The 72,089-nt window shown below is 40.8% G+C and overlaps 1 protein-coding gene across 1 annotated transcript; it reads left to right on the forward strand.

Annotated features, from left to right (window-relative positions):
* The first annotated feature begins 2,018 nt into the window (after nucleotides 1-2,018).
* Nucleotides 2,019-46,291, forward strand: KCNK1 (potassium two pore domain channel subfamily K member 1). The gene is made up of 3 exons (XM_038395732.2): nucleotides 2,019-2,935; nucleotides 42,375-42,770; nucleotides 44,579-46,291. Exons 1-3 carry the CDS (start codon nucleotides 2,581-2,583, stop codon nucleotides 44,836-44,838), a joined length of 1,011 nt encoding a protein of 336 aa, XP_038251660.1. The 5' UTR covers nucleotides 2,019-2,580; the 3' UTR covers nucleotides 44,839-46,291.
* Nucleotides 46,292-72,089: the final 25,798 nt, after the last annotated feature.

Genomic DNA, 72,089 nt, shown 5'->3' on the forward strand with positions numbered 1-72,089 from the left:
GTGTATACATTGTTATGGAATATTTCACTACATGATTGGTACAGATTCTGAGACAAATGTATAACTTGGGGGCTGTGTATTAAAACACTATCTTTCACAGTGTTGGTCAAAATTCAAAATTCAAGAAAGTTTGATTTGAGAGCAAGAGTTTGAATGCTTAAGTGAAAAAGCCCAGCTCTGTTATACTCTGACAGATTCTCATGTCCCATATTTCTGATGATCTTTGGAGGAAAGGTCACAGAGTTAAGAGCTGTGAAATTTTGGGGCAGCAAAGAGACTCGAGCCTCTCTGTAGGCAGGCATGGGGCTGTATGAGAGTAACTGATTCACAAAAATGGAGAGCTGAGGAAGTAGCTGGAGTCCAGTAGGATCCTATTGAAGGTTTGTGTAAATGTTTGGTCACAGCAGAGGTAACTGTACAGTTTTCTATTGCCCTCAGAAGAGGTGCATTCTTAACTAAACTGTTTCTAACTGTAAAAGGACATTTGTTTTGGGGGTTAAGAAAAGGTGGAGGTTGATTGTTATATTTAAACTAACTCATTTGTCCACCCCTATTCATAACCAGAAGAGTATCTATTTGATGCTGTTATATTTTTGGAAACAATTTACGGTATCTCGGTCACGCTGAATGCATTTGATGAAGATGAAAGCCCAATGCCTAAAAAATATTGCTTTAATTTAAATGGTGTTTTTAATTACATAAGGAATCTGGAATTTGGGGGAATTAATGATTAAGCTGTTGGAGGAAATGAGCCCAGGTGTGTGTTTGTGTTGTGTGTCATTACTCAGCGAGGTTTTATGACTCTGTATTTAACGACTAACAAATTTATTAGAGCATAAGCTTTCGTGAGCTACAGCTCACTTCATCGGATGTATTTGGATGAAGTGAGCTGTAGCTCACGAAAGCTTATGCTCTAATAAATTTGTTAGTCTCTAAGGTGCCACAAGTACTCCTTTTCTTATTGTCTGCAATGTTTTCCTTTTGCTTTATGTATATCTCTTAAATCAAACTTTCCTGAAGTCATTTGTGGTTTCTCATGGTCTCTTAATTTTGAAATCACATTCCCCCATTTTGGGGTTGGATGTTTGCTTGCTTGTTTTGCCAGTGTGAAGAGAACCCTACAACTTTTGTATCTATTTCCCCCATAGCTTTTAACTCCTTCCATTAGGTCAGTATGAAGTTTCCACCCTTGCGAGGAGAACCAGCCCAGTTTCTTCAGTCAAATCACATATGTTAAACCCTAGAGACCTTCAGAGTAGCAGCCGTGTTAGTCTGTATTCGCAAAAAGAAAAGGAGTACTTGTGGCACCTTAGAGACTAACAAATTTATTAGAGCATAAGCTTTCGTGAGCTACAGCTCACTTCAGAATGCATCCGATGAAGTGAGCTGTAGCTCACGAAAGCTTATGCTCTAATAAATTTGTTAGTCTCTAAGGTGCCACAAGTACTCCTTTTCTCCTAGAGACCTTGTCAGCTGAATGGTCTTATAACACCAAAATAGTAATAGAGCACTCTTTTAGACAACATTCATTATTTAATCAGCATTACTGATTTCTGGAGCACTGTTCGTTATGGATCAATGTTTTACAGCTAATAAATATATTTAAAGACAATTTAGTGTTGCTGAAAGATACTGGGTTGAGATTTCAGAGTAGCAGCCGTGTTAGTCTGTATTTGCAAAAAGAAAAGGAGTACTTGTGGCACCTTAGAGACCGACTCTGGTGTGTCACTGAACTGCTGCTAATTGATTTCTGGGACTACATAATACATTTCTAGGAAGGTTACTTCTTTAGAACCCCAAAGTTACACCCCAATTTGATGTTATACATGATATACCTCAGGAATTCAGCATCGTGGCAGTGGCAGAACTGGCCCCTTCATGGCTGCGTGCACGCGGAGGCCCCCATCCCTGGGACAGGCTAAGTTTCCGGAACCGGCCGGGGTCATAGGAGACTTCCCTTGCTCGTCTCACCTTGGGCTAGCGGAGGAAGCGAAGCCTTTCAGATCACACCCACCCCCGGTCTGTTTGCACCCCCCCTCCGCTTTCCAGCTGTCAGTTCGCTGTGGGGCAGGGTTTATCAACAGAGCCTTGGCAAGCTGCTCCTTACCTAGAGCCAACCCCAAGATAGCAGCAGGGCCCTCTGTGTGCCCGGGGGGGGGGCATGCGAGGCGCGGGAGGACGGGCTCAGCCCCGGGCGGGCTTGGCTCTGGGCGTGCGAGCTCGCCCGGGAGTAAATAGCATCTACCCCGAGCAGGGCGGCTGCTGCGGCTCCATTGCCGGTTACCTGAGCCGGGAAACCACGTGAGGGCCACATCAGCGGCGCTTTTTCGGCTGAAAATCACAGAAAGGAAACAGGAAGCGGAGGAGCGGCTGGGGCCGGCGTGTGGCTTTGGGGGGGCCGCTGGCCAGTCCGTTTCCTCCCCCCCGCCCCCCTCCCAGGGCGGGCCGGATCCCGATCCCGATCCCGATCCTCGCCGCTGCCCCGGAGGCTGCTGCGGAGCGAGCCCGGCCCGCAGGCGCAGCTTGAGCGAGGAGGCCCCCGCCCTGCCGCGCGGCTCCCCGGGTCTGCGGCGGCGGAAGATGCTGCCGTCCCTGGCCGGCTGCTCGTGCGTGCGGCTGGTGGAGCGGCACCGCTCCGCCTGGTGCTTCGCCTTCCTGGTGCTGGGCTACCTGCTCTACCTGCTCTTCGGCGCCGTGGTCTTCTCCTCGGTGGAGCTGCCCTACGAGGACCTGCTGCGCCAGGAGCTGCGCAAGCTGAAGCGGCGCTTCCTGGAGGAGCACGAGTGCCTGTCCGAGCAGCAGCTGGAGCAGTTCCTGCGGCGGGTGCTGGAGGCCAGCAACTACGGCGTGTCCGTGCTGGGCAACGCCTCGGGCAACTGGAACTGGGACTTCACCTCCGCGCTCTTCTTCGCCAGCACCGTGCTCTCCACCACGGGTAAGGGGCCCCTCTCCGCGCCCACCGCCTCCTCGCCCCTCTGCAGCCAGGGCTTCTCCATTCCCGCCTGCACCCATGGGCTGCTCTGTCTTCATCTCGCCCCCCGCACTTCATCTCCCCCCCCAGCCCCCCGCCTTTATCTCCTCTGCACTCATGGGCTGCTCTGTCTTCATCGCCCCCCCTCAGCCCCCCGCACTTCATCTCCCCCCCAGCCCCCCGCCTTTATCTCCTCTGCACTCATGGGCTGCTCTGTCTTCATCGCCCCCCCTCAGCCCCCCGCACTTCATCTCCCCCCCAGCCCCCCGCCTTTATCTCCTCTGCACTCATGGGCTGCTCTGTCTTCATCTCCCAACCCCTCTCTCTGCACTCAGGGACTGCCCCATCCCCCTGCACCCAGGGCGCCTCTATCCCCTCTGCATCCAAGGCCTGCTGCATCTCTCCCCACCCCTTCATTTCCTTGCGTGCAGGGACCATCCACCTGCACCTGGGGCTTCCTTCTCTATCCCTTTCCTGCACCCACAGACGCCGCCTTCCTCCCGTCCCCCACAGGACCCCGTATCCCTGCACTAGCACCTCTTCATTCCCATCCCATCTGTCCCCGTGACCCTCTCCAGTTTCTGGTACTCTTTTCCACTCTTGTGGAAGGTGCACAGAATCCCGGGGAGAAGAACCCCTCCTAGGGCCTTTCTTTCTCTCTCTCTCTCTCTCTCTCTCTCTCTCTCGGGAGCTAAGGGCCAGAGAACAAAGGAAACTCCTTTACATCCCGAGGTCCAGTCTTCTTGTCAAGAAAACTTAAGTGGCAGCCAAATGGATAGTATTTGCTTTGATTATTATTATTATTATTAGCATTGCATAAACCAGAAGAGTTTTATTCAAACTGCTGCTTTTTGTCAAGGGTGAACAGAGGGTTTCCCTGCCTTGCAAAAAGGGTTGCTGGGTTTGTTTGTGGAGAGGAGAATAATTGGCAACATTTACTAAAGTACCTGTTCAAACCACTTTGCGTTCTTGGTTTATATTTGGCATCGGTAGTTGGGGGGGAGGGGGGAGTGTCACAGCTCCTTTGGGGGGGTCTCAAATCAGTAGTGGGGATTGTAGCCATCCTGGCCTTTTCTCCTTTTTCTACAGTGCTCAGTGGGGAGGTTAGATAGATTGGGGGGGTGGGAGGAATGCTGGTGTGGAAAAGATAGTGCTTCTCAGTCTTACATAAATCAAGGTAACTTATTTTCTCATTTGTGCTGACGTAATACCATTGGCCATGATTCTGTTCCCAGTTACATAAGTATAAAACCATAGTATCTCCACTGGTGTATGATTTGGTGGTAAATGGAAGAAAACTGAAAACTTCAGGGGCCTGATTTCACCATAGCGTTATGCTGGTGTAACTCCACTGAAATCAAGGAGCTTATGCTGGTGTAATATTAGAGTAATGCTGTAGAGAATCAGAACCCAGGTTCTGTCGTCATGATCTCTCATTATGTATAAAGTCACTTAGTGAGGGCAAGTTTCTTTTCACAGTGGAAAAAACTGCTCATCCTGTATAACTGGAAAAAGAACACACCCATAACTAATTCAGCATATGCTTTCATTTTGGGTACTCTTGCTATTCATATTAAGGGAGTGCCTGCCAAAATTGTGTTGTCTACTTATTTGTTTGAACTATGCCATTGTATCTGCCCCAAGATGTTTACTATGTAGTTAAGTTTTGATCCATCTGCCTACTTGTGGGCTACTAGCTCAAACACACTAACATTTTTTTTCTTAAAGAGATACAGTCAGCTTAAAATTCATGGCCCAGGTTCTGAGCTATGTCTGAACTGTGCTTGGTTCCTCCACCATGAGCTGCACCAAGTGTGGCTTTACTCACCTTCACAGCCCCTGGAATCTGTGACTGGCCATGGGTATTTTCCCCAAATCTTTAATTTATGCCCACCTGCCCATGGCTCCAAGGGTCCATTCTGGCAGATGGGGATAGCCAGAGTGAAGAGGTACCCTGGAAATGTTCCCTTTGTGAGGATACTACAGGGGGTCTCTGAGTGATACTGCAGCTGCTGTGTGACTCTACACCACCCAACAAACCCCCTATTTAAGGGGAATTGAAGGTATATCTACACAGGGATAAAAGATAGCCATGGCTGACCTGGGTCAGCTGACAGACTTGGGCTCACAGGGTCCCAGAACTCCCCGAGCCCAAACATCTACACAGCAATTTTTAGCCCCACAGCCTGAGTCCCAGGAGCCTGAGTCAGCTGACCCATGCCTGCTGCGGATTTTTTATCCCTGTGTAGACAGACCCTTGTGACTGAGAGTAGAATTTGTGCTGCCAACACAAATTGCTTTACCCATGTTACTTAACACTTTAAATTCTTAAAAGTGAAACATCTTTAAAAATACAACCTAATTGTCACTGTGGGCCAGATTTTTAAAGGTATTTAGGCCCCTAAAAGTGCAGATGGGTGCCTATGGCCCTAACTCCATGAAATCAAAGGGAGCTAGACACCTAGGTGCTTTTGAAAATCCGAATAGATGCCTATCCACATCTTTAGGCATCTAAATATCTTTTAAAATCTGGCTCAGTGTTCTTATTTGTTTTTTTGTTTGTTTGTTTGTTTGCATTTCTTTCAGTTTGAATAATGAAAATCAATGAAGCAATTTTCATTTTTGTTTATGTAGTCAATTTCAATTTAAAATTCCTGGTGTACTCTAAGTCTACATCACTACAGGAGAATGTATACTTGCTTAAAAACAGCTATTTTCATTGGGATTTTTTAAAAGTTGTGGAAATTTTGTTGTTTTAGGTTTTATAAAATCTTGCTTTTTACAAATTTTAAATTTTGCATCAAATTTAAGTTGACAGTGTCCCTTTAACGGACAGTATAGGTATATGTGCCAGGAAGGTTGGACTGGGATGATTTGAATGGCCAAGTTTTAAGTGATCATTGAAACAAATAAGTGTCCTCTTTCATAAGTGTGAGATGCTTTTGAAAACTCCCTTAAAATTGAATACTTTTCCATTAAATGAGTGTCTTGGCAGTATTTTGATACTGTTAGAAAAGATGCAAGTTTGGTAGTAAGCAATTCCCTTTTCCATTAAAGATATCAGCTGATAACGAGAATGCTATTTAATGAATCACAGTGTATTTACCTGGTCTGACTCTGATACTTACTGTCAGATTAGAACAAATATTGCCTATTTTAAATAAATAAATTTTTGATGTTGAAAATATGCTATGTGGTTTAACTAATATGAATGTTTTTATAGTAAAACATTAAGTATTCACTACAGAGGTTTGTACTTATCTTTTCGTTTAGTTATGATAATCTTTGGGATAACAAGAAATGTAAGTGAAATGTTTGGCATATATGCAGTTAAACATTTTACAGAAATAAGGTTTTTAAATTACAAGCAGCATAAGTTTAGTAGCAACATCAGTGATTTCTAAGACAATAACTGAAGATTTGGAATGATAATTTTAGTAATTTAACACACTGAACCTCTAGTTTTTCAGTAATTTGTAAATTTGTCACATACACTGAAGAGTTATAAGCCCAAGTACTTAATTGTGTGGACTTTATACTGTAACACTACAATGCAATATCTTCATTCCTAATCAGTGAAACTGAGTGTTCTTATCTATTGGAGAATATTAAAATGTTATGTTAAGTATTTAAGAGGTATTTTTAATCTTCAAATTTATATTTTGTTATACAGTATTCCGATACATTATGGAAAATATTATACATTTTGATATCTAATCCTATATACTTTTTTCTTTCTGATAATCTCTTAATAAAATAAAAATATTAATCCAGAAAACTGAAATATGGTTCTTAATAGCTTTGATAAGTTTTACATTAGGGATGAGGAAACGTACAAAAAGTTCAGCACCACTCAAATAAACAAAGCAGTAGGATTTCGTTTTGGACTCAGCTGTATCATTTACAGTTCATTATCCTCCCCTCCCAACTGCATATCTGCATAAGGCCTCAAGAGTTTAGCTGATTAGATCACAGAGACCCTCAAAGGTGAATTCTTGAACATACGTGCAGTCATCCCATATATTAATAAACTTTTTGAAACCTCTTTTTAATGACCTTTCAAAACTTAGTCAACGGCAGTCAAAAGGCATATAAGTCCAAAACATAAGCGGCAGCAATATTTCCTCTAAAAAACAGGAGTACTTGTGGCACCTTAGAAACTAACACACTCATTTGAGCATAAGCTTTTGTGGGCTAAAGCCCCCTTCATCGGATGCATGCAATGGAAAATACAGCAGGACCATTTTATATACACTGAGAACATGAAACACATGTTCTCTATGAAGTGAGTTGTAGCCCACGAAAGTTTATGGTCAAATAAATGTGTTAGTCTCTAAGGTGCCACAAGAACTCCTGTTCTTTTTGCGGATACAGACTAACATGGCTGCTACTCTGAAATATTTCCTCTGTATGTTTGGAATTAAAATGAATCCATCACTGTCAGAAGGGGAGAGAATTGTACTTCTTTCAGTGGGCCGAATCCAATCCACAGGGTTTTGGATGGAATCTTGAAGCGAGGAAAATAAAAATGTTGTTCCATTTATGTTTAAAAAACAATCTGTTTTATTATTTTAGTTTGCAGTATATATACAGGGCCTAGCACAATGGGGCCCCATTTTTCATAGGTCTGTAGGCACTACCATAACAAACATTAATAATATTGTATGTGTACAATAGTTCAAAAGTTGATGTGTTCTGTTTCTTTGGGAATAGCAGGCCTGGTACTTCTGTGAGTGTTCAACAGATTAGGGGCTGGACTCTGCAGGAAACTCCCCGAGGACTCGGGTTGGTATGCACCTGTTGGTACCTGTACGAAGAAAGTGAGGCCTGGAAGGTAATGCTTGTGCTGCCAGAGGCTGATTGTTTCAGGGAGCTGATCCACACAGCACAGATTAGACTTCCTTAGGCTAAGGGAAGGTAGTGGTGAGGTGTCTCGCAACCCTGGGTACCGCTGGGAAGCATCACAGTTGTCCTCTTCACTATGTATTAAGAAACATAACTGTTTTCAACATTCAGAAGTTAAAAATTGTTGTACATCTAAACTATCTTCCTCCTCTCTTCCCCCCCCCTCCCCCAAAACAGTAAGGGCAAATGCAGGAAAAAGAATACTAATGCTTAGACCAACCAGTGAATAGCCCTGTGTTGTGAAGAGGATGATTTTGTATTAATGGAGCACTGAAATGCTTTCTGTGAGCAGAATGGATTGGATGATCATCACTTATTGACAGGATACCCATTTCCTGGGTTCAAAGCTGACAGGGCTTGTTACATAGCTTTAAATTAAGTAGAAAGAGTATAGAGGAGAAAGATTTTAATTAAAAAAAAAATCTGGTATGTTCTTTCACTTGAACAATGTGGAGATGAAGGTGACCTGAAGTAGAAAATAAAAAGGGTGACTAAAAATAATTGTTAAAAATAGTGTGCCTACACATAAATGCAAGGAGTATGTGAAATAGGCAGTCAGGTAAAATATTATTTAAAAATAATAATAGGCAGTCAGGTAAAATATAGGCAGTTGACATCCCCTATCTTTATGCCCTTTGCTAGGGATTTCACTATTAGGTAATTTTTCCCCCATGTTCCCTTCCTGCCTACCCATTTTCTGCTCCTTCTGCTGGCTCTAAAGAATCTACCCTTTTTCTTTTTCCTTGTTTGCATCTAGCTTTCCTCAAAGACTTTGAGATAACGGGTGTGTAAATTTGAGGCTGCAGTGCAGAGCTGGGGAAGGCAGTGTACGTGCAGAGAAACCCCATCATGGTCTAGCAAGGTCACAATCTATATCGTCCTGGACAGACATGCCTAGAATGCTGCATTGTTCTGAACATCTTATTACCAGAAAGTTATTGACAAATTGGAGGGAATTTTGAGAAAAACAACAAAAATGATTAAACATCTGGAAGGACTGAATTATAAGGAAACATTAAAAAGTAGCAGTGTTTTTATATTCCAAGGGCCCATTGTAATAATGTAGCACACTACAAATTATTTGGTCCCCATAAACCCATGTAATAGAGCCCTAAGTTGAGGTAGTAAGACCTAACTTTGTCCTGTAATACTTTTTGGTGTTTGCTTTGTAACAGAGATAAGACCTATTTAAATCAATGGGGGAAAATAGAAATTTTTGTAAAAGCAAAACTTTCAGTTGCTCTTCACTCCTGATAAAGTTCAGTTCAACGTAAACTACGTAAAAGAATAAATGGACACACATCAGACATCAAGAATTATAACACTCAAAAACCAGTCGGAGAACACTTCAGTCTCTCTGGTCACTCGATTACAGACCTGAGAGTGGCTATCTTTCAACAAAAAAACTTCAAAAACAGACTCCAAGGAGAGACTGCTGAATTGGAATTAATTTGCAAACTGGATACAATTAACTTAGGCTTGAATAGAGACTGGGAGTGGATGGGTCATTACACAAAGTAAAACTATTTCCCCATGTTATTTCTCCCCCCTGACCCCACTGTTCCTCAGACGTTCTTGTTAACTGCTGGAAATGGCCTACCTTGATTATCACCATAAAAGGTTTTCCTCCTTTCCCCCCTCCCCCTCTCCTGCTGGTAATAGCTTATCTTAAGTGATCACTCTGTTTACAATGTGTATGATAAAACCCATTGTTTCATGTTCTCTGTGTGTGTGTCTGTCTGTGTCTGTGTGTGTGTGTGTAAATCTCCCCACTGTATTTTCCACTGAATGCATCCAATGAAGTGAGCTGTAGCTCACGAAAGCTTATGCTCAAATAAATTTGTTAGTCTCTAAGGTGCCACAAGTACTCCTTTTCTTTTTGCGAATACAGACTAACACGGCTACTACTCTGAAACCTAACAACAATTAACAGTTTTCTTGTCCCCATACTATGAAGCTAGTCATAAAAGGGGGAGGTGCTTACTATAAAAAATGCAGAACCCCCTCCCCCCACCAAACTATTACGTGTCAAACTCAAAAGATAAATAATACCATCTCAGAAAAGGCCAGTCAGAAAGATGACCAAAAATACCCACTTTACCAAATTACTAATCAGCTACTGTGACAAGGTGTCATGTGGCCTCAAGACTGTAATACTGCACTACAGGTTGTTGTTGAGAGTGGGTGGATGTTGAAAATGCCCAATTTTTTTTTTTCTTACAACACTAATGCCTGGTCCTATTACATGATAGGTGAATAAACAGTGTAGAGATCCATCCTGCAGCATCAACTTAATTCTTAACCAATATAAGCCAAAATATATATATATATATATATATATATATATATATATATTTTTAAAAAGACCCTTCTTAATAATGGAACTATCCTGGAAGTTTGATCTATTTCTGTATGTACATCCTCATTGTGATAGGGGCATCTGCACACTACTCCCTGGACATCATGACATGAGAAATGAATACAATCCTTAGTATAACTTTTGAGTGCATGTTGTTTTTAACTTCAAAATGACAAACACAATTTTGTTCATAATTTCTACAAAATTCCAATTTTGAATACAGCTCCAGAGAGAACCAAAGCCAAACCTTGGTAACTGGTAATGAATCAAAAGATGTTAGGAGAAATGTCTGACATCAGCATGGTTCTTAGTCTAACATCCCAGCTTTTTAATTTATCTGTTTTCAATTTGTTTTAAAGGTGGGCAGCTATGTGGTTCTAGTTAAGCATTTAGCAGTGAGGTGATAGAAATGAAATAAAACTTTACAAATAGCTGTGCCGGGAAAAGTTACTGAAGCTTTGTTACAACATTCGCTGGATTTTCTTTATTCTGGAGATAGTGACTTAATAGGTTTTCATATACAGAGATTTAATATGAGGGATGTCTATGGTCTCCAAACCACAAATCTGAACCTGCTGAGTTTACTCACGAATGTGTACTCTGTGTTAGAGATTACTCTTCACTGTCTCTGGGCCACAAGCATTATCAACTTCAGCAAAATGTTTCTGCTTCTTTTTCTCACCTACACAGAGGATTGAACAGGATCAGAGAAGGTGCAGTGCTCAGGCAGCAGTCACTGGAACTACTGGGGGAATGGACTGTGCCAGGCAGCAAGTGTCCCCTGTTGCCTGCAGGATTGGACTGGCGGGGGTTACACCTGCTATACATGCAGAGAAGCTGGGTTGTGGCTTTCCCCAAGTCACATTCCATATGGAGGCACCGGCTGCCTCTTTCCTTTCTGTTCACCTACCCTGTGGCCAAACTTTGTGACAAATCCCTGAGTGCTAAAACAGAAAAGAGCTCCCTATGTCCTCTTTCCATCTAAACCATAAAGTGAGTGGAGTGACTATAAGTGGGCCCAGAGTGTTCCCAAATGTAATATAATTTAATATCATTTTAAAATAAACATGATCTTATAAGAGATCAGAAAGCACTAGCTTTGCTCCTGAAGTACCTCCACTGCACCACATATTGAACACGTGTTCTAGAGTTGTTAAAAACTGCAGGAACCTGAAATGAAAAGGTTAAAATGTGCCTGCAAATTCCATCCTACTTTTCAGTGTTATAAAGCTTGCTTCTGTGCCACTCCTTAATTTAGAGACATGGATTCAGGTAATTAAATAATCTTGAAAAACTCTTTCACAGCTGCTTTTTTTGCATACTGAGACCTTTGTTTTTCAAGGCCACAAGTAAAGGCTGAATTTTTCTGAGAAATTCAGAGTTAGATGTTTAAAATTTTAATTAAAAGAATACATCATACTGCTCATTTTTATTTTTGTAAACGGAAACTTAATGATATCTAGAGAGAAACTAGTTTCAGAATATCTACTTTCATTTCTAAAAGTACATTAGGTTAATTTGTAATCAAAATTTAGTTTAAAAAAATTAGAACTTGTGGGGTTGTTTGCAACTTGACTGAAAACTGTTCTTTTCATTTGTAGTTAAATACTCTCCTGCACTGTTTGCAGCTCAAACACTGAAGCATTGAGATGCCAAAAGACAAGTGTTAATTAAAATCACAAATGTGAATACGAATAAGGAATTGTGTGTGTATAAATTTTGGGTTTTATAAATCTATATCTATATAAAATATAAAAAACCTCCAAAAGTAGAGATTGTTCTTCAACAATGAATACAGTGTAAAGGAGTTGGGGGTTCCCCAACTATAAATAAATGAGAGCATGTTTTTGTACTTATGGAAAAAGAATCCACTGAAGGAGCTCAATCCTGTTCCCTTTGAAGTCCATAAGTACCTGTTTGTACTGATTTCAATGGGAGATGGATCTGGCCCAAAGTGAGAGACGGGCAAGTCTATTGTGGGGGGGAGGGGAAGGCTATTAATGGTTTTCAGGCACAAGAGAAATGTAGAAAAAGAGGTTTTTAATGAATTATTATTTCCTCTTTCATTGTTCACTGTTGTGCAGAATTGATGTAAGGTTTTGTTCATGTGAATTTTATTTCAGTATTTTGTTTTACTTTTCACTACTGGTTTCTCATACTAGCTGTTTCATTTTGGGGATTTTTATTCTCATGCAAACTTTGTGTATTCTATATTCAGGTATCTTAAAAAAAACAAAACAAAGCAAACCACCTGACAGCAGTATTTGCCAGCATCGTTCTTTTCTGTGCCATTGGGACCCCAAAAGTTCTATGTTCCCAGGGTTGGGCTTATATATTGGAAAACATTTAGTAAGCCTCTGGAATGGGGGCCATGCTGGAGTTAATATCCAGCACTGGCAAGTGTCAAATGTCAGACTTCACATTTCATAAGGCAGGCCTGGAAATACGGAAGCAATATTTGATTAGCTTTTTATTTTGGATTGTGTGTTTTCAAATTCAGCTTGCACACCATGTGTGTGTGCAAGTTATAAGGTAAAATATTTTAAATATCTTGGGAGCTTTTTCTACAGGAAGTATTTTCCCTCCTAACTATCCACAGGGTGAAATATTGTGATATAAATTCCTCTGGATGTTATGCTCACTGTATTTGAAGACTGTGTACAGCAGTGATTATTTCCTGCATATCCAAGGTGAACTGATTTTGTTTCTGTCTTTTACTGAATGGGACTGTTCATATGTAAAGTTAAGCACATGCTTAAGCACCTTCTGAATCTGGGCTTAAGTCTCAATCCTCCATTTTTGTAACATCTGAGCTTGGCTACTATATCGGACTTTGCTTTGGCTATATCTGAAAATCACCCAGGTGTTTTGTCTTGGGCCCAGTTGACTAGTCGGTCTTACTGTTTTTCCTCCTGACACAAAGTAAAATCATCTAAAATATAAAGGACGATATGATCCTGGTCCCTGTACGCTTGGTGAAAGGGCTAGAGTGGTATAAAGAGGCCCTAAAAGACCAGGTTCTGGCAGGGGGAAGATTCCACTGCACAGTAACTGAGGAAGACAGCCATAAGATTGCCTTCTGAGGAGCCCCTTGTAAGCTCTGGCATAGGCATGATGTGGGCAGGCCTAGGGGTGTGTCACGGGCAAGGCTGCAGCATGTAATGCTGTGGAGACTTCAGGAAGCACTACAGCCCATGAACCACCGGGAAGCCACTGTGACTTACACAGGGCCCCAGGATTGTCTGAACTACATAGATTCCAAGGCCAGAAGGGACCATTGTGATCCTCTAGTCTGACCTCCTGTATAGCACTGGCCATAAAACTTCCCCACAATCATTCCTCAAGCAGAGCTTTTAGAGAAACATCCTTTTTTTAATTGTCAGTGATGGAGAATCTACCACAACGCCTGGTTAGTTACCCTCACTGGTAAAAAATCATGCCTTAATTCCAGTCTGAATTTGTCTAGCTTCAACTTCCAACCCTTGGATTGTTTTTATACCTTTTTCTGCTAGACTGAAGAGCCCATTATCAAATATTTGTTCTTTATGTAGGTAGTGATTAAATCACCCCTTAACCTTCTGTTTTAGATTCAAGAAGCTCCATCTATTTAGCTTATCACTGTTAGGCATGCTTTCTAATCCCTTAATTATTCTCATGGCTCTTCTCTGAACCTTCTCATTTATCAACATCCTTCTTGATTTGTGGACACAGGATTCCAGCAGTGGTTGCCCAAGTGCCAAATACAGAGGTAAAATAACCTCTCTACTCCCATTTGAAATTATTGGTCATGCGTTAAGAATTGCATTCACCTGTTTGGCCACAGCATCACACTGGGAACTCATGTTCAGCTGAGTATCCACCACAACCTCCAAATCTTTTTTCAGAGTCAGTGTCTCATGATAGTTTGCTCTTTCTCTAAGTATGACCTACATTTTTTTGGTTCCTAAATGAGGATTCACAGTTTACGATTATATTTTGAGACATAGCAGTTAGCCAGCTTTTAATCATGTGTGCCATGTTAATTTATTATCTTATGGGTTTTTAATCAAAATTATCATGCGGTACCATGTCAAATGTTCTACAGAAGTCTAAGTATATTATGTCAATGCTATTACCTTTTCCAACCAAACTTGTAATCCTCAAAGTATCAAGTTAGTTTTGACAAGACCTATATTCCATAAAGTCATGGTGACTGGCATTAATTATATTACCCTCCTTTAATTCTTTGAGTCCCAAATCAGCTGCTCCATTACCTTGCCTGGGATTGATGTCAGACTGAAAGGCCTATAATTACCCGGGTCATCCCATTTACCTTCTTTTACATCAGGGGCTACAAAGCAACCCAGGATCGGGTGGGAACGGAGATTAATAAACCTTAGCTACAAACTCTGCGCTGCACTTCCAAGAGGTGCAGCACAGCATGGGCTAGAGCCCCAACAGGGAAAAAAAAGTGGGTGCTTAGCATCCACCGGCAGCCAGCTTCCCCCCACTCCTAATGCCCCGTCTGCTGCCTTGCTGATCAACTCCTCTCCCTCCCACCTGCCACAATCAGCTTTTCTGTGGCATGCAGGAGGCCCGGGGAGGGGGGGCAGGGAAGAGAGCCAAACTGGGCAGGGGTGAAGGCTTGGGGGAAGAGGTTGGTGGGGCGGGTCTGGGGCAGAGTGGGCAGTTGAGCGCCCCCAGGGCTTTGAGGAAGCTGGCTCCTGTGCAGCACAGAATTTCACCCAACCTAAATTATGGGATTCAAATGGTTTTTTTTTAAATATGCTGCTTGTGTTCTGAGCAGAACAGGCATATTCATGCTTTGTTCACTGCACTGGTTACCAATCAACCACCTGGTGACGTTCAACGTGCTGGTCGATATATCAACCATAATTGGTCGAGGCTCCCGGATTGTCTCACCATCTCCAGCCTGCATATGATCACTGTTGAAAAGTGCTAGAAATGTATGTCCCAAGAGTGACTATTGTGGGTACTGTTGGATGAGCTCTCTCATTAATGGCATCCTGTCTTTACACTTCACTCCATGCAAAAATACAGTAAAGCATTAACCTGATCACTTCTAGAAGGAGCTGCAAGATGCAGCTCTTTGGCTAGGCTTTCCAGACTGATGAAAACCTGGTTTTCTTAATAAGCTGCAGGCAAGGGAGGGGAGGTGGGTGTATAGTGTTTGATCTCCCTTACTAAAATCATAAATGACTCAAACCTTTTAACATGCTTACATGCCATAGTGGTGGGTGTCAAATGAATGCTTGTAATTATAATTGATATGTCTGTAAGCCATTAAGATGACAACAAATTATAAATGCAATTAAGCTAAGTTACTCTATTTGTACCAGCATCAGTGAATGCTTAAAGTTCAGGCTTTGATATACAAATGTGCAATGAAACGCATAAAATGAGTGCAAAGATTTTTCAGGAAGTTTTTTTTACACTGTTTAAAAATGTGGTAGTTTTTTGTTTTGTTTAAAAAAAAATTAACTTATAGAAAATTGTGACCACTTAGCCTTCTGGGAATTCAATCACAGGTGCATGCCTGCTTTTGCCTCTTCTCTTCCTGAGCACAGCTGATCCTGGCAGAGGCTGCCTCACTGCACTTCCTGCACCTTGGAAGGATGGAACTATTTGCTACTCGACCCATCAGCAGCCAGAGCTCACTGGCTGCTTAATGCATTTATACCGGCAGCTGCGCTTGGTCCAGCTTCCTGTGTCCGCCTGCTCCTGCCCAGCTTGCTTTTGTGCCTGCTTCAATCCCAGCCCTTCTCCATCCTTAATTCCACTTCCTAACCACATCTACAGTTTACCCATTGGCTCTGACATTTTGGCTTCTAATCCCTGGCTCCGGCCATCCGCTCTGACATCAACTACAGCCCCCAGCTATCCTGTGGTCCTGATTCTTGATTCCAGCTCTGCTCTGCTCTGCTCTAACTACCAGGCCTTTCCACCCCATGTCTCTGACCATTAGACCTGACTGCCCATGTCCTGGTCATGTCCCTGGCAAAGTTGGAAATCTGTGTCTGCAACTTATGAATTGAATTTCAAAGCGGTAGCCAGGCTGCACAGATGTTTGGGGCAAAATCTGAAACTAAGGCCTCCACCCTTCCAAAAAAATTTCCATAGAAATGAGGCCCTGGTGGGAGTAGGAGCTCACCCTGCTGTGAATTGTTTGCTGTATGTATTTATATATATATATATATATATATATATATATATATATATATATATATATATATATATATATATACACATATACATACACACACACACACACACACACACATACATGCACACCCAAAATCTGGCTGTACTATGGCCTTATAAAAAGACCATTAAAGTCAGTGGGAGTTTTTCCAATAACAACAATAACAATAAAAGGGATTTTATTGGACTTTGGTTCTGACCTAAGTGCCTCAGCTAAAAAAATATTTTGAAATATATTTTTAAGTTGGAAAAGTTGTCACTTTTCTAAACAAATTTTAAAATATGCACGTGGGACTGTTCCATGCCATACAAAGATATGGTCTCTGCCCCTAGGAGCTTACAGCCTAAAGCGAGAAAGACCTTAAGACACCATAGAAATACTTTCACTCTTTTCTAAAACATTCAGATGCTTTAGTCGATAATGCAGCCTCATGCCCAATTAAATTTAAAGTTTAAAACAGCCTCATATACTTTTCATGCCAGAACAGCACACTTGTTGCTATGAAGTTTTACTTAAGACTTCCTGAAAAATAATTTAAAATCAGAATGTTGACTCAACCAGTAATGCAAAATAATCACTGCAAGAATCAAAGGCTTTTAAACATTTGACTTCTTAATATGACTAAACTGTTGTAAATCCTAAGCGTGATGCAGTGAGAAGGAGCAAAATGATGTAACCCAACCACAATAATTAAACCATGGCATGAAAACATTCCTACCTGCTGTTGAGACAGCCATAAGAGAATTTATTTTAGTTTACTTAGCTGTATTTGCATGTCCATTTAGACATAAAGAGCTCAGTGCTCTGCTCATGCATAATAAATGTAGTTCCAGGTTAGTGAGCAATAGACTGTTAATACCACAGGATGCTGAAGAATTTGCACAACCGTTTTCGTGTTGGTAAGAAAAAAAACAAATCCTAGGTAGAGGAAATGTTTGCTGACTCCTTCATTACTGTTCGTTTGCATTTTCCTCCTATCCATCTACAATTAAAAAGTAAGACTCTGATCCTGCAGACAGAGCCATATGGATGCAGGAGTCCAACCTATCGAATCCAGTTGCAGGATCAGGGCCTAAAACAGTAAAGTCTGAAAATAATTTCCATCTTCCTGAATTTCATATATTGTTATCAAAGCACTCTCTACTTTAGCAAGTACCCTCAGAGGTGAGCCCAAACCAACAGCTCTGAACACTAACTTTTTGATCATTTGCAACAGAGATCTGAACTTTGTATCTGGGCACATGGCTAGATATGTGGGAGCTGGGAATAGCGCTTTACATTTCTGTAGCACCTTTTGTCGTTGGATCTGAAAAAGCATATGCCCTAGTGTAAGGTAAAGTAGTACTGTTATAGCCTGCAGCTTGTGTGGTAAAATGATAGTATTTTCATATGCATGAGTGAACTGAGTCAGAGATTAAATAATTTGTGAAAGCTCCACCAGTGAATCATTGCCACCATCAGGAATACAAACCCATGAAGCCTGACTTTTAGTTCCCTGCTCTGTTTGTTAGGCATCACTCCCTCATAGCCCAAGTTTTTCCTCTTTAAGATCTGCTTCAGTATGACTTGATGTTGTTGCATGCTCTCTCTTTTCTTTACACAAAATAAGTAAAAATTTCGCCACTCAGTGGTTGAAAATGCCACAGTGAACAAAGCCTTAAAACGTGTTCCATGTTCTACAGCTTTTTTTGTCAGTGGAAGAAATAGCTAGCCTTTTGCAGAGATACTGCCATTCCCATGATCCCTCCATTGCTCACTCTGTGCAGAAAAGAGGCTGAGTCAGTACAGCCCATCGAATTCATGAATGACCTCTAATAAAGCAGCCAGTGTGTGTGCCAAGTTATATTATGCTGGTTGCATTTCTTTGTACATGGCACAGTATTTGCTCTGTGAAAGCACTTGGAGTTAAAAATGTGGAAACCAAATGGACAGCAGATGTTGGAGAGGATTTAGCAGTACAATAAAGGACAGGTCTACACTTAAAAAGCTGTAGCTCTTTAGTGAAGAGCTTCTTCGGTTGGCATAGTTACTTCGCCTGCCCGAGAGGCGGTCACTGTGTCCACAAGAGACACTTTCCTGTTGACATAGAGCTGTCGAGGCCGCGGTTAGCGACATAGTTATACCGACCACAAGGGTGTAGATTTTCCACACCCCTGAGCGACGTAGTTATACTGATAGAAGTTTGTAGTGTAGACCTGGCCAAAATGAGGGGTGTTTTTCTTCCTGTCGTGGTAACATATCTGATAATTGATTACTGAATGCCCCTCTTGAAGGAATGCTGTTGCAAGCAAGATTAAAATGACGGCTAGCAAAACTGAAACCACTTAAGGAGAACCACTTCTTAAAAAAATTAGAACAGCTGTGGCCAATGAGTATTTCTATTATGTTACTGTGCAGACCTCACATCCAGTATGCCTTCAAATACAATTATGATACAAAGATTGTCAGTTGAATTTATGGTTGGGGAACCTCAATTTTTTTTATTTGATAACTTAAAAAAAAAACAGCCTCTAGCTATGCATGAATTGCAGTGTCTTTGAGACCAATAAAAAAGAAATGTTATACTAATGCATTAGTATTGTGTGACTCACCCTTGCTAATAGATTCATAGATAGATTCATAGATACTAAGGTCAGAAGGGACCATTCTGATCATCTAGTCTGACCTTCTGCACAACGCAGGCCACAGAATCTCACCCACCCACTCCTATGAAAAACCTCACCCATGTCTGAGCTATTGAAGTCCTTAAATCATGGTTCAAAGACTTCAAGGAGCAGAGAAGCCTCCCTCAAGTCAACCATGCCCCATGCTACAGAGGAACGCGAAAAACCTCCAGGGCCTCTCCAATCTGCCCTGGAGGAAAATTCCTTCCTGACCCCAAATATGGCAATCAGCTAAACCCTGAGCATATGGGCAAGATTCACCAGCCAGATACTACAGAAAATTCTTTCCTGGGTAACTCAGATCCCATCCATCTAATATCCCATCTCAGGGGATTTGGCCTATTTACCCTGAATATTTAAAGATCAATTACGTACCAAAATCCCATTATCCCATCATACCATCTCCTCCATAAACTTATCAAGTAGAATCTTAAAACCAGATAGATCTTTTGCCCCCACTGCTTCCCTTGGAAGGCTATTCCAAAACTTCACTCCTCTGATGGTTAAAAACCTTCGTCTGATTTCAAGTCTAAACTTCCTGGTGGCCAGTTTATACCCATTTGTTCTTGTGTCCACATTGGTGCTGAGCTGAACTAATTCCTCTCCCTCTCCTGTATTTATCCCTCTGATATATTTATAGAGAGCAATCATCTCCCCTCAACCTTCTTTTAGTTAGGCTAAACAAGCCAAGCTCCTTGAGTCTCCTTTCATAAGACAAGTTTTCCATTCCTCGGATCATCCTAGTAGCCCTTCTCTGTACCTGCTCCAGTTTGAATTCATCCTTTTTAAACATGGGAGACCAGAACTGCACACAGTATTCTAGGTGAGGTCTCACCAGTGCCTTGTATAACGGTACTAAAACCTCCTTATCCCTACTGGAAATGCCTCTCCTGATGCATCCCAAAACCGCATTAGCTTTTTTCACAGCCATATCACATTGGCAGCTCATAGTCATCCTATGATCAACCAATACTCCAAGGTCCTTCTCCTCTTCCGTTACTTCTAATTGATGCGTCCCCAACTTATAACTAAAATTCTTGTTATTAATCCCTAAATGCATAACCTTACACTTCTCACTATTAAATTTCATCCTATTACTATTACTCCAGTTTACAAGGTCATCCAGATCCTCCTGTATAATATCCCGATCCTTCTCCGAATTGGCAATACCTCCCAGCTTTGTATCATCTGCAAACTTTATTAGCACACTCCCACTTTTTGTGCCAAGGTCAGTAATAAAAAGATTAAATAAGATTGGTCCCAAAACCGATCCCTGAGGAACTCCACTGGTAACCTCCCTCCAACCTGACAGTTCTCCTTTCAGTAGGACCCGTTGCAGTCTCCCCTTTAACGAATTCCTTATCCACCTTTTGATGTTCATATTGGTCCCCATCTTCTCCAATTTAACTAATAATTTCCCATGTGGCACGGTATCAAATGCCTTACTGAAATCTAGGTAAATTAGATCCACTGCATTTCCTTTATCTAAAAAATCTGTTACTTTTTCAAAAAAGGAGATTAGGTTGGTTTGGCACGATCTACCTTTTGTAAAGCCATGTTGTATTTTGTCCCATTTACCATTGACTTCAATGTCCTTAACTAATTTCTCCTTCACAATTTTTTCCAGGACCTTGCATACTACAGATGTCAAACTAACTGGCCTGTGGTTACCCGGATCACTTTTTTTTTTCCCTTTCTTAAAAATAGGAACTATATTAGCAATTCTCCAATCATTCGGTACTACTCCTGAGTTTACAGATTCATTAAAAATTCTTGCTAATAGGCTTGCAATTTCAGGTGCCAATTCCTTTAATATTCTTGGATGAAGATTATCTGGGCCCCCCGATTTAGTCCCATTAAGCTGTTTCAGTTTCGCTTCTACCTCAGATATGGTAATATCTAACTCCATATCCTCATTCCCATTTGTCATGCTACCATTATCCCCAAGATCCTCTTTAGCCTTATTAAAGACTGAGGCAAAGTATTTGTTTAGATATTGGGCCATGCCTAGATTATCTTTAACCTCCACTCCATCCTCAGTGTTAAGCGGCCCCACTTCTTCCTTCTTAGTTTTCTTCTTATTTATATGGCTATAGAACCTTTTACTATTGGTTTTAATTCCCTTTGCAAGGTCCAACTCTACTCGACTTTTAGCCTGTCTCACTTTATCCCTACATGTTCTGATCTCAATTAGGTAGCTTTCCTTGCTGATCCCTCCCATCTTCCACTCCCTGTATGCTTTCTGCTTCTTCTTAATCACCTCTCTAAGATGCTTGCTCATCCAGCTTGGTCTACAACTCCTTCCTATGAATTTTTTCCCCTTTCTTGGGATGCAAGCTTCCGATAGCTTCTGCAGCTTTGACTTAAAGTAATCCCAGGCCTCCTCTACCTTTAGATCCATAAATTCTTCAGTCCAATCCACTTCCCTAACTAATTTCTTTAATTTTTGAAAGTCAGCCCTTTTGAAATCAAAAACCCTAGTTGCAGATTTATTTTTGTTAATCCTTCCATTCAGTTTGAACTGAATTAGCTCACGATCACTTGAACCAACATTATCCCCTACAACCATTTCTTCTATGAGGTCCTCGCTACTCACCAAAATTAAATCTAAAATGGCATCCCCTCTAGTCGGTTCAGCAACTACTTGACGAAGGAATCCATCAGCTATCGCATCTAGGAAAATCTGAGCCCTATTATTATTACTAGCACTGGTCCTCCAGTCTCTATCTGGGAAGTTAAAGTCTCCCATGATCACGCAGTTTCCATTAGTATTTACTTTATTAATTAAAAAAGGCTCTATCCATATCCAAATTATATCCTGGAGGTCTATAGCACACCCCAAGCACCATCGTAGGAGAGGCTTTACTAGTTTTCTTCCCCAATGTAATTTTTGCCCAGACGGACTCCGTCTTATCCATTGCATCGCTTCTTATTTCTTTACATTCTACCTCAGCATTGATATACAATGCTACTCCACCCCCTTTACCTTTGTTTCTGTCTTTCCTAAACAGCACATACCCTTCAATACCTGTAGTCCAGTCATGACTACTATTCCACCATGTTTCTGTTATTCCTATAATATCTGGTTTCACTTCCTGCACCAATAGCTCTAGTTCCTCCATTTTGTTACCTAGGCTCCTCGCATTGGTGTACAAACATCTTAATTTTTGCTGTTTGGACTTGCTCACATTTTGTACCCTATTAGGCACAGTCATTCTACAGCCACTATAACTTATTAGACTAGTATCCACACCACCCTCGCTCCTTATATACATTCTCCTACCCACGGCTGTATCCTTTCTTACTTTGTCTTCTTCCCTCTCAATGCTAAAATCTGGCGTGGAGATTTCCTGGACATTTCTAGTTTAAAGCTCTCTTTATCAGTTGTGCCAGCCTCGATCCTAGAAGTCTATTTCCTTCTCTGCTCAGATGAAGTCCATCCCGAGAGAACTGTCCTCTGTCCGTGAATGCCTCCCAGTGGCCATACATCCCAAAGCCCTCCTTATAGCACCACTGCCTAAGCCATCTGTTGACAGTCATAATCTTGTCACACCTTTGTTGCCCTTCTCTAGGAACAGGAAGGATCCCGCTAAAGATCACCTGAGCCTCAATTTCCTTAAGCGTCTTCCCCAGCCTAGCATAGTCCCCCTTAATACTTTCCAGCGAGAATCTAGCCGTATCATTTGTTCCCACATGAAGGATAATTAGGGGATTCTTTCCCGCTCCCTTTAGGATCCTTTTCAACCTCAGGTCTACATCCCCTATCTTAGCACCCGGAAGACAGCACACCCTTCTATTCTCTGGATCAGCTCTAGTTACAGGCCTGTCTATTCTTTTCAATAAAGAGTCCCCGATCACATAGACCTGCCTTTTCCTGGTGACGGTGCTATTCTCCAGTCTCTCCCCTGTTCCCTCTGGCTGCAAGTTCTTTCCATTCCTATTTTCCCTTATAATCCTCTTCAACCCATCCTGTATCCTCCTGGGGCTCATATTTGGTGCAGTCTCCCTTGACTCTTCCCCTTTTTCTATAGGACTAGCCTCTCCTCTTCTTCCTTACCCTTCCACCTTCAACAAGTACCTGCTGAGCCCCTTCTTCATTTTCCAACTCTGCAAACCTATTCCTAAGCTCTATTTCTCCTTCACTGGCCCGTCTTTTCCTCTGCCTGGTCCTTTTAGTCACATGCTTCCACTGACCACTTTCCTCACCCAGTCTCCCCTCAAAATTCCCCAGCCCTGCTTCCATCCGTGAGTCTGAGCTTTTCCGTTCAGATACCTCATGTCTTTGCTCCATCATCTGCTCAAACCCCTTCCTAAACTCAACGAGACTTTCCACCTGCATCTCCAAACCTCGGATCTTTTCCTCCATCAGCTCTATCAGACGGCATTTCATGCAGAAAAAACTCTTACTGGGTCCCCATTCCAGGATCATGTACATACCACAGCTTCCACATCCAGTCATCCTCATTGTCTCTTCCACTACAGGAGTCACTCCCACAGCTGCCTCCGTATCCGTCATAGCCTTCCCACCTAAATCCTGTTAATCTGGGAAACAGAAGTCACACCAAAAAGACCACCGCCCCCAAGCAAAAGCAAACCCCAAACAAGCACCACAATACAAACTCCCCTGTTTAGAGCTCTCTTTGCTAGCTCCTGTGCTGCTGCAGCTGTCTGTGCCACTGCCTGACTGGCTGGCTACCTTTATAGGACCCCTAGTCAGAAGCCCCACCCCCTAAGCAGGGCTCAGCTGCTCTCCCAGCACAAAGCCCCACCCCCTAATCAGGGCTCAGCTGCTCTCCCAGCACAAAGCTCCTACACACACACAAATACTAAAAATACAAAACCAAGTACAACTACCTTCTCTTCCAACAGAACTCCCACTCAAACTCCCCTGTTTAGAGCTCTGTTTGCTAATGATCAGTGACCAAACATTGTAAGAAAGTGGATATCCCAGTGGAGGCAGACTTCTGGAAAGAAATATCTCCCATGGAATAGATGTACAAGAAGCTTACTTACATAATGCTTACCTAGACTGCTCGCTACTGTACGAAGTCTACAGTGTGGAATTGTAGGTGCAGATAGTCATTGCAGGGTTATGCTGCAGTCAAGAGAAATGGCAGATCACACTAGTCTAGACTCCTTTGTTGTGGCCAAGATTTTAAAAAGTGATTTGTGGCATCCAACTTGAGACAATTTAAAGGACCACATTTTCAGAGGCTGGTTGCTAAGGCAATTCTGAAAATCTGGCTGTGTTAGGATGTCACAAGTTTGGCACCAAAACTTACTAATCACTGTTGAGAATCTTGGCCAGAATTCTCAGGTCGAGATTCTGACACCCTTCTGTACATTGAGCCGTAACTTCCTCCACAAGTAGTAGCCCCACTGATTTCAAGTTACACTTACAAACATTGAATAGCATCAGATTCTGGCTCTTTATTCACTGCACTGCCAGTGGGAAAATCCTACTGCAAGAAATTGGAGATTTAAGAGGATTTATGAAAGGATTGTAGTGGCTTTTTTTAAAAAAAAATTTGTAATAAACCATTTGAGGAAATGTTTGATCACTTGTGTGAGGTAAATAATCTTTAATCTGGGCATACAGTTAAATAACTGAAAACCATGAAGCAAAAACCTTATTCTCGCTTTATCTGGATATTGTCAGCCTAGTTTGTATTTTCTTACATCTCACTGGAGTTTTTATCTTCTGAAATATTAAGTCACAATTCATTTCTAAGTAATACCTGCTTATCCTCTCTCTATAAACATGCTAATAACAATTCTACTATTTCAGTTGCTGTGCCATTTTGTACTTCCCCTTTGGTGTACTGACAAAATATATTCCTTTTAAGTATCTTCCTTTGTATATCTTTCTTTTTGGATGCTACATATCTGCACTATCCCAATGTGCAGCAGCATATTCTGCCACGTTTCCAGTATTCCGCATCTTGAACCAGAAATTTCATTCCCATCGTCCCAAAGGGAATGGGAGCTGAGGGTTGTCAGCAGTTCACAGGATCAGTTCCCATAAGAGAGAGAGATTTTTATGTTGGTCTTTTTCTGCATCATATCTAGAAAGCCAACCTGAAAACACTACCTTCACTTAGCTCTATCTTTCTGTGACCAGGGATGCTCGAGGGGCCTCTCTGAGATTCCTCAATCAGGGTGAACTGGAAAGAATGGGGCAGATGATCCCCCAAAACTAGTGGTTTATTTTAATAATTAGATTAATCAAGCCAGCAACAAAACAGCTTCTACAATACCTTACTGGTTACTCAGAAGCCAAAAATACAGCTCCCCCCTCAGCAATCCAGACCTAGGCTCCCACCCAGACAGCCAAATCAAATATGATGAGGATTATTTAAAATCTTATTCACCATATATAAAGTTCTACCAATCCCAAGAGATCAGACGCGTTGCCCACCAGGTCAATGAATATTTCAGCCTTTACCCAAATGCAGGCTTACAGCCAGTCCTTATTAACTAATCTAAGACTTATTAAAAAGAAAAGAGTGATTATGGTTATTTTATATCTATACGTATAATGATCTTTTAAGTACTTATGTCAGTTTCATAGGAGAGATGGTGGGCTGCTGAGTTATATAAAAATCTTTCCAAATCAGCTCATTAGATTACAGTCCAAATAGGCAGTCCACGTGCAGAGTCTGTTTCAATTCTTCCACTGAAAAATAGCAGGTCAATCCAGACTGGAGCTGGAGGTCTCAATCTTGTGACTCAGACCTCCCCGACTAGGTTCAAGCAGACTTGAGATGACAGGATTAGGCTCTAGAGTTCTTTTTATAGATCTCCCGGCAGGCTAGGACAGCCTCTCGATAGCAGATCACACAGCAGGCATTCCTTGGGTGAAGAACAGGAAATACAGATTGTTGCTTTGAAGTCAATTGCTATTTCCTATGTACACTAATGTAACCATTAGTTACATTGATTGGCATAAGGCTATTAACGGTTCAAAACTTCACAGGTAGTTTACTACCAATTTCAAAGAGAAATAAAGACAATGATATTATTACACCACGTTTCATCTAGTTGCTAATATTCCTTTTTGGTCTCTGAATCAATAAAACATAGTAACAGACAGGAAAAGAAGTTTATCGTCTACCAGCCAGTGAGATCACCATTGAGAAAATTGTATAGAATGGGTAGGGCTGATATAGTCTCAATTTGAACATGGGTCAACAGATTAGTTCTCATAGCAGTAAAACTATCTGCCTGCTGGTCCTCTCAGAATTAATACAGAACTTTGAACATGTGAATGTTTTTATATTTATTTGGGCAGATTATAGATTCATAGATTCATAGATGATAGGTTGTATAATATATGATGGGGTTGTGGTTGTGGATTATCTGAAATGACCACACTTATTTTGCTTTGACCCTAAGAGAAACATTGTGTGAGCTCCAGAAAGAAGTGTCTTATATTTTTAGTTACAAAATGGATTTTCCAGTTTGAAAAGATGTTCCATAGAAATGGAGAATTGTGTATTTTTGTCTGGTTTGTAATAGTTTGTTTGTTTTGGCTGATTTTTAGGGATTAATGGGCTATGAACATGTTTGGGAAGGAGGGATGATAAGACAATGATTATATCTAGCAAACAGTTTTATATGCTGTTTAAAACCTTAATATTTCCAGAAATCACTACATTATCAAATGAACCAGAATTAGACACTCTCTCTCTCTCTATAGGAAAACATATTAAAATTTAAAATGATTGGAAATGACATATTAATGTATATGCTTTCAATGTCAAAACGTCCTACAAACATGGATAGGGATTATCATCCTCATGTTGCCAATGAAGGAACTGATGCTATGTGACTTGTCCAAGGTCCACATAACAAATCAGCTTTAGGAATAGAAATTTCTCAGTAGATGGAAAGTTGCATTTTTATTTAAAGAAACTATTTGCAGATGTGACTTTTTTTTTTAAACTATCTACGGTATAGAACTCTTTGGTTCTGCCCACTGAATAACTGGTCTCATTCACTGATCTCACTCTCAATTCCTCCTGAAGATGCAGTAAATAGTATCTCTGTTTGGGAGAGGGAGGTGGAAAGCATAATAATCTGCAGCTGGTTTGTTTCTCTTTATTCCCAGATGATGGAAGAACTACAATTGCAGCTCATTTCAGTGCAAGAAATGATAACTTTGCAAAATTACATATCTATTTTTCACTAATTCGATACTTGATTAAAGTACTGCAGTAAGTGGCTCTGCGACACCTTCAGAGCTGTTGACATATATAAGATGCATTTGAGAAGGTAACAGCTGCCCGATATCAGTTTTTAGAAGCCTCTTCTTGATGAACTGCACCTGACTTTTGTTCTTTTCAAGCTGAGTAACCATACTGCACAGGTGCTGGGCTCAGCAGTGGCAGCTGGTACATCCCTACAGTGCGCTGTGCATAGACAAAGACTTTCAAGTGGCAGAAGGCTCAAGTAATTGGGATGAACTTTAAAAATGGATGTAGCACAGAAAATGTTATTATGGGTGATTTAAAAGCACAGCTCCGAGCCTTTCTGGAGATAAAAAACGTCGTCCTCCTATGCTAACCTCCAAGACAGTGTGTATCCTCTGAGGCTCAATGCTAGCTATGGTAAATGGGCTTTCACTGCTCAGCGGCTGTTGCCATAACTGACACTGCTGTAGTGGACTGTAATATTGAACAAATCCAGGGTAGTAGTATTTGTGGTACAGGAGCACCAAGATGCCCTGACCAAGGTCAGGGCCATTTTGTGCTAGGCACTTTACAAATACATAAAAAGAAAAGGAGTACTTGTGGCACCTTAGAGACTAACAAATTTATTAGAGCATAAGCTTTCGTGAGCTACAGCTCACTTCATCGGATGCATTTGGTGGAAAAAACAGAGGAGAGATTTATATACACACACACAGAGAACATGAAACAATGGGTTTATCATACACACTGTAAGGAGAGTGATCACTTAAGATAAGCCATCACCAACAGCAGGGGGGGGAAAGGAGGAAAACCTTTCATGGTGACAAGCAGGTAGGCTAATTCCAGCAGTTAACAAGAATATCAGAGGAACAGTGGGGGGTGGGGTGGGAGGGAGAAATACCATGGGGAAATAGTTTTACTTTGTGTAATGACTCATCCATTCCCAGTCTCTATTCAAGCCTAAGTTAATTGTATCCAGTTTGCAAATTAATTCCAATTCAGCAGTCTCTCATTGGAGTCTGTTTTTGAAGCTTTTTTGTTGAAGTATAGCCACTCTTAGGTCTGTGATCGAGTGACCAGAGAGATTGAAGTGTTCTCCAACTGGTTTTTGAATGTTATAATTCTTGACGTCTGATTTGTGTCCATTCATTCTTTTACGTAGAGACTGTCCAGTTTGGCCAATGTACATGGCAGAGGGGCATTGCTGGCACATGATGGCATATATCACATTGGTAGATGCGCAGGTGAACGAGCCTCTGATAGTGTGGCTGATGTGATTAGGCCCTATGATGGTATCCCCTGAATAGATATGTGGACAGAGTTGGCAACGGGCTTTGTTGCAAGGATAGGTTCCTTGTGGTTCTGTTGTGTGGTGTGTGGTTGCTGGTGAGTATTTGCTTCAGATTGGGGGGCTGTCTGTAAGCAAGGACTGGTCTGTCTCCCAAGATCTGAGAGAGTGATGGCTCGTCCTTCAGGATAGGTTGTAGATCCTTGATGATGCGTTGGAGAGGTTTTAGTTGGGGGCTGAAGGTGATGGCTAGTGGCGTTCTGTTGTTTTCTTTGTTGGGCCTGTCCTGTAGTAGGTGACTTCTGGGTACTCTTCTGGCTCTGTCAATCTGTTTCTTCACTTCAGCAGGTGGGTATTGTAGTTGTAGGAATGCATGATAGAGATCTTGTAGGTGTTTGTCTCTGTCTGAGGGGTTGGAGCAAATGCGGTTATATCGTAGCGCTTGGCTGTAGACAATGGATCGAGTGGTATGATCTGGATGAAAGCTAGAGGCATGTAGGTAGGAATAGCGGTCAGTAGGTTTCCGATATAGGGTGGTGTTTATGTGACCATCGCTTATTAGCACCGTAGTGTCCAGGAAGTGGATCTCTTGTGTGGACTGGTCTAGGCTGAGGTTGATGGTGGGATGGAAATTGTTGAAATCATGGTGGAATTCCTCAAGAGCTTCTTTTCCATGGGTCCAGATGATGAAGATGTCATCAATGTAGCGCAAGTAGAGTAGTGGCATTATATACTTCAACAAAAAAGCTTCAAAAACAGACTCCAATGAGAGACTGCTGAATTGGAATTAATTTGCAAACTGGATACAATTAACTTAGGCTTGAATAGAGACTGGGAATGGATGAGTCATTACACAAAGTAAAACTATTTCCCCATGGTATTTCTCCCTCCCACCCCACCCCCCACTGTTCCTCTGATATTCTTGTTAACTGCTGGAATTAGCCTACCTGCTTGTCACCATGAAAGGTTTTCCTCCTTTCCCCCCCCTGCTGTTGGTGATGGCTTATCTTAAGTGATCACTCTCCTTACAGTGTGTATGATAAACCCATTGTTTCCTGTTCTCTGTGTGTGTGTATATAAATCTCTCCTCTGTTTTTTCCACCAAATGCATCCGATGAAGTGAGCTGTAGCTCACGAAAGCTTATGCTCTAATAAATTTGTTAGTCTCTAAGGTGCCACAAGTACTCCTTTTCTTTTTGTGAATACAGACTAACACGGCTGCTACTCTGAAACCTACAAATACATAGTATGAGGCAGTCCCAGCCCTGTGTGGGCCCTCTTCCGTGGGTGAATTTTGCCCTTGGTAAGTACTGGTTAAAAAGGGGCTCTGGTAGGAGAGCACAGAGAAATATGCTGCGATGCACAGAGGCACAAACAGAAACACAAAAACATCCACTCAAACAAATGTCCATTTTGTAACATTTCAGTCGGATAGAAATAATGCTCCCCCTTTTAGAAGCCATTTGTACTTCTCTGAATTACCGAGATTCTTGAGTGAGTTCTATCAGGCAACAGCCATAATGAAATAGTTTATTGGTGGGAGCCTGACTCTGGTACAAATTTGACCATCTGTTGCCTGGCAGGCACGTAAACCAATTAAAAAAAAAAAGAATAACTGGAGTTATCATTACTGAATCCTCAAAGCAACCCTCAGGAAGTCTAACCTTGCCTTTGACCTGTGGGTTGGCTGGTATTCAGTAGCCTCTTAGTACTTGCCCTTATTTTTATTTTATTAAAAGATTAATCTGAGGTTGGAGGGAAAAATAGCTATAGCTTTTATGTGAGATTCTGCTGGATCCACCAGATCTTTATTATTTGTTGTCTTTATTTCTAAATACATATTTTTATTTATCATTCTGTGGGGAAGACTCCAAATGATACCTGTTTTGATCTTGTGATCTTGGGTCCAATTCTTACACGAGGCCTTCAGCTATAAAAACAAACAAAACAAAACCCTAATAGTAATGGGGGGGAAATACTTACACAAATCTTTTTGACTATCATCAAATTGAGGTCAAAATTTTTCTGCTAAGGTATAATAGATCTATATCTGCTAAATAAGCTTATAAATTTAGTCCTTAGTCCTGCAATGAGCACTGTGTGGAACCTTGCACCTACGTGGCACACCTGGAAGTCTTTAATGATACATTGGCTCAATGTAATTGAAATAATTGGGGCTCTTTGTGCCCCCCAGATCCTATGCACACAGAGCTCATTTCAGGATCAAGGTTTAAATGTATCCTAATAAGAGGAAAAAGAAAAGGAGGTCTTGTGGCACCTTAGAGACTAACAAATTTATTTGAGCATAAGCTTTTGTGAGCTACAGCTCACTTCATCGGATCCACTGCATGCATCCGATGAAGTGAGCTGTAGCTCATGAAAGCTTATGCTCAAATAAATTTGTTAGTCTTTAAGGTGCCACAAGTCCTCCTTTTCTTTTTGCGGATACAGACTAACATGGCTGCTACTCTGAAACCTAGTAAGAAAAGTTTCACTTTAGATAATTCTTTATAAACTGAGTAACATGCCAGTACTGTACTGGGGCTTGAAAAATCCAATTGTCCACTCTTGGAGGGGGTGTGATTGCAAGATAAGTGCCATCAGTTTCTGAAACATCCAGGCTTTCACTTCCAACAGAAATGTTAGGTCTTTTTAAAGGCATGTTTATTGGTCCTGGAAATGGTCTGACTACAACAATCACAGCAGTTCTGTATCTTTCTTTTCTTCAGTGGATTCCTTTTTGGTGACAGTTGGAATGTATGCTTTCCTGCAGACTTGCTAATTAGAGACCTGCACTGGAGTAGTGTAATGGTTCACCTTGAGTTGATACTATATGCGTAGCTCATATATAATGCAAACTGAGCGGGATTAGCAGGTCCATGGCATGGGAAAATCTATCATTTTCCACTTCAAGTCATTTCTACGGTGTACAAAAGAAAATCTACATTTCTCTCTGATGCTTATGCTGAGAAGTGACATTATTGAGCCAAACATTAATCTGCTCAAATATGACACAAGAATGTACTCAGCAATATTCTTATGCCTATGAATATAGAGACAATAGCAAAGGAACAGACTATCTGCCCTGTATGCTTCTGCAATGCAGTAAACCATATCACTTTGTCATATCTAAATCTAGTTTCATCTAATTTAGTCCAATTTCTAATTACCCCTGTAATTCATTGTGGATGTCTGTCAGAATTTTTAAGTGGGGAAAAAAATAAACAAGAGTTGTACTTATTACACATTGTCCTGTATATTTAAAATGAGAGCTGTCCCTCTCTGTGGAAATAGGACAAGAAAAACAAAGTGGAAAGACACACTTCTTCAATATGTAATAAGGTAAAATTCACCCATCTACAGAGACCTCTCCAGCACTAGCCACAAGGATGCAGGGAAGGGGAGCACAATCCCCTTAGCCATGCTCTCCAATTTGAGATAGACTTTGTAAAGCTTGCTGGTGCTTTGTGATATAGTTGTATTATCTGCAAATCATATGGTACTTTATAAAGGCTACCCTACTAGTCTCATTTTGGAATTACGAAGTGCTGTCCTTTACTGTTTGAGGCGTTACAAGAACTGTTAAACTGCAGTTTGTGGTACTAGGTAGTGCCCTAGCAACTTAAAAATGTACTTTAAAATAGTCAACAGAAACAAGAGAGTCCTTTATTATGGAGACAGTACTACAGTGTCTTGACTATTAAGACTGTAACTAGATTCGTGTTCTATGCTTACTTCTGTTCTCCGTTTTAAATTCTTCAGCAATCTCTTTACCCTCAAAATTCTGCAAGCGTGGTCAGTGGTCAAAGGAGTATGTATGTATTGGATCATAGCAACAATCTTCTCTTCTCCCTAGCAGCAGGTCTGGCAGACTTCATATAATTTGAAAAGGGCCACCAGATATCTAGTCAACGGTGTGAAAGGTGTGCCATATGGCAGTGGTGGTACAGTACAAAAGCGCCCTCATGCAAACTTCTTGGGTTCAGGGGCTGCAAACTAGTATGTGAACTCCATGCATTGGACGTTTAGGTTTAAATAGATTTCTGACTTAGCTGACAGCCAGCAGAAATAATAAATTCTCATGCACCAAACTGCTTGGGTTCAAAGAAGCTACAGCCTGTAGTGATTCAGCCAGTGGCATTTCTAAATGTATAAGTTGAACCACTCTTTTTCAAGGAGGCTACAAACTTTGTTGGCAGAATATTTCTTAAAGTGCATTTTAAATTAGATCTGACATTATGGCATGTTGACATAACATAACTGTGCTGCACAAAGTGACCTTTGAATTTCATTTTATTCATGCTGCATAATATGTGACCCTTGCCTTGTAATTTATGCCTCAACGAGCTTCGGTATTTTACATAAACTCACTATTCATCTTTTTTAATCCTAACATTGCTATGGATTTGAAATCCTGAGGGCAGGATTCTGATCACTTGAGTTACTACTGTGTACCTGCTATCAAACAAAATGCTGAAGAGCTGTATCTAGGATTTATATAGTCCATGAGCATATTAGCTACTCATATAAAGGAAAGAGTCCAGCCATAAATAATCAGTTTGTTGCACTGTAGCATAGGTTCCAGAGCATGACAAAGGCTTACACAAAAACAGTGTAGAAAGAGACTTAGAACATGTAACTGGCCTACAGCATCCCTCAGTGATTCATGCATGGAAGGTGAGTGTCCATGAAGAAAGTAGACGTTACCCTTCACCGTTCCTCCTCATTCTTCTCATCAATCCATGTGTGACGCTGCACTCCATATGTTTTATGGAAATGTGCTAATGAGTGTAAATATAATGTAACTGAAATACGCTTTATGCAAAAGGTCTCTTGTAAGGTATCATTACAAAGCTTATCTACTGAGTGTGTTCATCCTATTTGCATGAATATATCATTCTTGTATCTAAGGCTAAAAATATGAAGTATTACTCTGAAGTCCTATTGTAACTATGCAAAGCATGTGCCATTAATGGTAGCCTGGAATCTTGATGGCTCCCATTAACTAAGACAATTGGTTGTGAATGTCTCTGTTTACGCCCAAACCTTCCTGGGTACGTGCAGGCCAACCCTGAAAGAATGGAGAATGGGCTCTTACAGTGACATGTGATCATGTCACCTGGTACTGGAATCCACCTTAAACCTGGTGCTTTTCTATTTAGATGGAGGATTGGGGACCCAGAGAGACAAGATTCCCATCTTGTGCCGAAGCTATAAAAGGGGGTAGAACAGAACAAAGGGGGCTGTCAGTCATGAGAAATCCCTGAGGTACCGCCTGAGCTGGAACTAACAAGAACTGTATCAGGGGAAAGGATTGGGCCCAGACTAGAAAGAAGTCTAGTCCATGAAAGAAGCTTATTGGAATATCTCTGAGGGCGAGATTTACCTGTATTCAGTTTCTTAATGTAGTAGGCTTAGACTTGCGTGTTTTGTTTTATTTTACTTGGTAATTTACTTTGTTCTGTCTGTTATTACTTGAAACCACTTAACTCCTACTTTTTATACTTAATAAAATCACTTTTGTTTGTTAGTAAATCCAGAGTAAGTGATTAATTCCTGGGGGAGCAAACAGCTGTGCATATCTCTCTGTCAATATATGAGTTTACTCTGTATAAAGCTTATACAGGGTAAAACAGATATATTTGGGGTTTGGATACCACTGGGAACTGGGTGTCTGGGTGCTGAAGATAGGAGTACTTGCTGAGCAGTCTTTGGTCAAAGTCTGGGCTTTGGGGGCATGGTTCAGACCCAGGGTCTGTGTTGCAGCAAGCTTGTATGTCTGGCTGAACAAGACAGGGTTCTGGAGTCCCAAGCTGCCAGGGAAGACTGGCTCAGAGGTAGTTTCAGCACATCAGGTGACAGTCCCAAGGGGATCTCTCTGACTGAACCTGTCACACCACGGATGCAAGCTCTTGAGCTTGGGCCAGAAAAGGATGGATCGGGAAAAGTAGCACTTTCCACAGCATCATGCGGGGATTTCTGCCTGGAAATTCAGGCTGGAGATAATCAAGCTCAGAGCTGTATCACCTCTTTCTTCTGGGAGGCCTCTGCCTCTGCTGCTGGAGGAACATACCAGGAATATGGTTCTGGTCTGGTGTACTAGAATTCTTTGATCACTTCAACAAAATAGACAAAGGAGAACCAGAGTTATAATTTTATTTGGACTTTCAGTAAGCCTTTGTCAAAGTCCCTCCAGGAGGCCATAAAGGGAACAGTATACTACTGTTCTGGATTAGAAACAATCTCAGGGATTGAAAACCAGGATTAATTGGTCAACTTCATGGTTTCCTCAAAGATCTGTGCTAGGAGAGTATTTAAAATATTTCTAAATGAACTAAAGAAGGGACTGAACAATGAGGTAGCAAAAGCTACAGATACACAAAACTATTTAGTCCAGACTAGCAATTGGGAAGCATGATAACAGATAACTCAGTGTTGACAAAGTAATGCAATTTGGAAGAAATAATGTGAGCCTCTCGTACATCTTGCTGGGTTCTAAACCGATGCTAGCCATTTGGGAAAAGGAACTGGGCAGCTTGGTGAAAACATCTGTTTAATGGAAATCCAAAAAGCAAACACAATGTATGGCTATAGAAAGATTGGGATAGAAAATAATGAAAATATTCTAATGCTATTTTATAAACCAGTGGCACACCTAAGATTCTCTTCTCAGTGCTAGAATATAGGAAAATAGAAGAGGTACAGAGACAGATGAGGAAAATAACTAGAAGGGATCAATAATAGGGAACATGAGAGGCATATAAAATGAGCTGTACAGAGAAGGTAGAATCAGTAACTCCTGTTTACTTGCATGATACAAGAACAAGGGAACAATTTAATGTAATTGAACGGCAATAAATGTAAACCAATAAAAGGAAATATTTTATCCAACACATAATTAACGTGTGTAATTGCCACAAGGTATCCAAGGTCAAGGGCTTAAAAGAATATCCATTTCTATGGACAATGAGAATATGCACAGTTCATAGAATATCAGGGTTAGACAGGACCTCAGGAGATCATCTAGTCCAACCCCCTGCTCAAAGCAGGGCCAATCCCCAATTTTTGCCCTAGATCCCAAACGGCACCCCCAAGGATTGAACTCACAACCCTGGGTTTAGCAGGCCAATGCTGAAACCACTGAGCTATCCCTCACCTCCATTGTATAAGATAAAAATGTGCATACTATGTCTTTTAGGTTATAAAAGTAGCCATTAAATGACTATTAGGAAAAACATTCCCTATGGGCTGGCTGTTGAATAACTTCCGTTATGGGCAGGGGGTGCCCCTTCCTCTGAAGCATCTAATATTGATCTCTGCCGTGACAGGGTGCTGAGCTAGATGGACCATTGGTCTCATCCAGTCTGGCAATCCCTCTGTGTTTTGCAGTGATTTCTTTTCTCCCTGTGAATCTTCTGGTAGAAGTGGGTGACATTTACACTGTTTCATATCTTTATAATCGATAATTCAGTTACCAAATATGTTACCTGGACCATTTTAACTCAAGTCCCCATCAAATCAATTCTGTCCCAGTCCTCTCCCTATACTGATTAAAGTAATTCAATAATTTTAATAATGGGGATACAATTCCCCTTAATTTGAGCCTTTTTCTCTCATAAGGAAAAGCATGTCTTAGGACTACTCTTGTGATATATGTAAACATGATTGCTTCAGCTGAATAATGGAAACTGACACATTATTATATAGTTATACAGAGCCAGATGTGTGTACCAATCTTAGAAAATCCTTGCCCTGAAGAGGTTACAGAGTGAAGAGGCAACAAATAGATGAAGGATGGGAATGAGATGCAACAGAAAGCAAGTGACTGAATAGGACATTTAGCTTATCTTTTTAGTTCCCTGATTTTCTCTGAAATGTAAGACTATCCTCTATTGTGTTAATACTTGTTACAATGAAAGACCAAGATTTATTGGCATGACAAAAATAATGTAACTGTTACTCAGTATTAAAGTGGCCTTCATGCACTTTATCTTAATTCACTTTAGAAGTGAATTAATTCTGTGTAAGGGTGCTCAAAAAGGTATTAAATGCAGTTTAACTAATATACTGACTTCAGTGATCTTTGGATCAGGCCCTAACATTTGGAAAAGGCAAGAAAACTTTGGAAACCACTAACTGGATGGTCAGTGTATACAAAGTAGTTAGTAGTAATTTTCCAGTTGTTTTTAATATGAAGTTAGATTTAGGCAGAAAATGCCGTAGAGCCAACTCAGTAAAATATGAACATTTCCGTGTACCAGTTAGAGGTATTAACAGTTTAATGTGTTTAAAAATCTCAGAGTAGCAGCCGTGTTAGTCTGTATTCGCAAAAAGAAAAGGAGGACTTTGTGGCACCTTAAGAGACTAACAAATTTATTTGAGCATAAGCTTTCGTGAGTTACAGCTCACTTCATCGGATGCATTCAGTGGAAAATACAGTGGGGAGATTTATATACATAGAGAACATGAAACAATGGGTGTTACCATACACACTGTAAGGAGAGCAATCACTTAAGGTGAGCTATTACCAGCAGGAGTGCGGGTGGCGGGGAACCTTTAGTGATAATCAAGGTGGGCCATTTCTAGCAAGAAAGTCTGAGGAAAATCGGGGGATAAGGAGGGAGATAGTTTTACTTTGTGTAATGACCTATCCACTCCCAGTCTCTATTTAAGCCTAAATTAATTGTATCCAGTTTGCAAATTAATTCTAATTCAGCAGTCTCTTGTTGGAGTCTGTTTTTGAAGTTTTTTTGTTGAAGTACTGCCACTTTTAGGTCTGTAATTGAGTAACTAGAGAGATTGAAGTGTTCTCCGACTGGCTTTTGAATGTTATAATTCTTGATGTCTGATTTTGTGTCCATTCATTCTTTTACGTAGAGACTGTCCAGTTTGACCAATGTACATGGCAGAGGGGCATTGCTGGCACATGATGGCATATATCACATTGGTAGATGTGCAGGTGAACGAACCTCTGATAGTGTGGCTGATGTGATGAGGCCTTATGATGGTGTCCCCTGAATAGATATGTGGACACAGTTGGCAACGGGCTTCGTTGCAAGGATAGGTTCCTGGATTAGTGGTTCTGTTGTGTGGTGTGTGGTTGCTGGTGAGTATTTACTTCACGTTGGGGGGCTGTCTGTAAGCAAGGACTGGCCTGTCTCCCAAGATCTGTGAGAGCAATGGGTCATCCTTCAGGATAGGTTGTAGATCCTTGATGATGCATTGGAGAAATTTTAGTTGGGGGCTGAAGGTGATGGCTAGTGGCATTCTGTTATTTTCTTTGTTGGGCCTGTCCTGGAGTAGGTGACTTCTGGGTACTCCTCTGGCTCTGTCAATCTGTTTCTTCACTTCAGCAGGTGGATATTGTAGTTGTAAGAATGCTTGATAGAGATCTTGTAGGTGTTTGTCTCTGTCTGAGAGGTTGGAGCAAATGTGGTGATATCGTAGAGCTTGGCTGTAGACAATAGATTGTGTGGTATGATCTGGATGAAAGCTGGAGGCATGTAGGTAGGAATAGCGATCAGTAGGTTTCTGGTATAGGGTGGTGTTTATGTGACCATTGCTTATTAGCACCATAGTGTCCAGGAAGTGGATCTCTTGTGTGGACTGGTCTAGGCTCAGGTTGATGGTGGGATGGAAATTGTTGAAATCATGGTGGAATTCCTCAAGGGCGTCTTTTCCATGGGTCCAGATGATGAAGATGTCATCAATGTAGCGCAAGTAGAGTAGCGGCATTAGGGGACGAGAGCTGAGGAAGCGTTGTTTTAAGTCAGCCATAAAAATGTTGGCATACTGTGGGACCATGCAGGTACCCACAGCAGTGCCGCTGATTTGAAGGTAAACATTGTCCACAAATCTGAAATAGTTATGGGTGAGGACAAAGTCACAAAGTTCAGCCACCAGGTTTGCCATAACATTATCAGGGATACTGTTCCTGACGGCTTGTAGTCCATCTTTGTGTGGAATGTTGGTGTAGAGGGCTTCTACATCCATAGTGGCCAGGATGGTGTTTTCAGGAAGATCATCGATGGATTGTAGTTTCCTCAGGAAGTCAGTGGTGTCTCAAAGATAGCTGGGAGTGCTGGGAGTGTAGGGCCTGAGGAGGGAGTCTACATAGCCAGACAATCCTGCTGTCAGGGTGCCAGTGCCTGAGATGATGGGGTGTCCAGGATTTCCAGGTTTATGGATCTTGGGTAGCAGATAGAATACCCCAGGTCGGTATTCCAGGGGTGTGTCTGTGGAGATTTGTTCTTGTGCTTTTTCAGGGAGTTTCTTGAGCAAATGCTGTAGTTTCTTTTGGTAACCCTCAGTGGGATCAGAGGGTAATGGCTTGTAGAAAGTGATGTTGGAGAGCTGCCTAGTGGCCTCTTGTTCATATTCCGACCTATTCATGATGATGACAGCACCTCCTTTGTCAGCCTTTTTGATTATGTCAGAGTTGTTTCTGAGGCTGTGGATGGCATTGTGTTCTGCACAGCTGAGGTTATGGGGCAAGTGATGCTGCTTTTCCACAATTTCAGCCCGTGCACATCGGCGGAAGCACTCTATGTAGAAGTCCAGTCTGTTGTTTTGACCTTCAGGAGGTGTCCACCCAGAGTCCTTCTTTTTGTAGTGTTGGTAGGAAGCTGTCTGTAGGTTAGTATCTTGTTCAGAGGTGTGTTGGAAATATTCCTTGAGTCGGAGGCGTCGAAAATAGGATTCTAGGTCACCACAGAACTGTATCAAGTTCGTGGGGGTGGAGGGGCAGAAGAAGAGGCCCCGATATAGGACAGATTCTTCTGCTGGGCTAAGAGTATAGTTGGATAGATTAACAATATTGCTGGGTGGGTTAAGGGAACCATGTTGTGGCATGTAGTAGTTTAGATAGTTTAGTGTCCTTTTTCTTTTGTAGAGAAGCAAAGTGTGTGTTGTAAATGGCTTGTCTAGTTTTTGTAAAGTCCAGCCACGAGGAAGTTTGTGTGGAAGGTTGTTTTTTTATGAGAGGATCCAGTTTTGAGAACTCATTCTTAATCTTTCCCTGTTTGCTGTAGAAGATGTTGATCAGGTAGTTCTGTAGTTTCTTTGAGAGCGTGTGGCACACACATTTGGGGACAATGTATACCTTCAAATCAGCGGCACTGCTATGGGTACCCGCATGGCCCCATTTGCCAACATTTTTATGGCTGACTTAGAACAACGCTTAGAACAGAGCTGTAGCTCACGAAAGCTTATGCTCAAATAAATTTGTTAGTCTCTAAGGTGCCACAAGTACTCCTTTTCTTTTTAAAAATCTTTGAGGCTTGTAATGGATTTCAGTAGTACTATAAACATAAACAAAAAAAGTGCCCTGCAGCATGATTTTTTTTCTGGAGTTCAAGTGACTGAACTTGGATCAATTATTCATCATGTCATTAAAATTCATGTAGGACTGAAGACTACTATTTGGTTCATTAAGTTATATAATGCAGAGAAATTACACCATGTAGGGTTTCTTTGTGCATGTTGTAATGGTGAGGAGATGCAAATTTTATAATTTGTTGTCCGTTATCTAAGTGTTTATATGTATCTTGGATTAAAATATTGCTTCCTCTAAGACATTTAGTACCAATTTTTAGACCACCGGAAAACTTTCAAGAGGGTTTTTTTTTTATGTCTGACTTGTAAGATGAATAAGATTGGAAGTATGGGATTCAAGTGACTCTTCATGAACTAGCAGATTTTTAGCTGTAAATGGCTAGGACTTGTCTGAACTTTTGTAGCCTTTTATTTTATTTAAAGTGAATTTTTGTAATGTGGTATTACACCACCCTGCGTTAGGCTCTGGTGGCTACAGTTTCATTCTCTACAGAGTGAAAGTCACCTCTGCTACTTGTTTCAGATTTAGAGGATCTAGGAACATACAAAGACCAAAAACAGTGACCACACATACAGTTAGAAGTACAAGGTCTAGTCTGTTTTACAAGTTTTATTAAAGTTACAGTTAAGGTTATGATTACCCATACATATAGAAATCCTACAAAAAACCATGCACGTGTTACAAATATAGTCATAATCACATCCTTAATGATATTCTTGAGGTCTGATGGATGCCTTGCCAATTGATCATCAGTAGAGGGATGGTTCCTGCTGGAGTTTTTCCATAGGGAACTCACTTTACCCAATCTGGGAGCCCCCTCTTTTATAATGTGATTCTGACTATACCCTGCACATGTGCATGAAAGTGTCAACCCTCTTTTCCCATATTTGTATTGTGTCCCCCAAGAATATTGGGATACCCCATTTTTCATAGCTTGTGTGTAGATCCTTTTGTTCTCATTAGCATTTACGCACATAGTGCACCCTGCAGTTAGAACACGTATTAGAAAAATGTGACTACCAGGTATCTTGTCATCAAAAATTAATCTTAGTTAATTTTTTGTAATACCACACACTGGTATATCTTTTCTCGTAATTTTGTGGCAAAGGGTCATTCTTTGGTCACTCACTTATGTCAAGCATTTCTTAATCTTATAGCCTAGTATGGCTAAACTCATACAGGCCTCAGCTTGTAGGCCTGGCTTTTCTGCCCTACTTAGATACCTAATGCACACTTATCATGTCTAAATACTGATTCATCTTCTACTTCTATAATACTACTATTTAGCATACAGTGATTGTATACGATGTGATATATTAGTTAATCCTAACGTCACACAATAAATGAATGATAAAATGAACCAACTGGCTACAACTTGCTTGGAGTTATATTACTACATGTCTTTCTATTGGTGTGATTAACCTCCGTGAGATTGCAGGAGACTTCCCCTACCCCACTACAATAATTATAAAAATATTAATTTTATCAGCTGACAAATAGAAGAAAACATTTATGGTTTAGTGGATTTATTGTACTTGTGGTTTACTTTTAAAACCAAACAGTCTGGCATGGTGCACTTTCTGGCCTGGGACTAGCATAATTGCATACATTGGCATCAGCAGCCCGTACAGCACTGTATAAATTCCTACATTCTAAATTAGACAGATTACTGTTGACACTTACAATACACCAATGACCTGGTGAAGGTCTAGCCTTCAAGCTATTATTTTTGCTGTGGAGGTTTATTTTGTTTTTAAATATTCTTAGGGGATTATCATTGAAACAACCTATGGAAAAATGCAATGTGAAGTACTAATTACAATAATACTTTGCATTTTTTTAACACCTTCCTTCTAAAGATCTAAAAGTATTTTACAATCAGTTAAGCCCAACAATACCCTTGTAAGGTAAGTATTATCCCCTTTTGACAGATCAGTAAATTGAAGCAAAGAAAGGTTAAAGCCCAGATCCTCAAAGGTATTTAGCCACTTTTATTAAAATCAATGGCAAAGTGCCTAAATATCTTTTCAGGATCTGTGTCCAGGTCACTTGCCGAGGGTCAAACAGTAAGTCGGTAGGAGAATCAGAAATAGAACCCAGATGTCTTGATCTCTGATCTCATGCTCTGAATACTAGACAACACACCCTTTCTCCAAAATATACATTGTTATAATGACATGCATAGTTTTGAAAAATGTTTTCCTTATGCTTTGTACTTTATATGTAGCTGTTAACCCCCAATAGTCTGGTTGTACCAAGAGTTTAAATGTACTACTATCCAGGATAATTTTAAAGTATAGCAGAGTTCAAAGTTTTGTGAAAGGTTCTTTGTGTAACATAATACTACACAGTCACAGATGCAGCAACTGAGTTTCCCACTGGTGGTATGTGCCTGTTCCAATTTATTTTCCACATTTCATATACACCCTTCCTCTGTTTTTGTTTTTTCCCTCCCCCAGGTTACGGTCACACTGTGCCTTTGTCGGATGGAGGAAAGGCCTTCTGTATTATATACTCTGTCATCGGAATCCCCTTTACGCTGCTTTTCCTGACAGCTGTGGTGCAGCGTATCATAGTCTATGTCACCAGACGGCCTGTACTATATTTCCACATTCACTGGGGCTTCTCCAAGCAGATTGTTGCCATCATCCACGCAGTGATTCTTGGGTTTGTTACCGCCTCATGCTTTTTCTTTATCCCGGCAGCAGTATTTTCTGTTGTGGAAGATGACTGGAACTTTTTGGAATCTTTTTACTTTTGTTTCATTTCCCTGAGCACCATTGGTCTTGGAGACTATGTTCCAGGAGAAGGTTACAATCAAAAATTCAGAGAGCTGTATAAGATAGGGATTACGTGTAAGTACCAAACTAACCATTAAATAATAGTCATTTAGCCAATGGGATTTCTACGTATTAGGTGCCTCTTTCTCCCCCTCCATATTCTTTGGTTACCTTACCTATTCATCTAGGCTTTGTGCCCCCTTATGAGTTGTTAACCGTGATTTATGGGTTCTTCCTCACTCTCCCAGCCCCCTTTAAAAGCACTAATCTGAATAGGGAGTTTTTTAAATGAAGATTTGTTTGACAAGGTATTAAAGTTTTTAGCTATCTGGGCTGGAGGGTTTTCTTCCTCTTCTGTGTGTGTGTTTCTTTTTTTTTAATTTTTGAGTGTGTTTTAATATAAACTGAAATAATGTCTTGCCAGACAGTGATTGATACACCAACCTGCATCCCCAATACAAAAACCCCAAGTGCAAATTGGCATTAATGCTGTGGCAGTCAAATAAGTGATAAGGAGCAAGATAATTAGTTAGAACTAGAACTGGTTGAAATTTTCCAAACTTCAATTTAAAAAAACCAGACACTTTCTTTGAAATTTCAAATGAAAACCAAAAAAGGGACAATGTTCATGAAAATTACATCTAGTTTTTTGACCAGCTCCATTTATAACATCCTGTAAAAAGCTGTGCAGACCTCCCAAAAGCTCCCATGAGTCCTAGTCAAAAATTTTCCAGCAGAAAATGCTGATTCATCAAAATTGAAACATGGAACATGTTGATTTTGAAGAAATTTCATTTTGGAGGGAAAAAATCAGCATTTAATTTTATATTTTATAATACTACATTCCTTGGAGTCCTGTTCAGGAAATTGGGTGTGTCTGTGTTTGGAGAGGAAAATAAAGAACATTACGGATTGTTAGCCCTAGGAGGCCTGATTTTTCGGAAGAGCTCCAATGCAAGTCTATGGTCCACCACAGAACATGATGGTTTTCCCTTACAAAAACAAAATCTCAAATGTGTTCAACATGTAACAAAAGTCAATGGTAGTGTTTATGTAAGTAACACCAGCAGGATTTTGCCTAATTAGTATAATTTATGTAATATGTATACTTCTTCATGGGTTTGCTATGTAGTTCTTGGGGGGGAATAGAAACGTTTGTTTTTCAAAGTGACAGCAGTGATTGTACACATTTACGTGAAATAGACTTTTTCTTTGACTATTTTGCATACATTTTTAGGCTTTTGCACTTGTTTTATGGTACAGGTTTTCTTCATACATTTTTAAATTATAAGTATATACGTAAGGAAAAGATACTTTCATGTTATATTGTTTAACAGTTCTGTATTATTGAACAGATGTAATAGCCAAATAACTGTATTGAACTTCATAAAACTTCTACTTCTATTAACAATGTGCAATAGTAATAATGAAAACAAACTTTGAAGAATGCACACTTCATGAAATTATATATGGGATACATTATTATTATTGAAGTTATAACATTGCATGTCATTGCCTACTTTCCGATATAGAACACAATGAACTAAAACAATTAGCAAATTATTTCACATTATAGCATTTTCTGTGATTGTCTTAAAAAAAATACAAAGGGCTACATGCTTATCTGGTGCAAATTAGTTTTCTTCTGTTCCCCAAAATTCTATGCCTAGGACAGAAGGGAGGGAAAAAATAATAGTTCAGGAATCATAGGTGGGAAAAACTTCACGTTAGAGCTTTATGACATCAGCTTTCCCTGATAATGCTTCAGGTATTGTGTTTTTCTCTGAGCAAGCTCAAAAGCGTGTTGCGTTTTACCAATAGAAGTGGGCTCAGTAAAAGATATTACCTCACAAACCTTGTTTCTCTCTTTGTTTCTTGGGCAGGCTACCTGCTGCTGGGCCTCATTGCAATGTTGGTGGTTCTAGAAACTTTCTGTGAACTTCGTGAGCTCAAAAAGTTTAGAAAACTGTTTTATGTGAAGAAGGACAAGGAAGAGGACCAAGTGCATATAGTGGAACATGACCAGCTTTCCTTCTCTTCGATTTCGGACCAAGCAGCTTCCATGAAGGAGGATGAAAAAGCAAATGAGCCTTTTGTGACTGTTCAACCTGCAACTTACTATGATGGCTGTATAAACAATTAATACAAGGGCATCCATACCAATATTATAGTGCACTTACATCATTACAGTAAGAAATAGAATGCCTCTTTATTTTTTGTGGGGGGGGGGGGGGAATTTTTAGAGAAGAAAGGAGACTGTGCTTCTTTAATCAGTATTCAACATTTCAGACTCAAATGAATGTTGCTAAAATGGAGTTACACGGGGAGAGTGGGAGGATATGTAGCAGCTGGGAAGTAGTGCTTTATGCACATCCCTGTCCAGTTACCAGCCCTATGGGCAGTATGCAGTAAAAGCTGAGGTGGCCAGCCTCTCCACCATGCTTCTGCAGTGGGATCCTGCCCAATTAAAGTCAGCAGTGATAGATATGCTCCAGTTCAACCACAAGCTGCCGGGCTAGATGCAGGAATCGTTGAGTGAAATTCAACAACCTGTTATGCAGGTAGTCAGACTAAATGATCATAATGGTCTCTTTGGGCCTTAAAATCTGCGCCATGAGAGTTTTACAACTGACTTTAATAGACATAGGATCTGGATCCTGTAGCACAAGTAGCCATATTAAGACTGCCTCCCACATAAGAGCAGTACTAGGGAAAGCCCTCTCCCTTGCAGTGTGTGCATGCCAGATGGGCCATAACTTGGCTGTTAGTGTTCAAAGATGAATATCTTACTGTAATAAAGCAGCAAAATTAAAGTGTCTGGACTTAGCTGACATGAGAAGAATACTTGAAATTAATTACCTAAAAGATACTATATGTGAGTTTAGTTTTAGCTAGTGTTGAGCAGATTTTATACCTTTTTGGGGAAACTTTACTTTATGGTTTAAATCCATTAATCTATATGATTAAAACTTATATTTAAGAAAACAGAGCTAAAGATTTTTTGTTAGGTTGAAGCATACTGTATTTGCATGTTCCCAACAAAGTGGCTATTTTTGTACAGCCTAAGTTAAAACAACTCTATTTATAATGAATGTTTAACTAGTATATGTGTACATATATACATAAATAAATATATTTATATACTGTACATATATTGTAGCCCAGTAGTTTATCTGATTTAGGAATGATATTTTAGGTAGATTTTTTTTTCCCCGCTAGATTTTCTCTTTATAAAAGGAATAACTCAAAATTGAAGCACTAAAAATGTTGACTTTAAGATTTAAAAGTAGTGTACAAGGAACATTTCTACTGTTTTTCAGTGACATTTTTGAAGTTGATTGATTGTCTTCAGTACTTGAAAACACACAATTTCTGTCAAGTTGAATGTATTACTAAGCTCTGAAGAACATGACATGCATAGAAACTAAGTGATATGCCGTGTGTGCACAAATTGCGAAGTACAGACACTTGGTACTAAAACACAGAATTAAATATAGAAGAAACAAGCTGAACAGTCTACTGTGGTATATGTGAATATACAATATTTTAAACGTAAAGTTAAATAAAAAAAGTTTGTGGCTTCTGGCTGCCTGTACTTAATAGTGCTTAATGTTTTCTTTAAGAACTTATGTACTGTACATAGATGACATATATGAAAAAAAATGCTTGCATAAGGCTAGATTGTGCCACCCTAATCCTGGCGAACAACTTCAATGGGGCCATTCATTTTGAATATGCTTGCCAACATGAATAATGAATGTACAGTCTAGTCCTCTACTGATTATTTCTATAGAATAACATTTAGTATTTGAAACAAAAATAAACACACTTTAGAATGATAACAAATAAAACACAGTAATGACATTTATTTTAGAATTTCAAAATAACTGATCTGTTAATTAGGGTTAATGCAAAAATGGTCACATCCAATTATTATTTGTGTCTATAGAAATGTTCTAGTTCCTACAAGTGTCAAATAGTCATGTGAAACCAAAGGTAAATTAATGAATGAGGCTAACATGGTTAAGATGGGCTCTGGATTAGAAAAGGAAAAGATTCCTTTGCATCAAGGCCTCATGTATAAATTGGAAATATGTTATTGAAGCTACTCAGAAGTCAGGCTGGCAGATACAAATTGAAATAGAGAGGAAGGGTCTGCAAACATAAAATGAATGATCTGCTAGGAGTGTAGAAGTCCTAAGAAGAGGAGTCGGAAGAATTAAACGCTTTATTTTTTATAGAGAAGAGAATAAGGTCCCATGGCTTCAGTCTTGCACCTACTGCAAACCTCCCCCTGACTTCAGCTTGTACAGGCATATGTCCCATTTACAATTAGAAAAGCATTACTACTGTGCAGACGGGCCATATTCTTTATCTTTCCCTTGTTTGTCTTGCACTTGTAAATGGGAATTGTTTGTTTGTCTCTAGGAACAACATTGTCAGGCTATTCTGTAACTATTTTTATTAGGAGAAGTCTTGAGCAAAGTGATTAGTCTTAGAGTGAGCCCTAAATGTACCAGGACTGTGGCTTTTTCTGATCTCTAGTGTAGGGGAGTTCCTCAGTCAAAATTCATTCTGCTGCAACCCTTCTGTCCCATTCCCCAAGAATTTCTCACTGGAGACTCAGTGGCAGCTTGTCTGCTGAGCACAGTTGTTGCAGAGAGAGACTCAAGTTCTGGGATAGCTAAGCTATAACCCACTGAAGGCATAAAGATTAGAACTGGGACCTTAACATCTAGCTAGCTAGACATTAATATCCAAGCCATTGCTGTAGTATCTGATAGGGCTAGAGAGCCAGTGCACCCGTGTAATGTGCTCTTATCTATGTCACACATAAGCAGCAGGCTGATGCACATAGAATCACACAGAGATTCTATATACTCACTACACTTTCAAGTTAATCCTAGGTACAGTTCTTGCCCCCATATGCCAAAGGCATGGATTACTGTGGCTAGGTGGGATACCCAAATGAGAGAGGTCCCCAGGCCACCTGGAGGTGAGGAAAATGATTTAGTCACTGCTGTTACCTGGCTATTTGGGAGCAGTCTGGACACCACTTTTCACATGTTGCCTCTATATAAATCCATGGTACGCCCACATCTTGAATACTGTGTACAGATGTGGTCGTCCCATCTCAAAAAAGATATATTGGAATTGGAAAAGGTTCAAAAAAAGGCAAGAAAAATTATTATGGGTATGGAATGGCTTCCATATGAAGAGAGATTAATAGGATTGGGGCATTTCAGCTTGGAAAAAAGACAGCTAAGGGGAGAAATGATTGAGGTCTATAAAATCATGACTGGGGTAAAGAAAGTAGATAAGGAAGCGTTGTGAACTACTACTCATGACAGAAGAACTAGGGATCACCAAATGAAATTAATAGGCAGCAGGTTTAAAACAAATAAAAGGAAGTATTTCTTCACACAACACACACTCAACCTGTGGAACTCCTTGACAGAGGATGTTGTGAAGGCCAAGACCAAAACAGGGTTTAAAAAAGAACTCGATAAATTCATGGAGGATAGGTCCATCAATGGCTATTAGCCAGGAGGGGCAGGAATGGTGTCCGTAGCTTCTGTTTGCCAGAAGCTGGGAATGAACGACAGGGGATGGATCATTTGATGATTACCTGTTCTGTTCATTCCCACTGGGGCACCTGGCACTGGCCACTGTCGGAAGATAGGATACTGGGTTAGATGGACCTTTGGTCTGACCCAGTAGGGTCATTCTTATGCACTGAAAGCTCACTACTCCATATGATTATCTTTAACAATACTCATATTTTGATAATGAAGGCTTTGTTGTACTTATAAAGCCATCCATTAGAAATGTTAGGCACCCAGTCCCTAAATGAGCAACACACAAATGCTTGCCACACTGAAGTCAACAGTAAAATTCCCACTGATTTCACTAGGGCAAAGATTTGACCCTTAGTTCTAGATTCTGTTCTGTGTTAAATTGGAAGTAACTCAAATGATGTTAATGGTATTACTTGAAAGCTACATTGTTGTAAAAAGAGTTTGGTTCTCACTCCATACAAAAAGAAAAGGAGTACTTGTGGCACTTTAGAGACTAACAAATTTATTAGAGCATAAGCTTTCGTGAGCTACAGCTCACTTCATCGGATGCATTTGGTGGAAAAAAAAGAGGGGAGATTGATATACACACACAGAGAACATGAAACAATGGGTTTATCATACACACTGTAAGGAGAGTGATCACTTAAGATAAGCCATCACCAGCAGCAGGGGGGGAAAGGAGGAAAACCTTTCATGGTGACAAGCAAGGTAGGCTATTTCCAGCAGTTAACAAGAATATCTGAGGAACAGTGGGGGGTTGGGTGGGGGGGAGAAATGACATGGGGAAATAGTTTTACTTTGTGTAATGACTCATCCATTCCCAGTCTCTATTCAAGCCTAAGTTAATTGTATCCAGTTTGCAAATTAATTCCAATTCAGCAGTCTCTCGTTGGAGTCTGTTTTTGAAGCTTTTTTGTTGAAGGATAGCCACTCTTAGGTCTGTGATCGAGTGACCAGAGAGATTGAAGTGTTCTCCAACTGGTTTTTGAATGTTATAATTCTTGACGTCTGATTTGTGTCCATTCATTCTTTTACGTAGAGACTGTCCAGTTTGGCCAATGTACATGGCAGAGGGGCATTGCTGGCACATGATGGCATATATCACATTGGTAGATGTGCAGGAGAACGAACCTCTGATAGTGTGGCTGATGTGATTAGACCCTATGATGGTGTCCCCTGAATAGATATGTGGACACAGTTGGCAACGGGCTTTGTTGCAAGGATAGGTTCCTGGGTTGGTGGTTCTGTTGTGTGGTGTGTGGTTGCTGGTGAGTATTTGCTTCAGATTGGGGGGCTGTCTGTAAGCAAGGACTGGCCTGTCTCCCAAGATCTGCGAGAGTGATGGGTCGTCCTTCAGGATAGGTTGTAGATCCTTGATGATGCGTTGGAGAGGTTTTAGTTGGGGGCTGAAGGTGATGGCTAGTGGCGTTCTGTTATTTTCTTTGTTGGGCCTGTCCTATAGTAGGTGACATCTGGGTACTCTTCTGGCTCTGTCAATCTGTTTCTTCACTTCAGCAGGTGGATATTGTAGTTGTAGGAATGCATGATAGAGATCTTGTAGGTGTTTGTCTCTGTCTGAGGGGTTGGAGCAAATGCGGTTATATCGTAGAGCTTGGCTATAGACAATGGATTGTGTGGTATGATCTGGATGAAAGCTAGAGGCGTGTAGGTAGGAATAGCGGTCAGTAGGTTTCCGATATAGGGTGGTGTTTATGTGACCATTGCTTATTAGCACTGTAGTGTACAGGAAATGGATCTCTTGTGTGGACTGGTCCAGGCTCAGGTTGATGGTGGGATGGAAATTGTTGAAATCATGGTGGAATTCCTCAAGGGCTTCTTTTCCATGGGTCCAGATGATGAAGATGTCATCAATGTAGTGCAAGTAGAGTAGGGGCATTAGGGGACGAGAGCTGAGGAAGCGTTGTTCTAAGTCAGCCATAAAAATGTTGGCATACTGTAGGGCCATGCGGGTACCCATCGCACTGCCGCTGATTTGAAGGTATATATTGTCCCCAAATGTGAAATAGTTATGGGTGAGGACAAAGTCACAAAGTTCAGCCACCAGGTTAGCCGTGACAGTATCGGGGATACTGTTCCTGACGGCTTGTAGTCTATCTTTGTGTGGAATGTTGGTGTAGAGGGCTTCTACATCCATAGTGGCTAGGATGGTGTTTTAGGAAGATCACCAATGGACTGTAGTTTCCTCAGGAAGTCAGTGGTGTCTCGAAGATACCTGGGAGTGCTGGTAACATAGGGCCTGAGGAGGGAGTCTACATAGCCAGACAATCCTGCTGTCAGGGTGCCAATGCCTGAGATGATGGGGCATCCAGGATTTCCAGGTTTATGGATCTTGGGTAGAAGATAGAATACCCCAGGTCGGGTTTTCTAGGGGTGTGTCTGTGTTGATTTGTTCTTGTGCTTTTTCAGGGAGTTTCTTGAGCAAATGCTGTAGTTTCTTTTGGTAACTCTTAGTGGGATCAGAGGGTAATGGCTTGTAGAAAGTGGTGTTGGAGAGCTGCCTAGTAGCTTCTTGTTCATACTCCGACCTATTCATGATGACGACAGCACCTCCTTTGTCAGCCTTTTTGATTATGATGTCAGAGTTGTTTCTGAAGCTGTGGATGGCATTATGTTCTGCATGGCTGAAGTTATGGGGCAAGCGATGCTGCTTTTCCACAATTTCAGCTCGTGCACGTCGGCGGAAGCAGTCTATGTAGAAGTCCAGGCTGCTGTTTCGACCTTCAGGAGGAGTCCACCCAGAATCCTTCTTTTTGTAGTGTTGGTAGGAAGGTCTCTGTGGGTTAATATGTTGGTCAGAGGTGTGTTGGAAATATTCCTTGAGTCGGAGACGTCGAAAATAGGATTCTAGGTCACCACAGAACTGTATCAAGTTCGTGGGGGTGGAGGAGCAGAAGGAGAGGCCCCGATATAGGACAGATTCTTCTGCTGGGCTAAGAGTATAGTTGGATAAATTAACAATATTGCTTAATATTGGTGGGTTATGGGAACCACTCTTGTGGCCCCTTGTGGCATGTAGTAGTTTAGATAGCTTAGTGTCCTTTTTCTTTTGTAGAGAAGCAAAGTGTGTGTTGTAAATGGCTTGTCTAGTTTTTGTAAAGTCCAGCCACGAGGAAGTTTGTGTGGAAGGTTGGTTCTTTATGAGAGTATCCAGTTTTGAGAGCTCATTCTTAATCTTTCCCTGTTTGCTGTAGAAGATGTTGATCAGGTGGTTCCGCAGTTTCTCTGAAGTGAAGAAACAGATTGACAGAGCCAGAAGAGTACCCAGAAGTCACCTACTACAGGACAGGCCCAACAAAGAAAATAACCGAACGCCACTAGCCATCACCTTCAGCCCCCAACTAAAACCTCTCCAAGGCATCCTCAAGGATCTACAATCTATCCTGAAGGACGACCCATCACTCTCACAGATCTTGGGAGACAGGCCAGTCCTTGCTTACAGACAGCCCCCCAATCTGAAGCAAATACTCACCAGCAACCACACACCACACAACAGAACCACTAACCCAGGAACCTATCCTTGCAACAAAGCCCGTTGCCAACTCTGTCCACATATCTATTCAGGGGACACCACCATAGGGCCTAATCACATCAGACACACTATCAGAGGCTCGTTCCCCTGTGCATCTACCAATGTGATATATGCCATCATGTGCCAGCAATGCCCCTCTGCCATGTACATTGGCCAAACTGGATAGTCTCTACGTAAAAGAATGAATGGACACAAATCAGACGTCAAGAATTATAACATTCAAAAACCAGTTAGAGAACACTTCAATCTCTCTGGTCACTCGATTGCAGACCTAAGAGCAGCTATCCTTCAACAAAAAAGCTTCAAAAACAGACTCCAACGAGAGACTGCTGAATTGGAATTAATTTGCAAACTGGATACAATTAACTTAGGCTTGAATAGAGACTGGGAATGGATGAGTCATTACACAAAGTAAAACTATTTCCCCATGTCATTTCTCCCCCCCATCCCACCCCCCACTGTTCCTCAGATATTCTTGTTAACTGCTGGAAATAGCCTACCTTGCTTGTCACCATGAAAGGTTTTCCTCCTTTCCCCCCCCTGCTGCTGGTGATGGCTTATCTTAAGTGATCACTCTCCTTACAGTGGGTATGATAAACCCATTGTTTCATGTTCTCTGTGTGTGTATATCAATCTCCCTCTGTTTTTTCCACCAAATGCATCCGATGAAGTGAGCTGTAGCTCACGAAAGCTTATGCTCTAATAAATTTGTTAGTCTCTAAGGTGCCACAAGTACTCCTTTTCTTTTTGCGAATACAGACTAACACGGCTGCTACTCTGAAACTCCATACAAAGTTAACTAGTCATGGTTACTATTGTAATATGCTTTTAACATAATATTCTACTAGATACACATTTTTATCTTCACAGTTTACTAGTTCCATCAAATTTGTTTCACTTGGAAATAGTGATTTCTAATTTCAGTAGGGTCACTTTGACTTGATCTGAAAAATCGCATGCTATTTAATGCAAATTCCACTTGCTGAAGTATGAGTGAGTGCTTTTTATCACTGGGGTCCTTTTTTACCAGGGAAGATTTCTTGATCCAATTATCTTGAAATAGCATTATGTTTCTGCTGATGGTTAGTTCCTTTGTACAATGTTATTTTACTAATCATGATCCAGATACACTGCACACATCATTTAATAGAGAAAGAGAGACTACCGTGCACCATGGAGGTTTTGATTAAATGACAGACTGGATAATGAAGAGGCAGAATATGGATGGGAACATGTGAAAAAGATGACAGTCATCCGACTGAGTGGCACAATGTGAAGGCTTATTATGATGGCGAGCATAAATCAGAATGATAATGAATGTCATGATGATAACATGCTGACATTTTGCAAAGTGTAGCTCGTGGTTTTAGCCTCAACTATTACATGGCTTTATTCCAGTGAGAGAGAAGAAAGTAGCTTGAGGGAGGAGAAAAGATATTGCTAACCCTTACCTGAAATGAAATTCAATGGAACCCTTAGATGGTGATTTTTTTTCCCCATAGAATAACTTCACTATAAAATGAGATTCACTATACCTGGAATTGCCATGTATATGTAGCAAGTCACTGAAAACATTTGGAACAGATTTCAGAGTAGCAGCCGTGTTAGTCTGTATTCGCAAAAAGAAAAGGAGTAAGGAGTACTTGTGGCACCTTAGAGACTAACAAATTTATTAGAGCATAAGCTTTCGTGAGCTACAGCTCACTTCATCGGATGCATTTGGTGGAAAAAACAGAGGAGAGATTTATATACACACACACACAGAGAACATGAAACAATGGGTTTATCATACACACTGTAAGGAGAGTGATCACTTAAGATAAGCCATCACCAACAGCAGGGGGGGAAAGGAGGAAAACCTTTCATGGTGACAAGCAGGTAGGCTAATTCCAGCAGTTAACAAGAATATCAGAGGAACAGTGGGGGATGGGGTGGGAGGGAGAAATACCATGGGGAAATAGTAGGTTTTGTGCTCATTGGAGGAAAATGATATTGTTAAATGCAGTAAACAAAGAATTTTATATAAATGTCCCTCTATTAAGTTTAGGGGATAAATGATCAGGTTGCAAGAAGGGTAATTAAGCATCACAACTAATGGTTCTAATTTGGGCATACCTTTTAACCTAATGGTTTACTTAATCTGGAGTTGCTTACATAGTTAGATCCTTATCCCTGCAGATAATATAGTGATGCATTGAACAGTGTATCGGACACACTCGTTCTTTCTAAAGTGAAAAAGCCACTCTGCTGGGGAGGAGGAAGGTTCACATAGCACAGTTGATCACTAAAGCCCAGTTTTATGTTCTGTTACACAGATGCAACACATTGATGGCAACAGAGCACAGACTTGGTCCTAATCTTCTCTCTCTTGGTGGTACTAAAGGTAGGGAGGCTATGGGCCAGTTAATAGCACACAGGATTGGTAGTCTAGAGACCTGGTTTCTGTTTCCAACTCTACCACTGACTTTCTCTGTGACCTTAGCCAAGCTACATAACTTTTCTGCACTTCAGTTTCCTGATTTGTAAAATGTGAATAAGGATACTTACTAGTGGATGAAAAGCACTGAACTACTTTATTTTTTTAATTTGTATTATGTACAGTAAGTGGATGGACACACCTCAGGAAGCACTGCTCTCAAATGGGCAAGGTAGGTTTAATAGGAGAACCAGAGCCCCTTATAAGGGGTGTATGATGGGCTGTATACCCCTCATTGGCACTGAAACAGTTCAGAGGATCTGTATAGCTCAGTTAGGGCACCTGGTAGCAACTAGTGGTATATCAGGTTCAAATTAAGGATGAGATGTCAATTGAGAAGAGCAGGTCGTAAACCCAGGGGGAGTTGGCTAAGGGGTATCTCTCTTGAATATGCATGGCTGGGGAAAAGCCAGGAGAGATACAGAGAAGCCATCAGGATGAATCAAGTTCTAGCAGTAAGTCTTGAAAAATGGGCAGGATCTGGACCTCCAGAGATGAAGCCTAGGGAGGTGTTCTGCTGAGGAACAGAGCAGAGAGGAAATGTAAGAGGAATGAAAGCTCAAGCCTAAGGAGGGCACAAGAGGTTAAAGTTTATATTTTTATATGGAATTTATTGGGGGGACTCCACTGGGAGCCTGGTAAGCACCTGCTATCAAAGAAGATTGAACCCTTAGAGGCCATGGAGCCTGGGAAGAATACTGGTACATGGTGGCCCCAGGAAGGGCTTGGGGGAAAAGCCCGTAAGAGGAAGTGGTGGGAAGGCGAGTGTGAATACAGAGACCTGGCCTGCTCAATACATGGATCACCTGAAAAAGAGCTCTTTATAGCTCAAAAGCTTGTTTCTTCCACTCACAGAAGTTGGTCCAGTAAAATATATTACCTCACCTACCTTGTGTGTCTCATATCCTGATGTGATGCTGATTGACCAAGTGCCAGCTCATGCCAAGGCTTCTAGGCCTCAACTGAACACTGACCAATACATAGTTGGAAACCAGTCTGGCTCACCTATGTATTAACATTATTAAAATAGATGGTAAGGTTATAAGAATGTGTTTAGTGTTTAGACTTTATGAAATGCTGGTGGGATGCTGCATGTATTAATCTCCCTTATAACATCTGTACCCCATATTATACAGTTATATTGAGTGTTTGCATTGTAAACCTCTGTAACTGTGTAACACACCAAACAAGAAAGTAGCATCAAGTAATATAAAATTCTGGCTTCCTACAGAAGGTATTGGGTCCTGCCCACCAGGAAGGCCCATTGAAACCAAATGAGCCATTCTGAAAAATCAAAGAACAAAGACTTTGTTAATTGTATTCCTTTCTCACTCCCATTCCCCCATGAAGAAGAGACCTGCTTGTGAACTAATCCCATCAGTTTGAAATCTAGGAGGAAGAGAATAAAAATACCTGACAAGAAAAAAACTGGGTCTTTATGCTGCTTGGATTTCTAGGGATAAAGATTTTTAAGCATAAGCAAGGGATCCCCAGGTGCTTAGCCTGCATTAGCCCTAAAATACATATCAAACCTGCTTATTACAGAAGCTTGTACCATCTTTTGGAAACTAAGACTGTAACTCACTCGTGTGTCCATTTACTTGTTTTACCTTTGTAAATAACTGTCATTGCTTTTTCTTAGTTAATAAATCTTTAGTTAATTTATTTTAGGATTGGCTACAAACATTGTCTTTGAAGTCAGACCTAAGGTGCAGTTGACCCAGGGTAAGAGACCAATCTTTTGGAACTGGGAGTAACCTGAATATTGTAATAATATTTTTTTTAAATAATGTAAGGGACCATCTGTCACAAAGACAGGCTTACCTGAGTGGAAAGATAGGTCAGAGTACCCAAGGGAACTGTCTATAACTCATGTTAAGGCTGCCATAGTGCCTGAGGAGTTCACACTTGATACTTGGTCGGTGAAATCTATGTATAGAACTCGCAACCAATTTGGGGGGTGTGCCCTACTTCTTAACAGTCTGCCATGAGGTTGGTGCTCATGCTCTGGAGCCACTCCAGACAGCTTGACAGTGGTGTAGTCATGGCAGGATTCACATGCCACAAATCAATTGGGTTTATAGATCACAACCCAGCGTTGCTAAAAGTTTCAACTTCATATTGAAAATTTTAAAGATTAGTCCTGATGGGTGAATCACAGTCATATGAGGGTCTTGACAGAGAAGACCTTTAACAATTATGTAAGGAAAGGGGACTATCCCATAAAAAGAAAACTCCAATTCAGTAGTAGAGAGCTTTGGATGCTTGGTCAAAACTTATGAGCAAAGACCCACCTGCACTAGGCACTGCAGGGAAAACACTGCAGTGAAACTGACCCAACTGCAGTAACTGGCTGTGCAGGAAGAACACAAGCTCCAGAGACTGATGGCGGAACTGCGAATTGGGCAGACTAAGGCAGCCCAGGCCAGAGACAAAACCAGTGAGGAGGCTGAGGAAAGAGACCATCAAAAACTCAAGGCCAGTGAAGAAGCTGAAGAAAGAGCTCACCAAAGATTCATGAAACAACTAGAAGCTGAGGACAGGGCACACGGGAGGCAGATGGAAGCTCACGCATTGCAGCTCAGAATACTGGAGTGGCAAAAGGATCTTCCTCAGTCAGTGAGTACATCCCCCTCCCCCACAACACAAAGGAAAGGGAAAAAGTCTGCCCAATTTATAAAGAAACTGACTGTATAGAAGAGTACCTGTCCACCTTTAAGAGACTATGTGGGATGCATTATATCCCAGAGGATAAGTAAATGCCCATCCTCCTAACTGGGGAAGCCAGACAAGTTTTGAATGATCTGGAGGAGGGTGATGCTAAGATAGACATATATAATATAAAGACATTTTAAAGAAAATTTATTGAAAAGATTTAAGATTACCGCAGCCTAACACCTGGGACAACATAGCTATTACAACATTGCAGACAGGTTAAAAAATGTTGCAGTTGTGGGGACTGCCAGTAAATTTAACTGGTCTGACCTGATGTGGCAACTAAGCTGCTCTCTCCTGGCAAGGTGGGATTTTGGGTCTCTGTATTTATCTGGTTTTGGCAGTTCACTTTTTTTATTGATTTGGACATAATGATTATTGAAGGAGCGCTTGCCCAAGTGGATTCTTATAAAAGGATCATCATCAATGATAAGAGCTAGATTCTTACGGCACAGCTGAGAAAGGGCATCACAACAGAGCAAGGTGTGGCTTCCTGATGATGGAGCTCATTCTATGCCATCTCCCTTGTACTTCAGAGCAGCCTCTTTGCTGGTCTAAAATACCAGCCAGTAACAAATTCTCAAGGAGCTATGTACTGGCCAGGGATTGTTGGAACTCTGCATGCTCTCATCTTGTCCCCTACCCAGCTGAAAGGGGTCAGACCACAGCTCAGGATCTGGCACTAAAGCTAATTGGTCTTTGGAACAAATGTTCTATTTTTATGATCCAGCTTTCTGATAGTGGTAATTAGGTTGAACTTTGTCTGTTTATCATTGCCTCTGTCCCTCAAAAACATTGCAACAATGGAGAAGAAAACAAGATTTTTGTGTGGGTGCATAAGAGAGGGAGTGGATGGAAAGATAGTCAGAGAGCACACTTACATGTTAGGAAATACAAGGTCTTGACATTCTTGAAGCTGTTATATTTCTACCACTTTCTTTTTTGTTATTACCTTTTTAAGTGTGGGTTACAGGTTATTTGCATTGTTGCCTATACATCCCCTTCTCTGGCAAATCCTACATTTAGCTTGCACAGTGTCTTTCATACAAATGGTCTCTGAAAATGGTTCACAAAAGCTAAATAAGGAGCATGGGGGGGAGGGGGAAGTGTGGCCTAAGGGCCAAAGCCCTGGATTGGGACTCAGAAGATGTAGGTTTTATTCCCAGCTCTGCTACTGACCTGCCAGATGACTTCTCGCACTTTGCCTCAGTTCTCCCTTCTGTAAAATGGGATAATAATACTGACCTCCTTTTGTAAAATGATTTGAGAGCTACTGACAAAAAGTGCTATCCGAGAGCTAAATATTATTGTTCAATATAGTTAAAAAGTAAAACCAGAGCAAAGTGAGCGAGACCTTCAGAGATGCAAGCAAGGGAAAAAAGATGCATTTTCTGATAAGATTTGAAAAGGAGATGGAGAGTCAATGAAGTGGAGATAAAGGCTTACAGAAGAGAAACTTTTTGCACCGTCTAATATCTTGCATTGTGAGATCACCTTTCATTCTCAGTGATCCTAAAATCCTTTGTAAATAATAGATTCCTTTGTGTTTATATCTATTCAGTCACTGCTTCAAATGAAATGCAGCAGCTATCTTAAAAATGCAAAGCAATTCTACACAGTGGTTTAGGAGAGCAGTATGACGGATGTTGCAACCCCATGCAGTACCATCGGAGACCACTGTATTAAGTCTATGAATGGTTTCCATGGGGGAGGATTACCACAGCTGCTACAGGAGCTAAAAGAGTAGGGGGGACTATTACCCTAGGGATTGTAATCCATTTCAGAGAATTTCCACCCCCTCCCCCTTTCATCTGGGGTGATTTTTCCATCTACTGGCTCAGGCTGGGTTTCTAGAGACAAGGAAACAAAGAAAGGGCTTTTGGTATAAAAGGATGAGGTTGAACTGACCTGTGGCCTCTTTCTCATCCTACACATTGACATGAATCTTTGTGCAAGGCGCCACATCCTGCCAAAGGTTTGGAAAGACTTTGGCTTGCTAGGCTCCCATCCCATCAGACTGATGGGTGACCTCTGGTAAACTTCTAGTGAACATAGGAAGGTTTGCTTTTGTTGTTTTTTCCTCTGTTATGCTTTTACCCTAAGAAGAAATGTATTTTGCTTTGTGAAAGATGGGTGGTAACTGGCATACACTATTGTAGCAAGGTTAACCACAAGGGCTACACTAGACCCTGGGTTAGACCAGCTGGGGAAATCACAGTGAGGGGCAGAGGGACTGCAAGCTTAAACCCCCAGTCTGGAGGGAGCAAGACAAGATTCTCTGTCTGACAGAGGTGATGACAGGGAACCTGAAACCTTAAGCGGATGCCCTCAAAGACCTGGAGGGGGGTTAAAGATGCAGTTAGCCCTGAAAATGTAACAAGTAAACTAGCATGTCCATTTGAAACTGAGTGGAATTTAGCTCAGCGGTATATAATAGCCTACACTGGAATCAGGCCAAGACACCAGCATTAATACACACTTACAAATAGTGCAGTGAATTTCTTAATGAGCACAAATGATCAGAAGGACATTGGTTTTGCATCCTGAAAGGTATGAAAAGACTCTCACTGACTTCAGTGGGCACTGGACTAGGCCTAAAGATGGGACTTCCAATACATAGTACTGCTAGTGCCGCCTGCAGAGCCTTGGTCTAGTATTAACTCAGAAGGTGCTCTGTTAACACCAATAACACTTCCTGAAATACGCTGGGTTTTCTATGGAGGTCACTCCTCCAAGTATGGGAGTTGATAATATCACAGCCCTAGGCTGTACAGCTAATGGCTATGTTACAATAACTACTGAGTTATCTTGGACTGGCGCTAGGCAGTAAGACAAACAGATGGTCAGGAAATCTAGCATCCCTCCACTTATGCCCATCAACATAAAATTCATTAATAAAATAGACTCTGCCAGTTTTCTCAGAAAGATCAAATGTATGCTGGCTAACATCAAACCATTTTTTCATGATCTATTTAATGTTGCCACTAGCTTGCTGTCTATTTCTGCCAAATGTTTACAGAATTTATCATCTACACAATCAGCCTGCAGTTGCATATTATTATTGTTTCTTTAAGCACTTCCTGTTTTGGGGGATTTTGGTGGTTTTGTTTTGGGTTTTTTTTTTATTTGCATCAGCTACTGTGCTAGGTTCTTTCTCAGTACCTAATACTCCCCCATTCTGTACTAGTGCCTGCTGCTATTCTTGGTATCCAAATCAATGTTAACTGGTATGTAATCAGCCTGTTTTACCAACCAGCCTTTGTTCCCTTGTCAGCCTTCATTTCAGGCTCTGCTCTGATGCCAGTTACTGTTCTGTTCTAACTGTTTCTAACTCTGAATTCTTAGCCACATGCTATACACTAGTATTTAGTCCAGTTCTAGTTATTTCTGCCTTAGGTTCTTGGGCAAGCAGCTATATTGAAACATTCTTCACTTCTTATTAAGCTCTCCCCCCATATTCTTTCCTCACCCTATTATGCATCAGTTTCCCCCAACCAATACCCATCCTGTCTCACATTTTCAGGATTCATGATCATAAATCCATAGCCTTTTTTATTTATTTAAAGCATAAAATGATGAAAGCACTATGCAAATGCATCCTGGCAGACTTTATGCAATCATAGGAGGATATTTTGAGTGATTTGGCACAGAACAAATTCACTGCATTCGGTAATCAAAACACTATAAAAATCAATTTTACTCCATTTCCAATTCTTACTAGTTATTTGTTTTAGCTGAGTGCTGACAGTCTGTGCTCAGCACTGTATACATATAAATCAGTCTATCCAAGCACTTGTGTTCTGCCAGTTCTGTAGATAGGTGTTCGGTTGTCATGGCAGTTTATCTGGCACCATTTTATCAGCACTAAATTGATTTTAGTTATTCACCACTCTCTCTAACCATAGCTCTATATGGGAAGTCACTTTTGAAAATGGGACTTAAGTGACTTCGGACCCTAAGAGTTTTTGAAAATTTTATCCTAAGTCTTGTTTCCTTGAGTATTTTCTTCCAAAACACTCTTACTCCGTCTGAAAATGATGTAAGATGATAAGCATATTCACTGCCATATACTGTAACTGAAGGTAGTCTCAAAGATGTGAAAACCATATGCAGTTTTACATATTTACATATTCAGAAAATATTCTTAAACAAAAAAATCTGAAGGTGTACACCAGGGTGGACAGGGTCAAGGTATGTGGCGTGAATGAGGAGGACAATATCTGAGTTGTGATGTTTAATCTGAATTGAGGGCAAAAGAAGGGATGGTCTGATTCAGAAGTAGCAGCCAAAGTCACAATTCACAGGCCACTGTTCAAAGTTTCTAGCCTCCAACAGACATTATAATCTCCATAAATTGTTAATTTCAGAGTCTATGAAGTTTATATGTTCTCCAGGTAAACTAATTTCAGAGTCTATGAAGGTTATATGCTCTCCAGGTAAACTAGAAGGCCTAGCATTTCTTAATACATTTAAGAACATAAATAATGATACCTAGCTTTTCCTCTCTAGATCCCAAAGGAGGGTACTATCATTTATTATCCCCATTTTACAGATGGGGAAACTGAGTCACAGAGGATCAAGTGACTTTCCCAAAGTTACACAACAGGCTAATGGCACAGGCATGAATTGAACCCAGGTTTCTCAAGTGCCAATCCAGTTCCCAACCCAGGCACGCCACCACCCTACAAAGGAGCCTCCAGAGGAGAGGTGATCTGTGGGACAGGGAAGGAAAGTTTGAGGCCTCAGGAATGGAATGTTAAGATCAAATATCGATATTTTAAAAATATATATATTTTCCTTATTTAACAGCCAAAAGGATACATGTCAAAATGAAAAAGAGGCATTTAAATGGGCATATGTTCTTTTAACACTGTGGATAAGGTGGAATTTCACAGGTTCACAAAGAAGAAAATATTCTAGTAGAGATAAGGTGCAGTAATTGACCATGAAATAATGAAGGAAGACAGGCTGAATTCCAAGATAAGGAAAATGAGGAGGCAAAAGAAAACATGAGCTCAGTAAGAATCTGGCAGGTCTTTTGTGTTACCTGATGTCTTTTCAGAATTAGTTAAATCACCTTCTAAGGAAATCCCAGAGGAAAGAATAAATGTAAAGCTGAAATCACCTCCATGTCTGTTGCCACAGCTAGAGCAGATATTACCCCTAGATCTGAAGGGGGAAGTGGGTCTCCAACTTCTTCTGATTATAGTACAGAAAACATATAGCTAATGCTCAATGCTTTCTTAAGAGTTTGTTTTGCTCTTTTCAACCTTAAAAGACCTTTCTTAAAAAAAAAATCTTTGGATTAACAATGTTTTAAACATGGAACTCTTCTGCCAAGCAGTGTTGGCATCAACAACAGACCCTCACTTACAAACATGGTAACCTGCCCAACCTCCCTCCTATGTCACTAAAACATTTCCATTCCAATCCAGTCATATTTGATGGTCAAATGAAAAAGGCAATATGACCAACTAAACAGACATAGCTACAAACAAAAAATACTTTCCAGAAAACTATTACTCCTGGTCAATCTTCTCATGAAAGCTGCCCTTTTAAGATGTAAAAATGCAGCCACTAAATATTATGTATCAACATTAAGCAATTCTACCTTGGCTGACCCATGGTCCCTTCCAGCCACCAAAAATAGGGCTTCTCTCCTGGTTGTTTTTAGAGTTGCTTTAACCACTTGAAGGAAGTAGCTGTAATATAGGACAGAATTTGGCAGCTATATAATTTTTACACAATTTTTAGGATGTTCTGCATGGCTCCATGTAGAATTGCTTTGTCTGTTTAGTTGGTCATCTTGCCTTTTCATCTGGCCATCAAATATGATGACTGGATTGGAAAGATAAGGTACTGTGTAGTTCCAATCTTCTGGTATTTTACCATTTACTATTTGGTTTTAGTGGGTTCTGAAAATTGAATGTCCCTAACTAACCCGTAGGCACATTGTCTCATCAATAATTTTCATTCTCTGCTCTTCCATTATGGATACACTAACCTGATCAGTGTATATCAAGTTGTAGGTATCCTTTACCTTAATACAGTTCCTTGGATCCAATGTTCTTAAGAGCATGTCCATTAGCAGTTAATATTGTATTGTAACCTTTGGATAACAAGGGAGAACATTTGCTATCAACAAACATGAGATCAGTCATATTAGAGGAGAGCTGATGCAGCCAGCTCTTCATATTCTGAGGAGATTCATTGTCATGGTAGTGAAGAAACAAGAGCAATAGCTAGTACCAGGCATAATGCAGACTGATACAGTGCAAGTTTTTACATGTAATTTTATTAGCACCTCTCTATCGATTTTGGGTAGCTAAACTTCAACAAGCTCCACAATCCTGGGCAATTTCTGTTTTAGGATAAGTCTTACTGGGCTTCTGATACAATACGTTTTTGCTAACATGTAGTAATTTTGTTTGGGAATTTCCTGGAAGCAGCAGTTTTAGTCTGTGCCTAAGAAATTATTTAATTCTCTGAGACTTTGATCAATGAACAAAAATTACTGGTGGTATTTTCAGCTTCTAAAAAGAACAGCACAACTAACAAGAGTCAGTCTCTTAAGATCAAGCTGCCTACACATTGAGTTAAACGGAACTTGTAAGAATGTAACAGCACCACTTCTTAATATTTATTTTGCTTTCACTATGCAGAAGCTGACAGGAACTGTGTTTTCATTTGGGTTATCTCAGGTAATTTCATGAAAATTTTGTTACCATCCAACAAAGAGCCACTGCAGGGCTAGGACTGATATTGTAATTTAGTATCCATCTCCTCATGTACTTACTGGAGTTGATGCCATGTTTCTGTCCTTCACTGCCATGATTGCATATCTAAAATAGCGGGTGTGATTCTCCTCTCACTTATACACGTTTTACATCTACGTAATTGGTAACTTCACTAAAGGCAATAATGTAAGTGAGAGGAGAATCAGGCAAAATACAATCTTCCCTTTAACACCAATTCAGTTACTTCAACCTCGTATAACATTATTTCCAGATAAGCTATACTTGTTTGGATGCTATTAGGAGCATATACAAGATTAATAGGATTTTTAATTTTCACACATCTCTAGAGTTCTTGGTGAAAACGATATTAACTATAAAAGGCAGATTTTAAGCGATAAAAGGGGAAACAAACAGAACAATGAAGATTACTAAGCAAATGAAATCAAACATGCAAACTAAACTAGTTTCACTAAATAAGTTGGTTACAAATAGCATTTCTCACCCTAGGTATTGTTGCAGGCAGGTTGAACCACAGAAACTTTGCGGAGTTCCAGTTATATTCCTTTTCAGACTGGAACCCTGTCTCAGTCTTGCCCCCAATCCCCTTCAGGTGGCTTTCGTAGACTTTCTTTTTGGGCAGACAGGCAAGGGAGGAGGAGGAGGAGTCCACTTGCCCTCCTCCCCACCCTTAAATAGGACTTACATAAGGCGGGAATCCTTTGTTTCCCAAACTTGAACCCCCCTTCCCTTACAGTGGAAAGTACCAGAAGTCTCAGGCAATGTTTAGTATCAGGTGACAAGACCATATGACTCTGCAGTATCAGAGTCCGTGAGTCAGTGACAATGTGGAACATCCGCAGGAAGGCCAAGCTTTTCACAGTCCATTGTCCTTGCTGATGGGCCATCTGCCCTGTCTGGCTTTTCCATTGTTGTACCTGAAGTGTTAGCGGTGGGAGTCACCCAAAGTAGCATAGTGGAAATATAGATACATAGTTAATATTCCTAGCTTCAGATACAGAAATGATACCGGCATACAAATTGGATAGTCGCATTCAGTAAATCATAACCTTTCCAATGATCTCTCGCATGAGTCATCTGGCATCAAGTATATCTCAGTTATGTCATTCATATCATAAGCAGATTTTAATAAAGAATATGGAATAACACAGCACACCTTATTTTCTGGATGGCCACCTAGGCTCTGACTTGCAGAAGTGCTGAGCACTCACAGCTGCAACTGGAGTCAATTGGAGCTGTGCTTGAAGATATTAAACCCTATAAATTGATAGGTCTGAAAAATCAGATCCTAATCATCTCAAATTGGACACCCAAAATTTAGAGGCTACTTTGATATTTAGACTCTGTCTCAGTTCCCCTATGTAAAATGGGGATAACAGCACCCCGAGACCATCAAAGGGTGCTGTGAACATTCATTAATATTTGTGAAGCGCTCGGATACTACAGCAATAAGTGATGTAGTAAAGTCCATCAAGAAATTAATGTCTTCAGTGCAGGGTTTGAATAGTGTGCAGTAAATAAGGTTTGAAGCTACAAATTGATCAATGAGAATAAAACAAAATATTGAATAGCTGTTCATTAAGTGAGCACTATCCAATCTGTGCACTAAATGAGACTGAGATGGAAAAATATGTGATCACGTAATCAAAGACAATATCATAATGTATGACAAGTTTCAGAGTAGCAGCCGTGTTAGTCTGTATTTGCAAAAAGAAAAGGAATACTTGTGGCACCTTAGAGACTAACAAATTTATTTGAGCATAAGCTGTACAAGGAGAGCCAAATTAAGGTTGCACAGGCCAACTTAATCCTGGCTTTTCCTAGCTCTTGAGTTGTTGACTTTGCAATGTTAATGTTCTTAGAACATAGTTTTGTGTGTGTAATTTTTATAAAGATTGGATAAAATTTAGCAGACTTAAATGGAATAAATTGATCAGAAAATAGCGCAGATGGCAAAAGAATGTATCGTAATTGCATCTCATTAGCATGTTTCTTCTTGTAGAGTGTGATTTTTAAGCAACAGTTGAGCTCCAAGTGACTGTTCCTACGCTGCTGAGTGTCTTCAAAACTTATGCCTGAGCCAAAGTCCACTGACACTGATAGGAGTTTTTCCACTGACTTCAATGAGCTTTGAATTTGGCCCATATTAAGGTAGTTAGGAAGTGAAGGCTGCTCAGTACACCACAAGAGCTGACCTTCAATGTTTTGAAAAGGCTTTAGGATCTTGGCTGAAACATGCTAGTTTATAGAAGATCAAAATACTTTACTATCATTAACCCTGCTGATTTTATAAACGTTAGAATTCACTGCAATAAAGAAATAAAATAAAAAATCTCAAGGAGGTTAAATACTTGGCTTTGATCTTGAGATCTAGAATTCTTTCATATATTCCCATTACCCTGTGACTGCAACTTTTCAACCTTCAGATTTGTAGCTCTGGATTGTTGAAAGATTTTTTTTAACATTTGTAGTTTTCCATACTCCCCCCCTACCCCCGGGAGACAAAGGGTGGAGAAAAAGCCAGGCAAAGGCAAGTCTCCTCTTCAGAATGTCACTAAAACATTTAAACAAAAATTTTTCTGTCATCAATTTTTAACCAGCTATAATTGGTAATGACTGAAACTCATTGATATCTATATTTTGGTGACTATGCCTGGGTGTATAAGCCTTATGAACTCAATGACCGAGTGCTCTGGGACTGAATAGACCTCCCTTGAGCTTCTCAATATTTGTGAGTGAGTAGAGGAGAGAGACAGTACATATGAAAGTAATGTAAGATGTTCAGGCCATCACTAGAAGACCATTTCTGCACCCAGTTCTGTATGGATTTTTGAATTTCCAGCCCTCATCGGCAGGGTGGTTTTGGGTCCCTGGAAACAGAATTCCTGGAGTGCAGTTAAGTGAGAATTCTTCCCTCCCCAGCTATGCTTCTGATTGACCATATTAGCCAGAACAGGTGGCCCTTATTCCTCTCATAATCCATCAAGGAGAAAAAAGACTATCTTCTATTACAGGTGTGCTCCATAAAAGAGAGGTTTATATGAAAATAGTTAATGTGGCAGTAGATGGCGCTCTCTGAATACACAGTTTTTGTGCCTGTTTTATAGGACCAATAAATTTTTTTATTGTGTTCTACAAATGGCTTCCTTTGTACAGCTCTTTGTATGCCTCAGCAGGGACGAGAAGATAGAGATAGGATTATGAAAATTCTCTAGCCCTACCAAGGTCTGTGGTGTCCTGAAGTTATTTTGATTAAATTATGGTTAACTGTATAAGGAAGAATGTGACTTTTTAATAATGGACATCAAATGTTTGTCTTTAAGGCCTAGGGGGAAAACAATAAATGCAAACCATGGATTGGAGGGTTTTTTTTTTTCCTAAAGAATTTCCTATCTCTTTGTAGGGGGCTGTTCCAGATTATCCCATGGTCTCTGCAGTGTTCATCTTGTGTTTAGCCCAGCGTCTAGTGGATAACTGTTCATAGCATGAAATCACAACTGGCATTAATTGATATTCTTGCTGGCAGCTTTCAAGGAGTAAATAGGCATGAATTATTGTCACTGAAATGGGATATGTGTAAAGTACCACACACTAAATTAGACGAGAAAGAATTACCTGTCTATGAAAGAAACAGGGAAGAGGACCTGTCCTCTCCTGGACATACTGTTCACCCTGCTCATCAGCACAGGAAAGTGGTCAGCTGGGCTCATGAGTTCAGGCTGGAGAAGGCCTCTGAAAGGAGAAGTACTTTCACCCCTTTCCCCTTTCTTTCTGCCATGGAAGGAACTGGGATTAGGAAGATTCTGATCAGACCAGAAAAGATTTGGGGGAGATGACCTTCCTGCAATTTCTTTGTAACCTGGGCTAAAGAAAGCTCATCCTGTTTGTTTTGCTGTTGTGTTGGGGGGAGAGAGAGCTGTGGTTCAAATATCTATATTATGGAACATGGTTGCAAATACCTGTATTTTTGGGCCGGTGCTGAGGAAAAATTCTAATTGGTATGCATGTGCCTTAAATGGATGAAAATACTGTATCTTCTGAGGGTATCTCACCTCCAACCTCAGGCCACATAGACACAAGCCTAGCTTTAGAGTGATCCTTCTATAATGGAATTTGGGTATACTGTAGTGTGGAGACCTTAAGCTTCCAGTGCTGTTGCTTATGTGATGGCCACCATCTTAGCCAACATACCAGGGATGGAGCACGGGACTTCCAGAGCTAAAAGAATGAGTCTCTACAGATTAAGCTAAAGAGCCACGGTTCTGGGAAGTTTAGACTTGAAATTAGATGAAGGTTTCTAACTATCAGAGGAGTGAAGTTTTGGAATAGCCTTCCAAAGGGAAGCAGTGGGGGCAAAAGATCTATCCGGCTTTAAGATTAAACTCAATAAGTTTATGGAGGAGACGGTATGATGGGATAACATGATTTTGGTAATTCATTGATCTTTAAATATTCATGGTAAATAGGCCTAATGGCCTGTGATGGGATGTTAGATGTGGTGGGATCTGAGTTACTACAGAAAATTCTTTCCTGGGTATCTGGCTGGTGAATCTTGCCCATATGCTCAGGGTTTAGCTGATCGCCATATTTGGGATCGGGAAGAAATTTTCCTCCAGGGCAGATTGGAGGAGGCCCTGGAGGTTTTTCGCCTTCCTCTGTAGCATGGGGCACGGGTCACTTGCTGGAGGATTCTCTGCTCCTTGAAGTCTTTAAACCACAATTTGAGGACTTCAGTAGCTCAGACATAGGTGAGAGGTTTTTCACAGGATTAGGTGGGTGAGATTCTGTAGCCTGCGTTGAGCAGGAGGTCGGACTAGATGATGGTAATGGTCCCTTCTGACCTTAGTATCTATGAAACGTGATTTTCTTAGACCAAATTAGACCAAGCTGCCATCCACAGATGTGCCTGGACATTTCTCCATTCCCCTGGACCACCTGGATCTTCAGTGATATCTTCCATAGTGTCTATATTGAGGACCTCGTATCAATTGGATATGTCTAGCTTTGTTGAATTCCTCCTCGTCCTTATCTCTCTGGTAATCACAGCCTGCCCATTCTTATCTATCTCCAGCCTGCTGTGCATCCTGCTGTGACTTCTTACCTCTGGTGATTATGTACTGTTAGTCTCTGATTCTTCCCCCCCACCCACCCCCCGACTTCTTGGTGGCCACTCTTTTCTTCTTTGAACCCGGAGTTCTGCTATTTCTCAATCCTGGCTCTCTAGGAACACCTCAGCTTCTCTGATTCACTGTAGGATTTCTGCTTGCCCCTCCAATCCTAGAACCTTCTCCACCAGCACAGCCACCAAACTTGCACTTCATACACAGGAAGTCCCTTCAGGCAGGAAAGAAAATATGGTAGGTCATCACCACCATTGCTGGCCATCTGAAAACTGCACATAGAGATGAACCTGACAGGAAAGCCTCTCTCACTCCCTCTGACACTCTCCTGTTAGTTTCCTCTGTTTGTGGCTCTTGAGTTTGCCTAAGAAGTGACTCTATACCAAATCTCCCTGAGCTCCCTGCTGAGGCTCAGGTCTTCCTCTCCCCACCAGCAAATGATTAACCAGTCAGAGATTTCAAACAGTGGGCCTGATCAAAGCTCCATGGCTCAAAGCCACACAGCCCTTTCCAAGGCACCAATAGACCTGCCTCACCTGTTTATTCAGGGCCCCATGGCCCAGCTATGCAGCCCATACACTGAGAACAGACAACCCACCTACAGATCAAAAGCACTACTCACCAGGTTTATAGGTTGTTAGAAGGTGGGCACCACCTCCTCCTGCCAGATTTTGAATGGGATCCAACCCATGGGCATGCTCAGAGGCCACTTACCAGATCAGGCCCCACACGTGATTTGGGCAGCCGAACACCTATCTTTCCCCGTTTATGAATCCCCCTGAGATAGGGAGGCAGCAGCATGCATGATCGGAGGCAAAAATTTAGGCACTGAGGGAACTTAAGCTTGTGAACCTAGCTGCTGGAGGCTGAGGATCATAATTAAGCCTGAAACTGGGACTTTGGTTCCTGAACCTCAGACTTAGCACCTAAGTACCTGTGTGGGTCTGGGCCACTCTGACTTCTGAGTCCTGATAAATGGGCACAAGGCATGGCTTGCCTGGATCCAACTCAGGATCAAGGCCTTCATTGTGTCAACAGTACTTTGGAGCTTCCTATTGTTATAACCTTTCGAGGAGGTGCACCCAATTCCATCTCTTACCTCAACATTATTGCTGTTAGTAAGGAAATCATGCCATCATGTTCTGACTCAACTTCCCCCCCAAATAGTCACTGAAATATTCAGACTCTGCATGGACACAAGGTACCACTTGTGTGGATCCAATTATAGGATCAGGGTCTTATGTGGTAGATTATTAAATAGAGAAGCCTAGAACATAACCAGCTTCAGCTACAGCATATCAGATGGGCTAGGAAGGCTGAAACTTTAATTGGTTTAAAAATTCTCTCAAACTGCTAATAAACTTAAGTGCCTGGGGTGAGTTTAAAAGTATTCTACACAGAAATTAGTAACTTTTTAAATTAAATTGAGTTATTTTATTACAGTGGCAAGGCAAGTACTTATTCTAGTCTTTTAACTTTGGAGCTGAGCTCATAAAAATGTTGTTAAAGGAAATTAAGACTACATCTTTTGCTCTTCCTGCAAACACCAAAAAAGTCTTTGAGGAGTTTCATTAAAACTGCATGCAGGAGAAAAAGTTGTAAAAGGGCAGAGACAATACGTGGGGGGCATGTGGGTCATATGCCCTCACAGATTTGCTGCCTGGCTTGGACTGAGCATACTCATATGGACTGAGCATGCTCAATAACACTGCGGAAGCCAACTGCCCTCACTCTGCCCCCCTACTATTGGCCTGTGTTGGGTCATCTCTATAAAGGGGAGATCAAAAAAGGAAGCTAAGGATTAAGCTTTCCAGACTCCTGGAGGGTAGGTTACAATTAGGTTTTTACAAATACAAAGGAGGTCCTAGAGATAATTAACTCAGTAAAGACCAATAAGGCCCCAAGGCCAGTTAGTTTCAATCTTTTAATTAAATGGCCCAAGAGAGAACTCCACTCATTACCAGATCATACGGACATTGTCAAGGTTCCTTCCCCACTCTGAACTCTAGGGTACAGATGTGGGGACCTGCATGAAAACCTCCTAAGCTTACTTTTACCAGCTTAGGTTAAAACTTCCCCAAGGTACAAACTATTTTACCTTTTGCCCTTGGACTTCCACTGCCACCATCAAATGTCCGGGTTTATTTTTTGAGAAAGAGTTGTTTGGAAACATCTTTCCCCCCAAAATCCTCACCAAAACCTTGCACCCCCTACCTGGGGAAGGCTTGATAAAAATCCTCACCAATTTGCATAGGTGACCACAGACCCAAACCCTTGGATCTTAGGAACAATAAAAAAAAAAGCTTTCAATTTCTTACGTACAAAAAGAATTTTAATATAAGAAAAGGTAAAAAGAATCACCTCTGTAAAATCAGGATGGTAAATACCTTACAGGGTAATTAGATTCAAAACATAGAGAATCCCTCTAGGCAAAACCTTAAGTTACAAAAAGACACAAAGACAGGAATATCCATTCTATTCAGCAGAGCTTAATTTTTCTCAGCCATTTAAAGAAATCATAATCTAACGCATATCTAGCTAGATTACTTACTAAGTTCTAAGACTCCATTCCTGTTCTGTCCCCGGCAAAAGCGACAGACAGACAGACAGACCCTTTGTTTTTCCCTCCCTCCAGCTTTGAAAGTATCTTGTCTCTTCATTTGTCATTGTGGTCAGGTGCCAGCGAGGTGATCCTAGCTTCTTAACCCTTTACAGGTGAAAGGGTTTTTCCTCTGGCCAGGAGGGATTTTAAAGGTGTTTACCCTTCCCTTTATATTTATGACAGACATCTTCTGACTCTGGTCACTTTTACCTGATTCTGTACATATAATGTCCCAGACTTCTTAAATTGTGAACTTTTTTTCTTATTTTTTTTTCTTAAAATTTGAGACATGGTAATTCAATACTCTGCAATATATATAAGTACCAGCTGGGATTTATTCAGGGGAGAAATTCTGCAGGTCACCAGAAAATGAAGTTTACTGTGTCTAATCAAATAACCTGCCCAGTCTATTGTTGTTGTTGGATGAAGAAAGGTACTGGACAAGGTAGAATGCCCCAGCTTTTTCACTGCTTTGTTTGTAAAACTAGAAGCAAAGGTAATGGTGAATAGTGGTTTTTAACATGTGCCCCTTCCTAACGAATGGGGGCTATTTCTGTACTGGGATGGTCACTTTTCTCTTTATCTGTCCTACCACTT

This window comes from Dermochelys coriacea, chromosome 3 (assembly GCF_009764565.3).
Source record: "Dermochelys coriacea isolate rDerCor1 chromosome 3, rDerCor1.pri.v4, whole genome shotgun sequence".
In the NCBI taxonomy this organism is placed as follows: Eukaryota; Metazoa; Chordata; order Testudines; family Dermochelyidae; genus Dermochelys; species Dermochelys coriacea.

Coding starts and splice junctions, on each gene's coding strand:
- KCNK1 (XM_038395732.2), top strand. CDS start 2,581: ATGCTGCCGTCCCTGGCCGGCTGCTCGTGCGTGCGGCTGGTGGAGCGG. Junction 2,936..42,374: donor CACCGTGCTCTCCACCACGG/GTAAGGGGCCCC, acceptor TCCCTCCCCCAG/GTTACGGTCACACTGTGCCT. Junction 42,771..44,578: donor GTATAAGATAGGGATTACGT/GTAAGTACCAAA, acceptor TTTCTTGGGCAG/GCTACCTGCTGCTGGGCCTC.